At 38.0% G+C, this 70710-nt stretch overlaps 6 protein-coding genes, 1 long non-coding RNA gene and 1 other non-coding gene across 16 annotated transcripts in view; 5 read left to right on the top strand and 3 right to left on the bottom strand.

Annotated features, from left to right (window-relative positions):
- Positions 1 to 166, top strand: part of LOC116266739 (probable aspartyl protease At4g16563) — a 1705-nt gene extending 1539 nt beyond the window's left edge. Inside the window, exon 1 of the mRNA XM_031648052.2 lies at positions 1 to 166. This exon is cut by the window's left edge and continues 1539 nt beyond it. Within this exon, the coding sequence (XP_031503912.1) occupies positions 1 to 16 (16 nt within the window). The 3' untranslated portion in view covers positions 17 to 166.
- A 12091-nt stretch (positions 167 to 12257) lies between these two features.
- On the top strand, positions 12258 to 18396 carry LOC116267033 (probable cytokinin riboside 5'-monophosphate phosphoribohydrolase LOGL10). The gene is made up of 7 exons (XM_031648582.1): positions 12258 to 12368; positions 13050 to 13147; positions 14369 to 14399; positions 14554 to 14653; positions 14808 to 14878; positions 16151 to 16297; positions 18313 to 18396. The coding sequence occupies exons 1-7, from the start codon at positions 12258 to 12260 to the stop codon at positions 18394 to 18396; spliced, it is 642 nt and encodes a 213-aa protein (XP_031504442.1).
- A 1623-nt stretch (positions 18397 to 20019) lies between these two features.
- Positions 20020 to 26648, bottom strand: LOC116267153 (uncharacterized). 5 transcript variants are annotated; one of them, XM_031648741.2, is made up of 6 exons: positions 26506 to 26648; positions 26026 to 26368; positions 24988 to 25198; positions 24206 to 24328; positions 21999 to 22217; positions 20020 to 20946 (listed from the first exon to the last, which is right to left on the bottom strand). In XM_031648741.2, exons 3-6 carry the CDS (start codon positions 25147 to 25149, stop codon positions 20539 to 20541), a joined length of 912 nt encoding a protein of 303 aa, XP_031504601.1. In that variant the 5' UTR covers positions 25150 to 25198; positions 26026 to 26368; positions 26506 to 26648; the 3' UTR covers positions 20020 to 20538. The 5 variants fall into 5 exon arrangements, with proteins under 5 accessions (XP_031504601.1, XP_031504599.1, XP_031504600.1 ...); XM_031648739.2 differs by lacking the exon at positions 26026 to 26368 and having other exon boundaries at positions 24988 to 25201; XM_031648740.2 differs by lacking the exon at positions 26026 to 26368.
- Positions 26649 to 27602: 954 nt separating this feature from the next.
- On the bottom strand, positions 27603 to 27674 carry TRNAC-GCA (transfer RNA cysteine (anticodon GCA)). The gene has a single exon. It is a non-coding gene; the product is annotated as a tRNA-Cys (tRNA).
- A 2116-nt stretch (positions 27675 to 29790) lies between these two features.
- Positions 29791 to 36208, top strand: LOC116267305 (uncharacterized). Of its 3 annotated transcripts, none has more exons than XM_031648979.2 (8): positions 29791 to 29960; positions 30667 to 30825; positions 32282 to 32899; positions 34140 to 34390; positions 34492 to 34867; positions 34968 to 35099; positions 35183 to 35358; positions 35700 to 36208. In XM_031648979.2, exons 3-8 carry the CDS (start codon positions 32366 to 32368, stop codon positions 35821 to 35823), a joined length of 1593 nt encoding a protein of 530 aa, XP_031504839.1. In that variant the 5' UTR covers positions 29791 to 29960; positions 30667 to 30825; positions 32282 to 32365; the 3' UTR covers positions 35824 to 36208. The 3 variants fall into 3 exon arrangements, with proteins under 3 accessions (XP_031504839.1, XP_049931116.1, XP_031504838.1); XM_050075159.1 differs by lacking the exon at positions 30667 to 30825 and adding an exon at positions 30267 to 30467; XM_031648978.2 differs by lacking the exon at positions 30667 to 30825.
- Positions 36209 to 39204: 2996 nt separating this feature from the next.
- LOC116267300 (transcription factor E2FB-like) lies at positions 39205 to 45394 on the top strand. Of its 3 annotated transcripts, XM_050075158.1 has the most exons (15): positions 39613 to 39734; positions 39861 to 39929; positions 41569 to 41758; positions 41861 to 41920; positions 42013 to 42098; positions 42201 to 42289; positions 42403 to 42457; positions 43014 to 43066; positions 43148 to 43198; positions 43287 to 43350; positions 43452 to 43517; positions 43639 to 43715; positions 43807 to 44035; positions 44325 to 44388; positions 44477 to 45394. In XM_050075158.1, exons 3-15 carry the CDS (start codon positions 41659 to 41661, stop codon positions 44626 to 44628), a joined length of 1146 nt encoding a protein of 381 aa, XP_049931115.1. In that variant the 5' UTR covers positions 39613 to 39734; positions 39861 to 39929; positions 41569 to 41658; the 3' UTR covers positions 44629 to 45394. The 3 variants fall into 3 exon arrangements, with proteins under 3 accessions (XP_031504833.1, XP_049931114.1, XP_049931115.1); XM_031648973.2 differs by lacking the exon at positions 39861 to 39929 and having other exon boundaries at positions 39205 to 39734; positions 43287 to 43335; XM_050075157.1 differs by lacking the exon at positions 39861 to 39929 and having other exon boundaries at positions 39205 to 39734.
- A 16036-nt stretch (positions 45395 to 61430) lies between these two features.
- LOC126410692 (uncharacterized) lies at positions 61431 to 65264 on the bottom strand. The gene is made up of 2 exons (XR_007575187.1): positions 64772 to 65264; positions 61431 to 61667 (listed from the first exon to the last, which is right to left on the bottom strand). It is a non-coding gene; the product is annotated as an uncharacterized LOC126410692 (long non-coding RNA).
- Positions 65265 to 69466: 4202 nt separating this feature from the next.
- On the top strand, positions 69467 to 70325 carry LOC116267104 (uncharacterized). The gene has a single exon (XM_031648677.2). The coding sequence runs from the start codon at positions 69606 to 69608 to the stop codon at positions 70128 to 70130; it is 525 nt and encodes a 174-aa protein (XP_031504537.1). The 5' UTR covers positions 69467 to 69605; the 3' UTR covers positions 70131 to 70325.
- The last annotated feature ends 385 nt before the right edge of the window (positions 70326 to 70710 follow it).

Here is a 70710-nt window from a genome sequence, read left to right as displayed (position 1 = left end):
GACGTGCAATGCATAGAAACGGCGATTGCCTTTGGTAATTTACATTCTTGGGCGTCATTTGTTAAAGATGCAGAATGTGGTGGTGGAATTAGCGAATTTGGCTTCTTTCTTTCATGTACTTTTTTGGGCTAAGAATTGAAAGAAAAAACATATCTTTGATGAGTAACATCCCTATGTTTTGAAGGTCGGGAATTAGTATTATTTGAACATGCCGGTTGAGGTTACTCTCCCCAACGGCTAAAACGCCTTACGATCCCCATATTTGGGTGGGTCCGAATGGGACCGGAGCCACTGTCCCGGTCACTGTCTTTAAACTTTAATAAACAACTACAGCAAAGCGTGCCGGATTCACACTTGTACGGCCGACTCGTCCAATTCAATAGAAAATCGGTGAATTTTTCGAAGCTTTTGTATCGGTTATTGCATCAATTAATTGGGAAGAAGTCAATTTGATTCTCAACAGTTTATCATGCTTTTACGTATGGTTTTAAATGTTTAATCATCTGAGAATATATATATAGTCGATATTACCGTGTGCTAAGTAGTTGTCGAATATTTTAAACCTAAAATTTTATTGCTATATAAAAAGACCATAAATCAATGATAAGGTCTGCACTATAAACCATAGTGACTTTTTTGTAATACGTTTTTAAAATATAACCATATGATAATGTCTAGCACATGGTAGAACTCAAACGCTTAGGTCAGGGATAATAATTAAACGCTTTAATTTTGATGTTTAAAATGTTTTTTTGCAATCTAACTTTACTATAATTGATTTTAAGAATAAGTTGATACTTTAATATAATTTTTATAATAAGAAAAAACGAATATCTCTCATAACATGAATATTTGATAATAAAAAAAAACCACATTTTTTTATAATAGCCACTTGAATCAAAAACATGTTTTATATTAAAATATTAAGATGTTAATATTTATTTAAAATATTTTTTTAGCAAAAAAATAACGGGTCTGTATTTGTTCTTGACTTAAGTGTTTGGTATATATATATATATATTGGACAGCTTGGATAGCATAACACATTTCTTGTTTGTACGGGTCCTGAAAATACAAATTAGATGTGCATTAAGATCGAAATGTATATCAATTTGGATGAGTATCCAAGGAAACCAACTTGGGTCCCGCCTTCCTTCTCATCATGGGCACCAGAAAACGACGGTGGTGCAAACGCACCTTCTCTGTCATGTCTCCAATCCACTCAAACACTTTGCTAAAGAAGGTCACGCTCGAATCTCGATGGACCACGAAAGTCCTGGATTTGGATCGTCTCCTCAATCGAAATTTGACCCGATCCCATTTCAGCCCATGGCTGAGCAGGGGGGCAGCTCAACTGCAGACAGATGCCCTGGATTTGGATCGTCTCCTCAATCGAATCTTGACCCGATCCCATTTCAGCGCAGCTCAACTGCAGATAGATGTAGCAGCTGCAGAAGCATGTTTTCCCAAGGATGACCAAACTCCAAAGTTCCTGCCTAAGCAAACAAGTTGTGGACAATATGTCCAGCATTTATTATCTGGCTTAAGGACAATATGTCCACGCATCTCTCTCTCCCTCCTAGCCCCACTCATGCAATGAATTTGTGTTGGAACTGCATAGCAATAGAAACAAGCATTAAGATCCAAATGTACCAATGTATAAATTTTTAAGGAGCACCAATGTATAAATTTAAAAAAAAAAAAACCTTCAAATTTCAATATGGATTTGGAACTTTCTGTGGGTCTGTGAGTGCCCGCACTAACCCAACCACAGGTGCTCTAAAACCAAAAGGCTGCTGACTTTACTTATTTGCAGCCTTTCTTGCAATGCTCCGCATTGAATATAAATATACACTACCTATTGGCGGCAAAAGTAGTTGATTCTTCATCATACAATACAAGCGAAGCTGGTTATATATGTTGTACTGGTACAGGAAATTTTTGGTGTGCCAATATCATTAATGGCAAAAAAATACCCTCAATTAATAGAAAAAACAAAAACTCTTTCTAAGGACAAATAAGATAATCAAAAAAGTGAAAAGATTAAAAAAAACATTTCTTTTTAAATAAATACCAACCAATCTGCATCCCATTAAGCAATAGTGTCAAGAAGCTTATTCTTTCTAGAAGTTTTGCATTTCTTATGCCCTTAAAATATCTTGACATTCTATGAGCAGTTTCGACATGGATGGACCGAGAATTGCCCTATGAATTGACTCACCAAGTTGGCCAATATTTTGTCTAGCGACAACAGATAGCTATCATTTTTTTATAAATCATTAGATTCAATTTTTTGATATGGCAACGAATACATAGATATAATTCCATCTATCGTTGATTTCTTGGTAGCATGCATTGTCATCATTTACAAACTGATGAGAGATTATGATCACAAATTCAGCTTAATGATGCATATAACAGGTCAATATGCATATGTTTGGTATGCCATTCCACAATGTATGTATGTATGTATGTATGTATGTATGTATGTAGGCATGGTATATGATAATCTGAGCATATAAAATTATAGAATACCATGACATTGGGAAGACAAGAACTAAGCTAAAAAAATGTGGGAAGAAATCAAAGAAGGCCAAGGAGATGAAATTGATGACTTGGATATCTTGATCATGTTCCAGTTTTGCCAATTAATTATATCTTGCAGTAAATTTCGAGCAATGATTGCCGTGCTTCGGTCACGCTTCGGTCTGAACAGTTATCACAGCGTTTACTTGGATCAAGTCTCAGGGTCTCAAGGGTTGTTAATTTGATCAATAGAACAATAATGAGTTTATCACAAAATTGGTTCAAATTTATAAAACACTGGACATGAATCTGCTTCAATTTTCAAGCCAAATTCATGAAACTGCATCTTACAGTTCTATTAACCAAACGACCCCTTATGCTATCAGCCATGTATCCAAAACATATGTGGATGAGTCTAAAACCCGTAATCGTTATGAACATAAGTTTTGGTTTTTAAAATAGTCCGATCCATATCCATATTCTAAATCAAGGCTTTTTTCTGTCCTATTGGCTGCATCTGGGTCTGATTTATGTGTTCTTCAGTCGATAAAAGATAACTAGGTTCGGACCCTTACCCACTCGTTGGCTCATTTTTGTAAGTGGGGATGTGATTTGGTCGGCTATATATATATTATCAACTTGACCCATTCCCTGGCTTAAAAACATTTTATTTTCTTGTTAAATATTTTATAATATTTGTTAATTAATTTAAAATAAAATCACCATTTCAAATGTGCTTGAAAATATCACACAAGTGAAGACCTATTATGTAAATATAAGAAAAAAAATTACCTTCACGATAATCAGTTAAAACTTGGAAACGGCCTCTTCTTGCTTCTTCCATATGTATATATATACATATATATTCATTTAATGCCTTTGATACTCTCGTACAACTCACCACTCTCCGGTTGCTGATACACCAAGACTGCTGCCACAGAAGCAAGAAAGAGGCGGTTGCTGATACACCAAGGCTGCCGCAGAAGCAAGAAAGAAGAGGAGGAGGAGCAGAAGAAGACGAAGGAATGGAGATGGAGGGAGCTATGGCTGAAGAGTGCTGCAGTCCGCAGATTGCACCACCAAGCAGAGGCTACGTGACCAACAAGACCCTCATTGACGGTGGGTATCTGTCGTTCGTGTGTGGACTGGTGGTGCTGGCTAAAGCGGGAAGTTTCCCGATAAGAATAACTGCAGTCCCGCATGCTACATCATCTTCTCCGTTGGTGCCTCCGTCCTCATCATCACAGGCATTCTTACCATTTTACTCCACTCCATCTATTGTCTAAATAGAGTGGCGCCCCTTTCAGACCCCAACCAGCAGCCATAGCGACAGCAACAGCAGCAGTGGTAGGAGCCTGTGCTGCATCAAGAATCCATAAGCGGCCATCATCATCAGCATTCACTTGCAGGCCGATATGTTAGTGCCATCTTTTTCACTTGTTCGATTTCTTGTTTTTCTTTTTTCTTGGCATTCTTTCCTTTCCTTGCAGCATGTAGATGAAGTTTCTTTCTTAAGCTACTAATGTAGCACAACTAAAGCGAGCCAAGAAGCCCAATCTTGTGCACTACCGTGTTTGTATGTTTTTCTTTTTTGTCATCCAGTGATGAAGATGGAGATGAGTGTTTAGCTTTAAGCATGCACAATCGACACTTTTTTGTCATCCAGTGATGAAGATGGAGATGAGTGTTTAGTTTTAAGCATGCACAATCGACACCAGAGATACGAAAATTTTAGTAGTACTCTTGCCCAATTTTCTGTTGTCGCCAGTTTTAATGTGGATGCCGTACTATCTCCTTCACTCTCTCCCTCTCTTTCTCTCTCTATACATATATATGACAATATGCAAATGCACCTTGTCGAACAGTTAATTGGCTTTTGACAGTCTGTAGGTTGAAGAAATTCCAGATCCAAATGCTACGCTGCTTTTTTTACACTTTTGTTCTTTTCCATATTTTGAGGGGCAAATAATAAGCGATGAATTGAATCTCTTTGCTTTCTTAAAAGTGGGGAAACATGAAATGTTTCTTTCATCATGGAGAAGGAAGTGAGACTGAAAGTAAAGTCGATGCCTTAGACGATGATTGAAAGATGCTTCTCTCATATTCGAATATGAGGTACAAATTCTTTCATTAGTTTTTTGAATGGTGAAGACGAGCCCTTCCCTCAAACTATTTCATTCGCAACTTGCATTAGCTTCTTCTTTTAATGCATCAAAAGCTTTCCTCTCCTGATCAGTTTGAGAGCAAGAGGTTCACATAATTGTTAATGTAGTTGTGGACCAGGTTTGTTGGATCTGGTAAAGGTTGGGATAGCCTTTTGCTGGACCGCTTGGTTCAAACCTTGGGACATTTGGTGGTTTGGAATTTTGATTCAACAACTAAAATTCCGCAATCCTAATTCGTCCTCAAACTGGGATTTTAATTCCTGAAACAAAATACTTTGTTTGTTTAATAATTCTAATTTCCTAAAAAGCGAGTATTTTTTATTCTAAGATTTCATTGCCATTACCAAACTACCCCTAAGTATGAACATCTTTGATTGCATGTAACTTTTTTTTTCCCCATTTAAATTAATGACATCAAGGAGCCACTAACAATGTGGGCATTTGTCCAACATATGTTAGTTATTTTCATATTGGTAGTTTCCAACAATCCATTTGATGGGATGTGATTTCTTGTGTATCTAGGTTATCTAAATATGATTCGCTTGCATTCTTAAATTTCATGAAAGTCTCACCACACGATATGGTTAGAGCCGGATTTGGGTTGAACATAGATGTACCACTATCCGGTGCATATAAGCATCAAGTTACGGGACCCTGGTAGTTCCAGCTGTACATCAAGTTACAGAAGGTGTGCATCTTGCTCACAACTTTGATAATTTGACACGACTGAAGAAATGGCTTAACTGTACTTAAGGTTCTCATGATATTTTCCGTTTTACAATGCTAAAAGAGATAATGGCCTATACATTATTTTTGATAAAAACATGTAAATGTGACCCACTGGCTGACTTTTTTTTTTGAAAGGCTTTCTTATAAAGACAAAAGGAGAATGAGATCCGAAGCTTGTTATTGTTATACAGCACATAGGTTACTGAGATCAGCAAAAATTTGGTTTTCTATTTCATAACAGTGTACTGACATGCAAATATGCAAACTTATATACGTACTAACATGTAAATGTGTAAAGTTTTATATATGTTTTTGAGAAGTTATATTAGGTGACCATGCTCTCCCTGCTCCACCACTGACCGTTTCTTCTCAGCGAGCAAACCCATTAAATGCAGTTGTCATTTTCTATATGTTGAAAACTGATGTATAACAGATAGGCATCAGCTTTTATATATATATATATATATATATATATATATATAGAGAGAGAGAGAGAGAGAGAGAGATAGATAGATAGAGAGTACGGCATCCACATTAAAACTGGCGACAACAGAAAATTGGGCAACGAGTACTACTAAAATTTTCATGTCACCATTTCTGATGTCGATTGTGCATGCTTAAAGACTAAACACTCAACTCCATCTTCGTCACTGGATGACAAAAAAAGAAAAACATACAAACACGGTAGTGCACAAGATTGGGCTTCTTGGCTCGCTTTAGTTGTGCTACATTAGTGGCTTACGGAAGAAGCTTCGTCTACATCATGCTACAAGGAAAGAATGCCAAGAAAAAAGATAAACAAGAAATCGAACAAGTGAAAAAGATGGCACTAACATATCGGCCTGCAAGTGAATGCTGATGATGATGGCGGCCTATGGATTCTTGATGCAGCACAGGCGCCTACCACTGCTGCTCTTGCTGTCGCAGTGGCTGCTGGTTGGGGTCTAGAAGGGGCGCCACTCTACTTAGGCAATAGATACAGTGGAGTAAAATGGTAAGGATGCCGGTGACGATGACGACCGAGGCACCAACCTAGAAGATGATGTAGCACGAGGGACTGCAGTTACTCTTATCAGGAAACGCTTTAGCCAGCACCACCAGTCCACACACGAAGGACAGATACCCACCGTCAATGAGGGTCTTGTTGGTCACGTAGCCTCTGCTTGGTGGTGCAATCTGCGGACTGCCGCACTCTTCAGCCCTAGCTCCCTCGATCTCCATTCCTTCGTCTTCTTCTGCTCCTCCTCCTCTTTCTTGCTTCTGCGGCAGCTTTGGTGTATCAGCAACCGCCTCTTTCTTGCTTCTGCGGCAGAAGTCTTGGTGTATCAGCAACCGGAGAGTGGAGAGTTGTCCTAGAGTCTCAAGGCATTAAATGAATATATATGTATATATATACATATGGAAGAAGCAATAAGCGGCCGTTTCCAAGTTTTAACTGATTATCGTGCAGGTACTTTTTTTTTCTTATATTTACATAATAGGTCTTCACTTGAGTGATATTTTCAAGCACATTGGAAATGGTGATTTTATTTTAAATTAATTAACAAATATTATAAAATATTTATCTGTTGGTTGATTTCTTGGTAGCATGCATTGTCATCATTTACAAACTGATGAGAGACTAGTGAGTGCCCACACTAACCCAACCACAGGTGCTCTAAAACCAAAAGGCTGCTGACTTTACTTATTTGCAGCCTTTCTTGCAATGCTTGGCATTGAATATAAATATACACTACCTAGTAGTTGGTTGTCTGATTCTTCATCACTGGTTATATATGTTGTACTGGTACAGGAAATTTTTGGTGTGCCAATATCATTAATGGCAAAAAAATACCCTCAATTAATAGAAAAAAGAAAAACTCTTTCTAAGGACAAACAAGATAGTCAAAAAGCCTGCCATTAAGCAATAGTGTCAAGAAGCTTATTCTTTCTAGAAATTTCGCATTTCTTATGCCCTTAAAATATCTTAACATTCTATGAGCAGATTATCATGCAAAAAAAAAAAACTTTTTCAACATCTAATTGCAAAAAAAAAAAATCCCAGTTTCTGTTTGAGCCTGCAGATGAAGAACGCAAAATAGAGCTCACCGTTGCATTGGTGTAAAAATTTTGACTTAAGCCACCACTTCCTTTGCGTCACTATATCTCTCAATGGTTTTGTCACTATTATATTTTATACGGTCTCCCCATCTACATCCAACTATTTTTTCCCTTTGGGTTGGATTGCAAGGTTCTTAAGGCTGCCAACTTTCTTCCATTTTTGCTCTCTAATAGGGATCATTTGATCCTTCCCCCGTAAGGATGTTAATGGATCAGATTTGAATCTTATACATCCTTAATTAACCATGTTCATGGTTTTGGATATTCACATATTTGGATTTGAATTCAAATTTATATGTGAATAAAGAAGTCACATCCAAAATCTGATCTCAGAATCTGAATCCAATTTTTTTCGTTCATATCTGAATCCAAATTTGGCTTATTTTCAAAATGTAATAGTATCAGAAGTAGGATGTTTGTTTAAAAATAAATCAGATCTGAATCTGTATCTGAATCCAATTGAATATTTACGTATATCCGAATCTGCAAGTCGTGTGGATGTATGATTTCTTATTTCTCGATCTGATCTAATTTCTTAATGAATATTAATTTTTTTTTTCATATCTGATTTGTTCGAAAAGTTCGATTGGATATCCATATTGACATCCCTACTTCCAAACTGTACACGGCAGCTGCCGAAGTAGTGAATGAGAGAGAGAGAGAAGCGAGCAGATGTAGAGCCACAGGCTTCTGTGGGCAGTTTGGATCACCTCCAAACTGGGTTTTTGAAAACCCATTTTTTTCAAAATGTTGTTTTCTTTCATGTAGGGGCTAAAACGTGTTTTGGGTGACTTTGGTTATTATTATACATATTTTAACAACTTTTGTTATCAAATTAATTTGCATATGTGAACCATTATCAAAGTAATTCAAATATGTGATTCTTTTCCTTTCAACCATTGAATACTTCAGATGTTTTTTATATGTGTCTCACATCATCAATTTCTATTGAAATTCAAGTGTTTTTCAAATGTTCATCAACTTTGATGAATAAAGTGCATATCTAGACTCAGTACATAGTGGATTCAAAAGCGATAAACATCTTTCCATGGCACTTTTCGGCTCATTTTCATCTCATTTCTTTCTAAATAACAATGATAATAAGTACTTATAGGTAATGTTAATGACAAACTCATATAGTTTTCAAAAGCATGTCGTAAAACTCTTTTTTTTGTCACCAAACAAAAACCAACTTTCAAAAAGTGAAAACCAGGGTTTGGAGGGTCGTCCAAACATATAAATCTGTTAGAAAAACCCAATAAAAAATAGGTTTTCACAAAATCAGGTTTTCAGAAAACCCATTTTTTCAAGGCGTCATCCAAAAACAACCTTAATTGTTTAGTAAAGACAGATTCTTTGTGTGAGTTGAAGACCTGGTATCGAAGTTTGCATTTTCCATTTGGGATATTCCGAGATCATCGTTCTAGTATTTCATGCAGGCATGTTCATATGGACGATAAATGATTGAACAATATCTAACAATCGCCTATTCTCGCATTTTAAAACTTTGTTTTATGAAAGACTTTCTGGCACATGTATTTTGCAGCTCAATCCCATGTATCAATACGAACTGTAGAATCTCATTAAAATACTTTCCTCAATTATCTAATTGAAGTTTCTTAATTTTTGTTCCATATGATACTCTACATGGTTATTGAATTCTTAGAAAATGTTTGGCACTTCACATTTCATTCATGATAAAATAGATCAACGTCACACATGTTTTGTCCTCAATAAAGGTCACAAGCATATTGCTTGAAACCTAGACAGGAGTTGGTCAGGGTAGGGCCCGGACATCAAATGGAACTAATCTGAGAGAAACTATTGACTTGTTATATATATATATATATATATATATATATATATATATATATATATATATATATATTGAAACCTAGATAGGAGTTGGTCAGGGTAGGCCCCGGACATCAAATGGAACTAATCTGAGTGAAACTATTGACTTGTTATATATATATATATATATATATATAAACTATTGACCACACTTGGTGATGACTTTGAGGATCTTAGATAACCTCTTCATTACCAAGTTATAATGGGGAGTGTTAGATAATTCAAACAGAAGAAACTAGATGGAAGTTTGAAATCTAAGCTCCAAAGAAAATAAAGAATAGAGTGAGAAGATTGTTTGCCACATTCAAACTCAATTATAAACATCTGTTGATAAAGCTGCCCCTTGTCAAAGGGTAATTTTATTCAAGACAATCAGGGAAACCACATCAAACTGCATTCTATTGACTGTAAGAAATTATAACATTTGTGTGAAAGTGCATGGCAGCTTGTTGTTAAGCCAGTGCATGAACAGTAGGCATTCAAACCTTTGATTCTACCAAATTTATATAAGGGAGAAGCAGAAGTTTTTTCAATAGCTTTCGGAATTGAATTTGGTCCCAACTGAACTGATCAACCCGTTGAAAAATCAGCTGAAAGTGCGGATATTGCTCTCTCTTTTGGACAAAAAAACGATGTTTGGCTTACTGATTGGAGAGCATTCGAACATATTAACAGAGATTCATCTCAACTTTCTAATTTAAATAATGCTCATAGAAAACCTATATTCGCTGCTAATGGTTCTCCTATAGTAGTTGAAAGAATAGGAAGTGTTGTTTATTTACAATGACTGTGAGATAGATATGCTTTATATGGAAAATATATTTGTCGGCTTGATGTTTGTAAGCAAAAATTGGAAAAAGCGTATAACCATGCAACCCTTTTTCTATTCCAAGAACATTATCTTCTAAGATATGGCAAAGTTAAGGAGAATGGTAGAGGCTTAATTTGAAAGGAATTGGTTATATTTCCTTGATATAAGAAAACTCAACTTCTTTTGCTCACATGGTTTTAGTTAGTTCAACTAACTGTTTCTTGTGTTGCGTATGACTTCTCTAAGGTTTTATATATATATATATATATATATATATATATATATATATATATATATATATATATACCCTGTTTCTATTCCAAGAACATTATCTTCTAAGATATGGCGAAGTTAAGGAGAATGGTAGAGGCTTAATTTGAAAGGAATTGGTTATATTTCCTTGATATAAGAAAACTCAACTTCTTTTGCTCACATGGTTTTAGTTAGTTCAACTAACTGTTCTTGTGTTGCGTATGACTTCTCTAAGGTTATATTTATATATATATACACACACACACACAAAGGCACAGACCATTTCTAGGTTTAGATGTATGTTTTACAATATGAATAGAAGCCTTCCACCCTAGCTCACTTGCAGCGAGAAAAACTTGGATAGAAGCCCGACTTGCACTTAAAGTAATAAGAAGAAAAGTTTGCCAATATCTTATTTTTAAACAAATTAGCAAAAAGCTTGACTTGTTTGATGCCCCTAACCTGATCTAGGATAATTACCATCTCCTAAAAAAAGGTTTTGATTAAAATCTTTGGCATAACAGGCTAAACTAGAAAAATTATTGAATAATGCATTCCATTAACCTATAGAAAGTAAAAGATTTGCTTTTCACTTTGCAGGATTGGGAGAGAGAGAGAGACCAAAGGGAAATTGATCATACAAGAAAAAATGACAGAGGAGAAAACAGCAATGAAGGTGGGAGAGAGATGGAGAACTTATAAAAGAACCAACTATGTATTTTCAATATGAGCCGCCTATATCAAAAGGTCCAAAAAGACGCGGTGTCCATTTATTAGTACGTAGCGTTTTTTTTACCTATTTTAGGTAAGGTTAATCACTGGGTTGGGCTGCGGGCGGGTACCCAGTACCCGACTCAAACCCGGGCTAGGAAGAAGGGGCACCGGGCTGACCCGATTTTTTATCGGGCCGGCCCGATTGGGTCCGATAAGCTTGGGTGAGCCCGGTAATATTTCTTTACATTTATTTTATTAATTTATATATATAATATTTATTACGATTAATTATATTTATATATTATTTTATATTTAAAAATTAATTTAATTGGGTCGGGCTCGAGTTTGAATGATGGGGTTGAGGTCGAGCATGAGTTTTGGGTATTGAGCCAGCCCAGCCTCGGGCCCAGCTCCTTATCCGGTCGGTGGGGCCTGATGGCGAGGCTTAATTTTAGGGCCTGTTTGGTTGGAAGGAAAGGGAGGGAAAGGGAGGGATTCAGCAATCCCTCCTGTGTTTGGTTGGCTAATTAGAAAGGAGGGAAAGGAAGGAAAAAAGAGAAAGTCTGTTTGGATGGGAGGGGAGGGAAAGGAAAGGATAGGAAAGGAAAGGATTGTATAGTGTAAATTCAATCCCTCCCAAATCGAACGGATTGAAAGGGAAAAGAAAGGGAGCAAGTACAAAAGTGTTGACTGCTCACAATACCCCTCCACGTTTTTTTTCTCCCTGCCTCTCAACCTTTTGACTATTGAGGGTATTATTATAAATTGTATTGTTTCCATTCCATTCCATTCACTTTTATCCAAACAAGCTTTTATAATCACCTCTTTCCATTCCATTCCCTTCCCTTCCCTTTCTCTTCCATTCCCTTCCATTTCCATTCCTTTCCCTCCCTTTCCCTCCATCCCTTTCCCTCCCTTTCCCTCCAACCAAACAGGGCGTTAGGATATTCCATTCAGTAACTTACCTTGTATCTTTACTATCTACTTCAAAGCCGAACACTATGAAATCTGCTCAAAACCAAAGCATATCGATAGTTACATATATTCATATTATTTTCTTCTCAGACAGGCCATCTCAAGAGAGAGGGAGATCTAGAGATCTGCTCATGGAAGGGGCCAACCAGTCAAGGTTCAAAAGAATTTGTGTCTTCTGTGGAACCAGCTCCGGGAAGAAAGCCAGTTATCAGGAGGCAGCTGCTGAGCTGGGCAAAGAAATGGTACACCAACCTCTCTCTCTCTCTCTCTCTCTCTCTCTCTCTGATGCATTACAGATGTAGTTTTGCCCAAGACTTTGTCTTCGTTTTCTAGTTGATCCTTCTGGTTCACAATCTTGTTGCTCATGTTTGATTTGGATTCCGTAACGTATACCTAACTTGTAACTGGTAACGGCTCTTCAAGCACAAGTTTGGTCTTTTGGTGAATTGATTATGGAGAATTGCAGGAGGAGATGGGCAGCTATAACCTGCCAAGACACCGGCCGGACACCTTTCTTGCATTGTCGTGTAGTTAAAATCAGCGAGAACATTGCATGCCCAACGAATGTAGATCTTAATAGAAAAAAGAAAATCACTAAAACCACGGGTCTTAAATTTTGTGATGCCCCATGCAAGATCATGGCCTAAGATTAATCGAAATCAGCCGCTGGATGGTTATTTTTCTATTTTGTATAGCTAAAAATTTTTGCAAAAGATCCATTTGCAATGGTAAGTTGCTTGACCATAGTTTTCAGTAACAAAATATATTTTCTGTGACTGTTTTTAGTGACATCCATCTAACTATAAAGATAGATGCTCATTTCAATTTTCCTAGATATATATATATATATATATATATATATATATATATATATATAATAGAAGCTTGGTTATATGTGAGTGCAGTAATGTATGCATTTCCAGGTGGAGAGAGGCATTGATTTGGTGTATGGGGGCGGCAGCTTGGGATTGATGGGGCTTCTCTCGCGGGTTGTGCATGATGGAGGGCGCCACGTTTTAGGGTAAGTCGAAATCTGAACTTTTCCTTTAATTTCTTACGTTATCTTTCAGTTATAAACCAGAGTGAAGCGATCCAATCACCTGCTTCTTGCACCCGTGTGGTCACCCAACTCTTATCTAGGGGGAGAATTACCACGCTCAAGTCTTTGCAGCAAGAGATGCTTCAGGTTTCAATGTCATGCACATCAAAAAATGAGTCCACATAAGGCCAAGGGGTGGAGTCAGGTTTTTTAGGGGCAGGCCAAACGGTTCGCAGGTCAGGTCAAGAGGAGCGACAGGTGAAAACAAGAGGAGCGACAGGTGAAAACAAGAGGAGCGACGGATCGTGCCAAACTAAAAAAAATTGATTTTTTTAATATAAAAAAAATATCTACGCTCACCCGAGTCATGGCTGGGTCCGCCCCTGCACAACGCATACGTATGAATATATACAACACGCTGAGATTCAATACAAACGATCCTAAAATTTTTGAGAATTTTAATGCTTAAAATTCAAAACTTAGAGGGGATTAGCATTAGTATAGTAAGAGGTGGGGAAGAAAGGAAAAGCATTTTGAAAAGAAACTGTTTACTTATCTTCACGTGCCAGTCTAGAAAAGGTGACCATGGAGAGCTGGTGATTTGCCTTTAGGGGTGGGGACGTGGTTGGTGATTACAACTACGGGAGAAACTGAGAAGCCGGCGGTGCAGTTAATTTTGTGGCCGGCCAAGTAACTAATACAACCTGCAGGGCGATATCTTTCGCCGTTGTTTGTTGACCAAAAAGCTGCAGGTGGTGGCCGATCTTCTCTTGTATCATTCCATAGTCCATTGATGATAGAGTGGTGGATAACTTGATAAGTGATGACGAGAGCGCAGGGCCCTAGCGGGGCTTCATGTCTCCGACAACGGCAACACTCACGGGCGCGTTAGGTGCCGCAAGAATGCACTTAGTTTCTATTGGGTAGGGGCCATCTCAAGGTGAAGGGTTGCAGATCACAGGCCTGTGAACCTGCAGTCCGGTGACTGACATTGAAGCGAGGGATGAGATTTGGATGAAACTGTTAGTTTTGATGCTTTGAATCGATGGTTTCATTTATATATTATTGGTACAAGAAGATAATTAATGATCGCTGATGATGATGATCAGTGTTGTTTAATTGGTGTCCTTCTGTCTGTCATGGGAGTTGCTATCTACTTACCGTCTATTATTCTTCTTTTTATCTTTTGGCTTCATGTGGCAGAGTTATCCTCAAGGCCTTGATGCCAGAAGAGGTAAGCATGATGTATCCTGCACTCAACTTTCCTATAATATTATATAAACTTCATCACCCTCATAAGTGTGAACAATCGCAAAAAATAAACAAATATCCATTTAAATTTAAATGTAATTGTTGTATCTTGTGATTTTCTATGTTTCACCTAAAAGGTATGTGGGGAGACGGTGGGAGAATTGAGGGTTGTGACGAACTTGCACGAAAGGAAAGCAGAGATGGCGCGTCAAGCCGATGCCTTCATTGCACTGCCTGGTAGATAATCAATATCCCATGCATCAATCCTTCAGTGTGTCCGCCCATTTAAATTCATGATATATATATATATATATATATATCAACGTGTGTCCTTCCTTAGTTGTTTTGACCTTATAATCTGAAAACGTTAATCTTAACCTTCACTCATTAGGTGGCTACGGCACCTTAGAGGAGCTTCTTGAAGTAATCTGCTGGGCGCAACTCGGTATCCATACTAAGCCAGTAACTCTCTCTATCTCTCTTGCTCTGTCAGATTATTTTTCTAGCTAGCATTATGTATGTTTTCTACAAAATTATAACGGTGCAGATGGTACGGAGAATTATTAAGATTAAAGGAAATTATAAAAAAGTGACCATGTCAAGAATAGATTTAAGGGCTTTAACATTGCCAATCTTAGCTTTCTGCAGGACTCATAAAATTTAGTTGAGCCGTCGAATTCCATGATGTTTTTTTATTCTTACATTTTTCACTCAGTATGCAGTTAAATTCACAAAAAAACAGCTTAATGTATATTAAATCGGACTGTCCCCATCTCATCTTAAATTCGACCCTTTTCTCAATGCAAAGCAGTGAAATAAAGATTTTAAGTGTAAATTTTAGGTCATATTTGATTTTCCAGTGAATCTTTTGCAATGTTAGCAAAAGCATCCTATGTCAAATCCACATCAGATCTTGGTTTTCAAATCCGAAGTAATCAAATGGAATCTGCCAAACGACAATTTGTCATCTCATGATCCTCTCTTTCTCTCTCTCCCCCCCTTTTATTCTTTGATTGTCTGTCTGCCCTATTGCTTTTCTTGTCTTCTTGGGTGTTTCATTAACTTTAGGAATGCTTCACTTTCAACTTCTAAAAAGCAATCATTACATTAGATTAGTATTGATTCATGATGTAATGTTGATTTATATATATAAAGAGAGAGTTTAATTGAATTGTAACTCATATATATATATATATATATATATATATATAAAAAGAGAGAGTTTAATTGAATTGTAACTCTAACTCCTGAAAGTTATCTGATTCATCTTGATAAACGATTGAGAAAACATTAGTTTTTTTTGTTTCTCTCAACTACCTATCATAATAAACAGGATGGCCCTCATGAGTTAACTAGTTATCACCATTCTCATAATCCAACCGTATGTGTACATGACATCTAGATGGATAGATGGCCAAAGAAATATATAATGACTTTAGCCATCTAAAGTCCTCAGCTATCTAACTAAGCAGTCATTTGAACTAGCTAGATAAATAGTTAAGAGAAAAAAATATGTGAACTAATACTAATTAAATGATGAAAATACCCATTATCTTTTTTTCTTCATTTTTTTTTAACTGTCGATCATGCCAAATCAGACGCCTAGTTAGCTGAGTGATTTTTAAACTCACTATTTTATATATATAACCATCACATCAAAGGAGAATCAACTTCAGTCAAGGAATGATCCAACAATTACGGGCTGATGTCACTCTCTCTTTTGCACGTGAACAGGTGGGGCTTCTGAACGTGGACGGCTACTACAGTTGCTTGCTCTCATTCATCGACAAAGCATTACTGGGCGAGGGCTTCATCTCCGGAGCAGCACGTCGCATAATCGTCTCTGCACCAACCGCCAATGAACTAGTGAAGAAGCTTGAGGTACAGCTTTGCTCCTTGTTCCCGTTTTGGTTTTAAATTGCATTTATCACGAGTAATGAACTGTTAATGAAAGCACTCTCGAGCTTTGATTGAATTTAAATTATAACTTTAAGTAGCCTTTGTTTCTTATTAATCTAGTTTAAGTGGTGACTAAAAGAATGAAATCAAGCCCTGATCAGCATGCTGATGAATATGAAGAGTTTTTCCATACTAGCACCTTTTGAATTTCAAATTTATGCTTGTTCTTCAGGTTTTTTCAAGTTCCTCTTCACTATTCTTTAATATTTGGGTACAATCCATGCTTCACTTTTACCGAACCAGATGTCATTTTCGTTATCGTTAGTGTGCCCCACTCACTGGCATTTAAGGGGCAACTGAACTTGTGTTTGACCAATCATATAACTGGTGGTCGAGCTAGAAATTTTTTGTTAGGGATTAAAGTTGTAAATATTATCATTTTTTTAAGAGACAAAATATATATAAATAAATAAATAATTATCAACCATCTATATAAAAATTAACAAAATTGTTGCTTGTGTATGCAACTACGAATGTCAGCCTATAACTTACATTGGAGTACTTCACCACCATCAAATCTCTATAACTTACATTGGAGTACTTCACCACCATCAAATCTCTAGTTAGAGAAGCTGGCTATGTGTAGCAGTCTATTTATAAAAAGTATTATGCAGCAGGGGATGTAATGACTAGAATTGCCCTTAAGGAGTATCCTCTTGTAAAAACAAAATAAAAAAAAAAAAGTACTGAAAAAGTTGAAAGTCCAAAAAATATTTTCTTTTAATCCCCAAAATACCTTTGCTCTCTTTTTCTAATGCATATTTATTGCAACTCATTCTCTTAAGTTAATTTGTGTCGCTGTTGAAAAGAATGCATTTCTATGTTGAAATGACGACCTTGATATACATGACATAAGCTCTTTATGACTGCTATTGTTATTGTTGATATATTATTAACACTAGCAGTCATTAAAAGCTTAAAACATATCAATATCATCAATAACAATAACAATCATGAAGAGCTTATGACATGTCTATCAAGGACGTCATTTCAGCGTAGAAATGCATTCGTTTCAACAGTGGCACAAACTGACTCAGGTGAGAGTGAAGGTGGACCGCTCAACAAATATGCACCAAGGAAGATTGAGGTACTTTGGGGATTTTTGTAGATTTCACTTTTATGGTTTGGACGAAAAAATGTTCATTCTTTCTTGATGCATTGCATCACCTAATTACATCTATCCACCTGATGCATTACATCAGACTGCTATGGTTGGACGGGACTCAAGATATATATATATATATATATATAATCTTGACTCTAGATTTAATGTGCATCAAGCGACATCAAATCTGGTCCGTCCGGTTTCAGATTTATTAACTTTCTTTCCCTCCCTGCTTCCCTCTCCTGGATGTCTCCTTCTTCTCTTTCTTTCTCTCCCCCCCTCTCTACTCTTGTTGCAAATGAGAGCCACCTACAGGACCACCGGATGGCATCGGGGCGACGCCGGCTGCTAGCAATGGTGGGGGAGGAGCCGCTGAGCTCCTTTTGAAAAGATGAGAGAGAGAAGAGATAGAAGGGTAGAAAAAGAGAGGAGAGATCTAGGCCATCTAAATTATAGATTGAATAGCTCAGGTCTGATGTCCTTAAATGTTCACATAAAATGAATTTTATATATATATTATTGAGAGATAGAACATATTGGCTGAAAATGTTTGTGTTGCATTTTGAATCCTCATAAATCTCAATCTTAGATCAGAAATTTCTTTTTCTGAGTTTAAGATTCTCATTTCGTTCTTTGGGGTAGTGTTACTGTTGTAAAACAACCTCAAATAAAATACAGCATTCCATAAATGTACCTCAATATTACAGATATATTCATGGAATACTGTGTTCTAAGGAACGCAGTGTTCATATATCAAACCCCTCCTAAGGTGGCTGATCGTGTATACTGCTGTTTGTCACCATTAAACTGCGACCTGCTACTTGATATGTAGGAGTACGTTCCTCAACACGATGACTTTGTGTCGAAATTGAAATGGGAGAACGAGCCATTCGACCGGCCCGGCGTCGCACAGTAACGGGAGTTCTGTACTTGCTTCTTGGGGGCCATGGCAACGCTGTTCGTTTCAAGTCGACCGCTTTCTGGTGTTACCAAAATGACGGGCCCATCTTCTTCGGTTTATGAAACTGAACCTTGAGGAAGCAAAAACAATTGAACAGAGGAGCAATATTTTCCTCTATGGACACATTTTTCTGAGCATTTCCAACTTAAATTATGCTTTTTACTTTTTTTTCTTTTTTTTTTTACTGTCAATCGGCCTACTTAGGTCTGATAATGGCGAATTCTTTCAATTTCCCTTTTCTATTTGTAAGGAAAACTTCAAAAACCGACCTAACAAATAAGCCGTAACGAGAAATACTCCTACATTTAATCAACGATGCTTTTCTCGTTTACATTTAATCAAAAATATGGATAGGTATATTCCGGTCAAACCACCAATTGTTAAACTTTTTCTCAAATAATATGAGAATATATATCTGATTTTACTAATGAAATTATGCTTTCTTGCGTAACTTCTTAGTTGATGAGGATAATACGAACTCTATAAAGAAAAACTTCTTTAGCGGCATTAGACAAAATGGATCTTATAAAGTGCCACTAAAGGTCTATAGTACTCATGGCAATATGATGCCACAAAAGATGTCAGGGAACATCAATGTCACTAGGATTATAGTCGCAGTATAATGGTTTGCTGGTCTCTCTTAATGCAGTGGCATTTTTGCTAATACCAGTATTGTAAATGCACTGCCATTTTTCCTTATGCCTGTACATTTCTCCCTCAACTTACTTCACTTAAGATCGAAAGCGGCTTTTGTGGCATTAACAGTATGCTGCTGATGGTCCTTTAATTCTTGTAACATCACATTACGTTGTTTATGATCACTTCAGAGCATGTGAAAATAAAAATCTGATGTGCCTATTTAGGTCCCTTTTCAAATTTTTAAAATAATAGTAATTAGGAGCAATCATGTATGTTGAAGACATATTGAGGATTGCTAAGGCATCCAAACAATCTATTATCTCCTCTAGATGTCTATCACATGATTTTAAAAGGTTGGAAAACATGAAGGAAAACATGAAGGTAAACAAATCTGATGTGCCTATTTGGGTTCTCTACTACCCACCAATTTTCCAAAGCTGTTAGAAACATAGATCTCCTAGGGGCCTTCATTCACAACGACGTTTAATCGTTGGAATGGAACACACTCTACTTGATATATTTTGTAAGGAAAAAGTATTTACCATACTTTGAATTTGCAAATTAAAGAATTTTTGCATACAAATCTTGTGCAAAAGTCTATTCATGGTCACCACCATCCTGGCTAGAGGATTAATTCAAAGACCTTCAAGTTGAAGGACAAGAGTTGAACACGCAGGACGCATAACTATTGGCATAAACTTCGCAAAAAATGACATACAACAGCGAAAGGAACAAGAACAATATTAACGAAAAAAGATGTCTATTATAGCTACGATTTGCATGTGTCGAAGGCGCTTTATCCTTGGTACGGTACATGGAAAGATACCCAAGGTCCACAGGAGCTCCGTCTACGTGGCTAGGTTCAACTTTAAAGACCCTGAAGTTAGGTTCCCTGGGATTGTTGGCATAATCTAACGAACCACAACAACAACAACAATATTAATTATAATAGTAATAACAATAATAATAATAACAGAAACAACAATAGTAATAATAATATCGAACACTGGTACCAAGGAATCCTTTTTTTTTTTTTCTTTGTGGTGGGCCCTGGCCCTCAAACTTACAATAACACCAAGAGAAAGAGAAAAATCGGCAACACAACCTTGTCTGAGGAATTGATCTTCAACTCGACACCGCTCATGTTCCCACGTATAGGTAGCTTTATCAGCTTCTCCAAGATATGAAACAGTTTACAAATGAAAGCTATGTATCCAAGATATCACAAAGAGATTGCTGGCGTTAAGCGGAGCAACAAAGTGAACTTGTATCCTTTGACAACAGAAGGGTGACTCGTTTTCTCTGTTTATCATCCAAGTAAACTCGATGGTGGCTGTTTACTTAAAATTATGAACGATCATAATACTTGCCTGAGGTGTTAATCGATTTAGAACAAAATCGAGATCATCAGCAATGGCAGGATAAACCGGTGGGATGCTTACATAAAGAATCCCAATGTTACTGCTCTTTGGTTCTCTTTCTTGCCATATATCGCTCTTTAGCAGCAGCTAAGGCATCATTGCTCCTTTTATGATGTGGATGCACAACTGTTTCACTGGCAGATGCATGTTCAGCATTGACAATTTTGGATGTTGTAGAAACATCAGGAAGCAATCTGACACCCGCAGATCCATCACGCTGGGGGGAAAGAGGCTTTTCAGTTTCATCTTTAACATCCTTCTGGACAGAAGCAACCGCAGGCTGAGCACCAGCCTCAACATCCCCTGAAAAGAGAATCTTGTTACCTCCAGCAGCCATTTCTTGAGGTTTTCCTAGAGGCATGCGGTCAGATTGAGTTGCTTGTGCACCAAAAGCCACGTTCTTGCTTAGGTTGAAGTAGAAATCAGTAATGTCTTTCTTGGTTACCTTCAGACAACAGGAAATTTATGGAATTATAAAAACTGTTATATCAACTAGTAGTATTACGAGAAGTTACTTGTTGAGATAAATATGGTGTCCAAGTGAGAAGAACGTTCATCAGGCAGAGCTATCCAAGCTTGAATCTTGACCATTTAAGCTTTGTTTTTTATTCAGTCACCAGGCTAAAGCTGGAGCCAAGCTTGAGACCTCAGCTATTCTCAGCAAAATAAAAATGAATCAACAAACACAAACCAACTATATATATAATTATATATAACATATCTATGGGATCATTGGATTTCTCCATCCAACAAGATTTTATGCCTGGATCTGAAATGTAAATCAACAGAATAAAAGGATGTGTGGCTGAGAGGTTCTCAACAAAAAATGAATCTTCCCTTCTTTTTCAGAGTGTGTTGACTTCAGAGAGAAGTTTCAAAGTTGCCTTTAGTTTTGCTAAGGGCATTGCAGCCACACATTTCTTCCTATTTAATGGCTTTGGCTGGTTCACAAAGTCGACGCTATTAAATAATTGATACAATCTAGGGACCATATATATACCTCACCCACTGCCAGCTACTATTTTCAGAATTTATTTGATTCAACATAAAAGGAGGCCCAGCATTTTCTATCTAATCAGACAGGTACGGACAAGCTGCATCCACACCATCACTCCTTTTTAGTTACACAATGAAAAACGAAGTTAGAGTAGGCACATCATCCCCACAATTAATCTTTCTGCAAATTTATTGTATATATATATATAGACACACAAACACACACACACATATACATGTACAAAGACAGAGAAGTGTCCAAATGCCCAAATCTTCAATCTTCACATCGTCCGACATCCATATACAATGTCTGATGCTGTTAGGTTTCAGGGACCATGCAATACTGCGAACATGACACATAACTACAATACCAAACGTGATAGTAGAAGGCTATAATCCTATAACAATCATGCAATCAAACATAAAATTTAGAGGTACCATTCAAATAAATCTAGATATCAACAGAAGATGAAAAGAAGAGGGAGTGATATGAACACATACATCATCTTTTTGCTCACGAAGTTCCCGTAAACGCTCCTCCTCCAACCATTTTGCCTGTTCAGCAAGTTTCTTCTTATAGGCACTTGTGACAAACTTCTCTTTGTCTTCATACAAGTGATCTTCCTTGCTTCTCTCCTTCAGAAGTTTCCTTTCATAGACTATGTCCTGTTCTTTCTCTCGTATTTTGGCTGTTTTCATCAGCGAATGCACATACTTTACCTGAAACATGAAAACCAATTCTCAAAAACACTTCTTCAAGAGAGCAAATGGAGACAAACAAAAGGATGCATTTCAGATAACCAGTAAGCCATAAAAGAATTAGAAAATTATTTAAACAAAAACTAAAAGTAATTAAACCAAAAAAAAAGGTCCTCATAAGAATGACACTGAAAAGAGAACAGGGTGAGAAAAGCAAGTTATAGTGTCCTCCAAAAAAAAAACAGATCCAGTACAAGCAGTAAGCTCTTCAGAAGTTCATATTCATGCATCATGGACTAACAGGTGCAGATGACCTCTTCATCACCCTTTCCATTTCAGCAGTGACTTTCAGCATTTGTGGAAAAGTTTTTTGAGTATCCATTAAATAGGGTTAGATGTTTGGAGAAATATTCACAATTACATACCACCACATCAAAGTCAAATATTCTGTTCACTTTTACTGTTGAACAATTTATTCCCATTTAGTAGTACATAAAATTTATTACTTGTTACCTGTTGGAGACAAATTCTTTATCCCATGACAATTATGAACAGAACATAAGCATTACTGCTTAAATTAAAACATTATTGTGGGACTGATTTACATGTCTCAAATATTTGAATAGATAAACGTTTAAGTTTGAAGATTCACTACAAAGTTTTGCCATATTTAGAAGAGGAAACTAGATTCTGTCAAACAAGAGAGGAGAAAAGACAGAAACAACGGTTCAACAAATCATCATCTGCATTGCATGACCTGTTCCTCATTATAGGAATTTCTTACTGTCCAGCAAGCAGAGTAACACCTAAACATCTTTAACAACCATCATCCATACACTTTGAAGTTTGGATATGGATCACATATGAATCAGATCCAACCCATCCTCCCAACACCTTACTAGCCAGCTTCAAGTTGTGTCATAGTGTTGAACCATAAAAATTTGTCTTTCAAGAACCAAAATTGGTTTTTTACCCCTAGGAATGCATAACCATAAAACATTAGAGAAATTTCATCTTATTGGATATAAAGCGATACTTAGATGATGACTTTTTGCATCAGAATGCTGAACCATCTCCTACATTCACTTTTAGAGCTCATACCCAATGATTGTAATCCTTATCAAGCATGCAAAATCAAGGTCTTACATCATATAAAATAACTGATTGCAGTCTATTCAATATAAAAGAAATTTCAGAATGCATATATGATAGCTATAGCACGTATTATCAAGAAATCACCAAAAAAAAAAACCTGGCAAAAGGATTTCCCAATGTTGCAAAGTGTGTAACATAACCCCAACAGGTTGGGTCTGAAGTCAGATGCATAAGGTAAGGAAAAAATTCACAAATTTAATCTTTCACTATTAAAAATTGTCCAAAAGACTTGCAAGATAGGAAAATTTTCAAAATAATAAACAATAGGATAGAAGAGAAATTTTTCTCTCTATGAAACAACATGAATTACATAAACATAAGATGTAACGAGCACATGCTACCTGCAGCATGCATGCTTTCATTAGACATAACAAAAAAAAAAACACTTAAATTACTCCCAATAACTAAATGGCTATCAAAACAAATAACTCTTGGTTATGTATGACCTATTCGTTGAAGTTCTCAAACAACTTAAAGTTAATAAAGTTTGAAAAAATTTTTTATTTTTGGCAACAAATGAAGGCACTTAAAAGAAAAACCAAAACAGCTCTAATTTAAGATTGTCATAATCTGCAGAGAGAGTAAAAAAGCTTCTTTTTGCAATGTTTTCAATATGTAACTTAGCTTAATGTATGACATGGGGTGGTGTACCATAAGCTACACCCAACACGATGTGGTTATACACTTAGACCCTTGAAACTAGTTTCAGGGATGTACCATTTTTTTTTCCACAATTACTTTACCTAATTTAATGTATCATATGATACACTATGCCAAATACAACATAATGTGCAACTGGATGAAAAATAATGATAAGATGCATGCTACTTGTATACAAAACCTAACACCATCACCTCTCTTTTCTGTCGATCTTGCATAATTGGGCGGGCTATCTTTTCCTTCATTTCATCATAGACCCCATCATAGTCAAAAACTGTTGGATCCTCCTCTAAAGCTTTCTTATGCTGCGCTTCAACCTAATTTTCCAAAAAAGAACAATGGCAGACAAAAAGAAATGTAACCAGCAAGCCAGACAAAGATGGAAACCAAACAAGACAGTGATAAGAAGTTTTCCACAACACTAAGAGAGAAAGAAAACAAAACTAAAGGAAAGCCAAGCATAATAGTGGAACCTAAAGCTTTCATTGTTTTCACATAGCATGTAAAAAATCAATAATCAGTATAGAAATAAGAAACTATTGAGTGGGACATAATTAATATGTACATTTCTTCTTGCAGAGAAGTACCACTCCTAGTAGTTGACATGAAGAAAGAGCGTCTCTGTCAAACACAGCAACTAACAAACTATGTCACATGTTTTTCTTTGTTTAAATGTGTTTGTATCAAATCTAACTCATAATTTTCACAGAAATATTATTTTCATGATATTACTAATGTGATTTGACTGTTGAATGCTTCAATCAATGGAAAAACAGAACAATCAAGAATTAAGTTGAAAAATGAAGGATAAAAGAATGACACCAGACTTTAATTTTAGTGAGAAATATGAACTTTTCTTCTGCTAGAAGACTTAGATTAAGAAAAGACAAAGATGGAAGCAGGAAGTTTTCTTCCAGAACAAAGACAAGTATTAGGAAAAAGGAATGAAAAAGATGAAAGGGAACAAGGCACCCACATCACGAAGAGACTTTTGCTTGGAGGCTTGGCGAGCAATCTCTTTCTCAACATCATCGTCATCGTCATCATCTCGAAATAGTGATGGAAGGGGGCGGATGGAGGCAGTTTGTGTCTTCTTCGGCTGCGCCGGAGCCCTAAGTTGCAATCCATACTTTTTCATCTTTCCTACCTACAAGACTCCTTATTCTTTCTCTCCTGCTTTTAACAACCTTCTGACACAAAGAATAAAAAATAAAATCACGTACAATGAGAAGGGGAGACAAACAAATGAGAAGGGGAGACAAACAAGGTATGTAGAAAAATGAACCTTTTCAAAGACAATTCTAGGTTTTCTTTTCATTTTGAAGCCAATACGTTGATGACATGTAAAGCAGTATATGCACAGACTGCTTCGAACATTTTCAAGAAGCCATAGAAAGGAGTTGTCAAACAAGAAAAGGTAAAATTTTACCTTGTGACCTTCTAGCTTCCTACTTAGCAAAGAACTTCAGCCACCCATGTGTTGTTACAAACTTCAGCCACTCACATGCAATGTCCTTTTTAACATAATTCTAACCCAGCTTGTAAAATTAATTTAATTATTTTTTCAAAGCTCAATCATACAAGATATAATGAAACATGTCATAGAAGATTATTTAAGTAACTACAATCAACTACAAACATCTAACTTAGATCTGATCACCAAATAAATAAACAAATCAAGGTTAAGCAAGAGATCAATTATGTTCAATCTGCTATATAATCTAATTTTATGATCCGTCCACCAAATAATTAAATAACTCATAGGCAAACGTTAAAGTAGTTGTGCTAACAATCTATTGCATGTTACAAACAATATAACAATCTATGCTTCAACAAACTAAACAAACAAGAATATGCACTTTTGATGAACCATACTAAAATCTGCTAACCGAAGAAGAAGGCTCTCCGGGCACGTCCTTGGGTGCGGTTTCGTGAACCAGCCCATCTAGTAACAATTAAATAACATGATTAGTCATTAACTAGTAACAATTGAATAACATAATTAGTCATTAACCTCAATTAGAGGTCTTAATCCAATCCCTTATACGTTCAGCAGCCTCACCAACAACGAACCCTTCAACTAGCTGCTATATCTTCCTAAATTCACTTTCTTTTAATCCAGCTCATACAAGACCATAAAAGCTCTTTTCTTTTCATTTTAAAATTAACTCTAATTACGGCCCAAAAAGGAACCGAACTGCTTCAGCCCCATCTGAAAAATTAGAGCACTGAAATTTCTCCACAATCTGAGCTCAATACTCCATCCCTAGCCATTCACACCCGAACTCAGAGAAACAGCCCTCAAAAACTCAAATCGTATGTCCCATTCCGCCCTCCATAGCCAAGAAATATCATTTCTATCAAGAATAAATGCCAAGACTTATTAAAACTGAATTCCCTATCATAAATGAAAAAAGCAGAGATTCCAACTAACTTCTAATATAGGGAGGAATATTAACAATTGAAGAAGAAAAAGAAATTCGCATGAACTCACCTCCGCTACTGTCCCTCTCCTTCGGCTCTATCTTTCAAACCCTCGCTTGCTCTCTTCCTCACTCGTCCCTTCCCTCTTTCGCCCTTCACCTCTCCCGCTCTTTCTCTCCCGTTCTCCCCGTCTCCCTCCCTCGCTTTCTCTACTACACCGAAAAGAAAAGGGGAGGAACACCCGCAAGATGAAACCCTCCCGTCAAAAATATTTTACAAAATAGACCCACATATTATTAATATTTTCAAATACGGACCTCATTTTAGAAACTATGTCTTTTTCGAGCGCTAACTAAAGCGCTTAACCCACCAGTGAAAACGCAATCAGGGGCCGTTTGATGCCCACAGAAAGAGAAACCCATGAAATTTTTTTTCCTCCGAAAAAAGTTTCGTGGATAGGGTGGAAGAGATTTAATTTCTTTTTTCAATTCCGTTCCAATTTCAGGTGATGTTTGATTGGACCTAGAAAATATTTCTGGAAGTTTTCTTCGATGTTTAATAGTGTGGAAAATTTTCTTGCATAAAATTTAAATCTTTGCCCATTAACAACTGTTTGCCTCTCAAATTCTACATCTGCTTTTTTATGATTTCTTTATCAACCTTATAGATGCAGTTGTCCAGCCATATTTTCTCCCAAAAAAGAAAAAGGCTACAAGCCAAAACGTGGAAAGCACCTAAGCCCAACAAATATTATATATACGAAAAATAAATGTATGAACTAATATTATATATGCGAAAAAATTTGATTGGCAAGATAGATAAGAATAGAGAGGTCTTATGTGTGGTTTTTGAATGCATCTATGCTAATTAGGATTTTACTATTTGGTGAGTAGTCTTAGGAACTCCCTGACATATTCTTAAGACCATAGATCGAGCAGCGAACGTAGAAGAACTTGGTCCAAGAGAATACAAAGATCTTCGCAAATTCCACTGCCATTTTTCTGGTTATAGGGCTGAAGTTCCATGGCTACTTAAAGTTCTTCTTACATAAAGTGAGTTTTCCACTATCGATTAGCTTCCGAGAAAGCGGATTAGAATATAAATCTTAAAGTCTCCCGCGAGATGAGAAATCACTTTGCAGAATAAACGTAAAATGAAGGAAACCAAAGGGCCCAACCGGGTTCGAACCGGTGACCTCTTGATCTGCAGTCAAATGCTCTACCACTGAGCTATGGACCCGGCAGGATGCTCGTATCCTTTTTAAATAAAAAACGTAGGTACGTTTACCTTCACAAATGCATCAAATTGCCACTCGAAGATGAGATCGGGATCGGATTCAATACAACCCCGTCAATTTCCCCACGTTGGTATCACGGTGCCCATCTACCAAATATTAGTGGGGGTTGGTAAGTAGTTGGCTTCATTTTCAAAAATTTTGAGCGTGATTTTTTTTTTTTTTGTACTACAAGAGATGACATCCATATGTAAAGTTTAAATATAGTGAAGGTGTCACCCAAATGTACCAAAACTATGGTTGTTCAACGAGTTGAGCTAACTCGAGTTCACTGAAACTCATTCGATAAACTTAACTCGATTAAACGAGCCGAGTTCTAGTTAAGAAATGAACTCAACAACTTAAATGAGTCAAGCTCGAGTTAAGTGGGCACGCTCGGTTAAACTCAATTAAATTCGATAATATATATATATATAACACGTCTTATAAAATTATAAAAAAACAAGTAATTGATATGTGGGAGTTTCTAGGCTATATTCTGCCTCTTCATTTGAAAAATAAATTTTTGTAACGAAATGATTCGCTCGACTCAAACCAATCTTCAACTTGAGGTAAATTGAGTTCAATTTTTAAGAACTCAAGCTGAGTTGAGCTCAAGCTAATAAAATCGAACTCGAGTCAATTCTACTTGGTTTGGCTCGGCTCGAATTCGCTCATGAACAGCCCTGATCCAAAAGTGGGTTGGTAACTTAAGGGATAAAAGGAAGAATGAGAAAGATGATAAAATGAAATGCTCACCAAACTAATTTAAGCGTGAATTGGTAAGCAAAATATAGCAGTTTTTAAACAAAGAAACAAATGAAAAATATACATGAATGATTAGAAAAAAAAAAAGCTTAGAAAAAAATTTAAGAAAAAAAAACGACAATGTTGCACTCTTAAATCGACAACAGAATCCGACTGGACTCCAGCCATGCTTAAACATCACGGCACGTCGGTGCGCCGGAACATCAGCTCACTCTTTCGTCGGCCACTGGCAGCAACGTCCTGGTCGTCACTCTCATCTCAAAGCGGGTCGGGTCCTAGATCCTATATCCGAGTATCACGAATGTCCACGAAAAACGGATGGGGAGAGACGGATCCGCTTCCGTACCCGACCCGCATAAAGGTTCGGCCCCACGCGGTTAGTGGGAGTTGGCGGGAAGGTTTTTTTTGGCGGGAAAATACCGGGCCGAGGCGAGGCTAACTACCCCGATCAAACTGCTAAGGGAAAATCACCTGAAATTATTCAAAATTACATAAATAAATACCGATGACCACTAGGATGACCAATTTCGCCCGAGTAACTATCTTTAATTACGAAGGGTACATCATCACAAAGAAAAAAGCCTCCATTGGTCAGGTTGAATGCGGACACAAGGAAAGTACGAAATCGCCCCTCAACGCAGGATTCACGAGATGCATGGGTGCCAAAGTTTGAGAATTTACCAAGTTGGTCAATGGCTCTTTCTTTTTACTCTTCGACCCACCTTCTTTTTATTAATTGGAGATCGACCCTCATTAGCACAACCGAGTTGAAACTTGTTTACGAGAAAGACAAGCATAAGAACAATAAGGAAGGCTGTATTTGTCTATACGCTATAGCCAAAATATGGAGAAGTGTTAAAACCCCAACTCATTCTTCCATTATAAAATTATAAAGCAAAATAGAGAAGGAAAAAAAAAAGAAAGGAAAAAGTTCTTCCTCTCAAATCATTTTCAAAAACATCGCCACTACAAACGTGTGCACAAACTCAAAGCACAAGCCAAGTCAGATTTTTTTTTTTCATAGAAAATTAAATATATAAGTAACAAACTTTTAACTGATAATGTGGTAGTGATTGGAATTTTATAAGCCTACTTCTGGTTCACTTAAATTTCAATAATAAATTAACATTCCAAAAAATGGACTCTAAAACCCTGTGTTACTGAAATGTTCACATCTGTCTAAAGGCGGGGTTTGGGCGATGCCGCAATTCGGACACGGATACGGTATGGATACGTTTTTTTAGACCCGATTCGAATCCAAAAAAACCCGATTTTAAAACTCGAACGGATCCCTTTCTCCCCTCGACACCCTCTTCCTCGTTCGAGTCGTTCTCTTCCCGCGGCCGCACTCTCTCTGCTTCTTTCTTTATCGTCGGCGCCTAACTCTCCCCGCTCTCCTTCCCTCTCTTTTGGCGCCCGTTTAATCACCGTTTCCACATTCCATGTTTCCGGCAAATTCCAATCTCTCAGGCTCCCCCGCTTCTGTGAGTACACTCTTCTCCTTTCTTTTTATGTTTTTTCCTCCTTTCTTTGTTCTCTCTATCATCCGTTACTTCGTTCTAGGGCTAGGGTTTTCTTTCGTTTGTTTCTCTTGGTTTTGTTTTTTTCACGTTTTGCTTTTTGTCGAGCTGTCTTCGTTAGTTCCCTTAGATTGAAAACGGAAACCCGATATTTGTTGGTGCCGCGGTTGTGGAGCTTTCAAGTGTTATCGTCATTCTTCCATTTCGGATGGATGATTGGGCTGTAAGCTTTATTTCTTTTTCTTTTATTTTTTTTTATGGGATGCCTAGATCGTTTGCTACCGGGAGCTGTTCTGGTTTAGGACGAGCGTTGGTTATCGCATGGTGGTGTTGAGTATGGCCGGGATAAGGGCAGTGAAGTGTTCGGTCTGCCAGTGAGAGATTATGTGTTCGAGTCATGGGGCTGTGTTCGTTCTGCCATGAGAGATTATGTGTTCGAATCATGGGCTGACCAATTTTTTGCGCAGGATGGTTAGTAAAAGCATTGGCACTCTTCTCCTTTCTTTTGTTTGTGACTTAGTGATCTATTAATTTATTTATTTTTAATTTATAATTTTTAAGAATATTATATTTACCGTGTATCCTAAAATTGTGTCCATACCCGTATCCGCACCGCACTCGATTTTCAAGGTTGCTATTTTATCCTTATTACATTTTTTAACTTTTTCAGTTTTAAACGGTCGAGGGTTTTAGAAAAACCCTAAACCCCTGTTCGTCGAGCCTTACCCTCTCACTGTGGACTGTGGAGGTGGAAGTCCTCACAGCCGGCCCGTGTTGCTGCCGCCCTCCGTCGATTCCTACCGCCGGTTACCCAGCCACACTGCCTCAGGTGCCTGTCAAAATCTCTCTCTCGTCGCCATATTCATTCGGAAAGGGTCACAAGACGTTGTTTCCTTCTCCCTCATTTCTCCGTCTTTACCGGCGGGGAAATTATTTGCCTGCCGTCGATTCCCACCGCTGGCCAGTTTGCCTCGACTACCGCCATCCCTACCTCTCTTTTTCTCTCTTGGTCCCAGATTGTCGTCGATTTCATGTTGCAGCGGTTGCTATTTGTGTTGTGTCTTCAACGTGTTTGTGGATATTGCAGAATGCAGGCACTTCCTTTGGCTTAGATGGATTGTTTTCTTGTCTTGTTGAATATTGTATACGCACTGGTTGTTTGTATTTATAGTTGCTGGATTTGTGAATCACGTGTAGTTGTTACGTGCTAGCTGACTAATATCTTATTTAATTCTGCAATCTTGGGGACTCAAGCTGACCCAGTTCTTGGCATGCCCGGCATGTCAGACTAATTGTTTACTTAAAGGGCATCACTTGAACAAGTATTGAGCATAATCTAAGTCAAGGCAACTGAAAAAAAAAAAAGCAGTTAACAAGCTGCGCCGCTTAGTCAAATGATGCCTTATTATATTCATTTTGCTGTTTTATCTAGTACCTTCTCTTGATGTCTTTTTTCCCCCTGTTCAAATACTTTATCTATGATACGACTTTAGATTGAAAAGTTGGTAGGAGATCTGATCCTAATAACCCTATATGCTATCTGCTCCCGGACTACAGTTATTATCTATCATATAATTGGTAGGAGTTATATTTTTCATTTAACTATTCCTGGACTACAGTTCAACTTGACATAAACAAAATGTTATTAAATAAATGTTTAGACCAAAAGTCATAGATGCGAACAACTGTCACAATATGAAACTCAATATATACCCTGCCTACGTGATACTGGCTCGTACCATAGCTAGTTAGTTGGTATTCTTTTAAGGAAATGTATACTTAATTTCATATTTGTAACAATGTGATTTGATTAGTTATTCGAATTTACAACTTATAGTTCTCATGTTCCCAAATTTTTGACTGTATATATTTTGGTAGATTTGTAGAGAATGTGACCCAGAATTCTTTCAGTTTTAGAAATGGAACTGCAATATTATATGTTTGGAGATCATGCATGACATGACTGATTTACCGACATGACATTAAGGTAGTCTTCCACCTCCTTGGGTATCAAACATTCAAACTCAATGAGTAATGAATTCTACTACATCTGAAGATGTACATGCACTTCATTGAACCTTGTATGCAAGAAATGGATCTTTTGGCTGTTCTGGTTAATATTATTTCTTTTGCCAGACGTATATTTTTTGGTTAATGTTTTATTCACTAATAAGATTTATATCTGTGACAGTAAACAATTTCATATGTGATATTAGTTTTTTGGATGTTATAAACTGAACAATTTTTTTCTCGATACTTACTCATCATTGTGCCTTGCTTTATAGGTTTAGCGTATTGATTTGCCTCGTTGCACTTAACAACATTCACCCTTGTCTTCCTCGGAGAGAGAGGGAAGGTGAGAGAAAGCAATGGAGGCAAAGGGGACGGTACTGGTCTTGGATTATGGTTCTCAGTACACACACCTTATCACGCGCCGCATCCGCCAGCTCCATGTACTGTCTTTATGCATCTCTGGTACCTCCTCCCTCCAGGCCATTATAGACCACCGTCCCCGCGTCATCATCCTCTCTGGTGGCCCCCACTCGGTCCACTGTTCCGGTGCTCCCTCCTTCCCTGATGGCTTTCTGCGTTACGTGGAGGAATCCGGTGCCTTTGTCCTTGGCATATGCTATGGCCTCCAGCTCCTGGTGCAGTCAATGGGTGGGGAGGTCGGCATGGCTGACTGCAGGGAGTATGGCCGGATGGAGATCGCAGTCGATGGCTGCAGTCGGCTTTTTCCTCGAGAGGAGGGGGAATGGAAACAGTTTGTCTGGATGAGTCATGGTGATGAGGTGGTTAGGCTGCCTGAGGGGTTCCGTGTTGTTGGAAGGAGCAAGGAGAACGGTGTTGCAGCGATTGAGAACCCCTCCAGAAGGATTTACGGGCTACAGTATCACCCCGAGGTATAAACAAAAAATGCTTTTGTATGATATTTAAAGATTTCAACATGTTTTTATCATTCTGCTTGGTGCCTTTCTATTCTCCAATCGTTTTCTCCACGAAGACTGTAATTGGAGCTCCTGGGTACCAGGTTTTGCTTATGAAATTATAGCATGCTGTTTTCCTCTAAGATGCACTTGTGCCCCCTCTAGAATGTGAAACTGTGGATATATATTGCTTGATACAAATTTATGCACTTTGATTTCAGAGCTACAGCTGAATTTTGGTCCAAGGTCCAAAAGGTGGCTTTTTCTGGGCCTCTGGCTGTTGGTTCTACTTCTACCTTTCCCTATCCTTTGAAAGGGTGTCAATGTTATTTTGCCAAAACAGGAAGATCTGGTAGTAATACGAGTCTTTTTTTCACTGGTTTTGATGCTAACATTGCTTTTGACTTCAAGTGGATGAGCTTATAGGCTGCCTGAGTGCACAGTATCCCTGCTAATTTATTCTTTTTTACTTGTTGTGGACTGCGCATGACTTGATGGGTTTAACTAGAAATTAGAATCTGCAGGGTTTTCTTGAGAAATCTTGGAATTTTCTTTAGATAACCATTCTTAATGAATCAGAAAATATTAAGAACCTGTCATGTAATAATGCCTACAGTTCAAAAGAAGACCTTCACATAACCTAGGCACTCAACTGAACCAAGAAAAGTTAAGTGTGTTCCTCTGTGTGCGTGTTGGGGGGGGGGGGGGGGGGGGAGTGTGCGTGCACATTTGTCTTCTTCCTCTTTCCCCTTCTTCCATTCAGACACTAAACTAAGCCTTGAACAGATATTTCCTTAAAATGATTTTACTGGCTTAGGTGTGTATGCAGGTTCATGTACATGTTATATATATATTTTTTAAATAATTTCCACTGTAAAGGCATTTAAAAGATAATCTGATGCATTAACCATGCCTGGAAATTTTTCTTCCCAACAAGATTTTTTTTTTTTTTTAAACTCTAGTTTCCTTAGTAAGGACGGGTAAAACGTGAGCTGATTTTGCTTGTTAATGGCTGTTTAAAGTGGTTAAGATTTGAAATGGTTATTTTTCTTGCAGTAATATGTTTTCTATGAATGATCTCTGTCTTGGCGGCAGTTTGTCAAGATTTATGAATGCACGACTGGTTATTGTCCTGGATCGTTGTGGTTTGAAATGTTTGCTTGCACTCTTGTGTATAATTCAAGTGTCTGCTTGATGTTATAGCCACTCTCTACAGGTGACTCATTCTCCACAAGGAATGGAAACTCTGCAGCATTTTCTTTTCAATATCTGTGGTATTACTGCTGATTGGAACCTCCATGACGTTTTACAAGAACAAGAAAAAGAAATCAAAGAGATGGTGGGACCTCATGATCATGTAATTTGTGCACTATCTGGTGGAGTAGATTCAACAGTCGCTGCTACCATTGTACATAAAGCTATTGGAGATAGGCTTCATTGTGTTTTCGTTGACAATGGCTTACTGAGGTTAGTTTTCAAATCTGTTTGGGTTGACTAGTGAATGTTAGATGTCGGTTTATTTATGAAGCTGGACTGTGGATTATTCATTCTAATATGGCTCTTTATAGGTATAAAGAGAAAGAGCGTGTCATGTCAACATTTGAGAGTGACTTGCACCTACCAGTTACATGTGTAGATGCAACAGAGCGGTTTCTTAGTAAGCTAAAAGGTGTTGAAGATCCTGAATCCAAAAGAAAAATAATTGGTGCTGAGTTCATCTCGATTTTTGATGATTTTGCACAAGACATGGAGCAGAAATTGGGGAGAAAACCATCTTTCTTGGTTCAAGGAACATTGTATCCTGATGTCATTGAGTCATGTCCGCCACCAGGCAGTGGGAGGAATCATTCACACACCATCAAGAGTCACCATAATGTTGGTGGCCTTCCAAAGAACATGAAATTAAAGCTTATTGAGCCACTTAAACTACTCTTCAAGGATGAGGTTTGGCAAACATTTATTCTTAGTCACCTCATTTCATGTTGATTATAGATCTCTTCGTTCATTAGATGCTTTGAGTTTCATGATGGCTTCTTGTATATAGGTGCGACAGTTGGGGAGCATCCTAAATGTTCCACGAGCTTTCCTCCAACGTCATCCTTTCCCAGGTCCAGGACTTGCAGTACGTATATTGGGTGATGTCACTGAAGGAAATGACTTGGAGATCTTGCGCCAGGTTTGTGCTAAGGGGCATTCACCAGCATGTTGATGCATTTCCTTGCATCAGATTCATGTTCTTATGTACTTTCACTGATTCAGGTTGATGAGATATATATTCAGTCAATCAAGGAGGCTGGGCTTTACGACTCCATCTGGCAAGCATTTGCTGTTCTCTTGCGTGATAGAACAGTGGGTGTTCAAGGTGACCAAAGAACTCATTCCCGTGCTGTATCTCTTAGAGCTGTTACAAGTCAGGATGGAATGACTGCAGACTGGTGAGACTTCTTTCCACTTCCCAAGTTATTTGGTGCAATTCAGTTTTTTTGATGTAATGAGCTTTGCCAGTATCAATATTCTGGCATGACCTCACTTGAACGGAATCTGTTCTATAGGTTGTACAACTGGATCCTTAAGTCCTAAGGAGACAGAGGCAGTATCAATATTCTGTCTATTGGTGTAAGAAATATAACTGCAAATAGGACACAGTTGAAAATTGAATTGCTGCTATGTAAGGTCCTGCATTTGCTAATTGTGCCTGCATTCCGAGACATAGACTTGAGTTGTCAAACTTGTAGACAGAACACCTCAGTTGATATGGCAATTCTTATTTTCTCAGGTACTACTTTGATCATGAGTTCCTAGCCAATGTCTCGGCTAAAATCTGCAATGGAGTCCGGGAAGTGAATCGTGTTCTTGTTGACATAACATCAAAGCCACCATCAACAATTGAATGGGAATAAACGGTAGTCAGGAAGCTGCTTCTTATACAAGTAGTCATAAGTTAAATGATTGGTGGTTGTGCATGGGCATGACATAACGGCTGATCAAGTCGCTCAAACTCTGATGGTTGGTTATCTGAAGAGAAGGACCCCAACGGAGTGGGAATTTGGAAGGTCTGAAATTAATATATTGGCCTTTCAGGACTTATTTTGTAGAGGCCTGTGATAACGTGTATTCTATTTGACATTCATCGTACATGAGGAAAATTATTTGGTGCCTTAAAAGTCAAGCTTTTTTTTTAATGCAATTTGTGTATTTCTTGAGCCTTACAGAAGAATCAGTTGAACTCAAATGTGATTAAAAAGCTGTGAAACAATATCGTTTTTGTGGCGATATTCAATCTAACATGTTCCTGAGCTGAGCTCCTCAAGACTGGTAATTGGGTGGACTTTTTGTGGATTTTTACAGTTTCATCTCGGTCTAGTTGGCGTTTTTGGTCTCACTTAAGCCGTCCTGCCTCGTGGGTGTATTATTTATGTATTTATTTGTTTATTTGAATCGTGTTTATTCTTGGATTTGTGTGGTTATATCTCGGGAGCCAACGCATTGCATTCTTGTTAACTCTGAGCATCCTTCTCCCAGAACTTTATGTTTGTCAATTGATAGGTGTTGGACACTAAAGAATCTCTCCGTTCTTGATGTCGTGCTAGGCTTTTAGGCGAGTTTTTAACTCATTTGTAGATCGAAGCCGAACGTGGGTATCTAACTTTTGATGTGTAGGTGACCGTTCGCAGTGTCTAGATCCAAATCCCAATATACGTAGCTAGGTGCAATTTGGGTAACACATTTGCGACATTCACACCGTTAATATTATAGAGTGGACTCACCTTACATAGGAGGAACACTTGATTTGCTTCAAAGATTGAGGCAGCTTTTGGGACATTTACATAATGTTTACCAACTCTCCATAGACTTGGTCTTTTTCTTTCATTTTAAGCTTGAAAATTACAAAATAGAAAAGATAGTCTAAATTGAACAAGCTTACTTGAGTTTAATCAAGTCAGAGTTCATGTAACTCAAAGCCGACTCTTTTATAGCTCAAGTTTTCTGTTAACCTCAAGAACAAATAAGTCAAGCTTAACTGAGTGAACTCGAGTCGAGCTTGACTCACTATACAGCCCTAATTGTAGTGCTAGTATGTTACATCATCTTACTTTCACTATCTCCACTACTTGCTTACTATCACTTTTTATATTCTACAATGTGGGCTTTTTGAAAGAGGCATCCGGCTGACTTTTTACTAGAATGTGACTTTGTCTCACTATTTGTTGAGCATTGTATATCATTTCAATTTTCTGCAACCTCAAACCCGCATGCAAATTTGAGTACAAATATTTTCTAAAATAGTCTCATGTTGCTTGCTCTTGGTCCCAAATTATGCAATTGAAATCTCAACTACATGACATGAACAACCTGTTTGAATGGATGGGATAGGATTTTAATGGACAGAAGGGAAAATAAAAGCAACGAAGGGAAAGTGATAGGGAGGAAAACAAAAAATGAAAATGAAATATTATAAAAGATTGTTTGGATAGAAAGAAAAGAAAAGAAAATGTAAAAGAATCATATTTGTTCAGTTGTGTAGAAAAGGAAAGGAAAAAGATTTATATAACTTGTAATAATGCCTTAGCTTCGTTTATTTTCACTGTAGTAGCACAATAAAAGTCTTAGCAAGAATAAATCCGGTGAGATTTCAAATATTTCCGAAGAAACTCGACAAGAATAAATCCAGCGATCTATGCTTCAACTAACCTTTTTGCAAGAAATTTTTTAAAAAAAATTTAAGAAGTTTAAGTTCAAAAATAAGAGTTTGATAAATACAAACTTGTGCCCCTTCATACAGCTCAATGATAGAAGAGTTTATATGTTTGAAGCACCAGGCTTTGAAGAACCCCGCCTTATAACATGGGATTCAAAGGAGCTTGCACAGAAACTTCGCTTTTTATTTTACATTTCACTTTGGAGAAAATATAGTCTCATGGAGCTCTAAGAAGCAAGTAGTTGTTCCTTGATCTAGCATCGAAGCTGAATATAAATCTATTGCCAACACTAAGGTTGAAATCCCATCAGTTCAATTCTTCTAACGAGTAGAGGTGGATGGGCTGGTGTGGGCAATTGCCACCGGCCCTTTGATGTTTCTTTACTTTTATATGAAAATTCTTCAAACATTCGTTCTGTTATATACATACTGCCCCTTTATAAATAGAAATCTATGAATAAGTGCTCCTGTAAAAAAAAATTTCGTTTTACCGGGGAGAAGCTTGCCAAAGGAGACAAACGTTACAATATATTTATATAGAAGATGAAGTTGTTGATATATTAATAAAACTATTTTCTAGATCCACTTATGAAGGAAAGAAGACAATTTAGAAACAAATGATACAGAGAAGAAAGATCAAAATTGTTTCCTTGAATCAAACCAACCAACCTTGACCCAAGTCTGGGTACGCGGGTTTGGATCCAGCTCACCATTCTAAACCAATTTTTATGATCCTTTTTGCTTTTCTAGAAGCTGCGGTTGACTCGGTTTCAAGCTCACCGCTCTGATAGTCTGATCCAATTTAGGATCCTCAAATGCGAGCATTTAATGTAGTAATGTCTGCTCAAAGACACATGATCTAAACCATGAGAACAATTCCAACTACGGATCAATCAACAAGGATGGCCTTGAGGTTTGACATTGAGAAGGTGGAAATTTAAGTTGTAGTTAAGGCGGTTCACCTTATAAAGAAACTTTGGTTCAATCTTGAAGTGGTCGTTGTCATGTTTTAGTGTATTATTACGAGCAAACTTACCCTTAAAAAACACAAAAGACCCTCATATTTAACCGTAAAAGAGCTTAAATTTGGAGGATTTGAGTGCTCGAGGCATTCAATTGAAACTAAGACTGAGTATCGGGCCAGGCAGCTCGAGCCAGATCAGCATAATATTTAACACTCACAAATAATCGGTCAAATCATTATCCGATCATAATACCCCGCCTTATCCAAATCTAAATCCAAATCCAAATCGTATGATAATTGGATCTAAATTTCTTTACCAAACCGATCCAAAATTGGATGGGAAGAGTGGATATCCCATCCGTTATCTCAGAACCCACGGCAGCGAGCGAAGGACCAAAAGGGCATGGAAGGATTGAGGTGGCAATTTGTAATTTGCTCCAAATCCATGGCCTTTTGATAAACCTAAAGGTTGAAGACAGAGCCCTCAGAAAAAACCCGGGAAGTTCCCGCACTGCGACGTAGAAAAAAAAAAAAAGTACTTTTAAGAAAATAAAAAAAGAAAAATATAAATTCGTCGGCCTTTTCTCGCCTTCCCTCCATATCTATCCGAAACTTTAATTCCCTCCTTCCCTCCCCTGCCTCTCCACCCCACTCCCGCTTCCTCCCTCTCTCTCTCTCCAAACCCTAAAAATTCCCTCCATTTTTGCTTCCTTCCCCGATCGCCACCCTCCCGATCTCCGTCTTCTGAATCTCCCCTCGATCTCTCGTTGTCAGTATTCTCTCTTCATTTTCCCGCCTTTCTAATAATGCCTCCGATCTCGAACAGTGCGTCGGACGGCGCACTGAGCCCCCGATTCCAACGGGCATGTGGGATCCTGCCAAGTTGAAGACAGACGGCGAGCGATCCGACTGGCGCAGGCCGAGGGAGAGTCTTAGAAGCGAAGCTTCTGATGGCGGAACACCGCGGCCTTGGCGGTCTGCAGCGGCATCCGCCCGGACCTACTGCTCAGCCTCTGAAGAGACACCTCCCGTTCGCGTCCTCGAAGCCTTCTTTTGCCTGTCCCAACGATTATCATCGCTTCCCTGATGGGAGCGGAACGGGGGCCGTGGCAGACGAGGAAGCGGATGCGATCGTCGTGAGGACGCCGGTAAGTTATGGATCCGTGCTTGAGAGGAAATGAATATTCTTGTACGCGTTTTATTCTTGTGCGGGAGTTTCTTGTTTGGCGGAAGGTTTTTGTTTGGTGGGTTTTGATATGTGTCGGTTCTCCTAGGGTTTGCATTGGCACGGAAGTCGTCCTTGTCTGCGTTTCAGTAGCCGGAGATGGTGAATTAGCGAAGGCGTATGTTGCGCTTCCGTCTTTTGCGTTCTTTTGTAGTAATTGTGGATTAGTAGATCACTTTTCATCTATAGTTCTGATAATCGCAAATGTATATGCAATCAAGTGCCATAGATTCTGCTGTTTATGAAGCAAGTAACGAACTCTTTGCTGAACGTGCATCTCTGGTGAATTTTTTTTGGCGAAACGTTGTAACTATAGGTGAGGAATGAGAAGTTCGTCGTTCGCTCTTGTATTATGCAGATTATTGCCGTAATAATTCTTTATCCGTGCGGTTTCTGTGAGAATTATTGATTATCACATGATTAATGCGCAAGGTATGTGCTTTGGGCTAGGTAGCCACTTTGGGCATGGCGACGTTTATATATCTTTTTGAGTTGGATTTCTGGTGATATAAAACATTCCTGGATTGGGTGATTATAGCGTCGTAAGGATGATCAGATAGTGTTTGCACATATCGCTTTCTTGTCAAGAAATCAAGCAAGCTTCTATGTTTTAGTTGCAAAGGTTAAACGTATCTGTTGGATGATGGAGTAATTGCACATAGATCAGCACCATTACTCTATCATGCAAATGCAGAAGTCATACTGATGAAGGCTTCCCTATTTTGAACTCAATGCTTGAGTTTATAGTAACCACTTCCTGCCTGCAGTTGGCTTGTTTTTCCACTTTGCGCATAGCAGGTGACAACTCTAAATTTGAGGGGTTTCTCAAGTGTGGAATTTGTGGCCTCTTGGGCTTCTTAGCATCGAAAGCAGGTTACTGACAGACCAAGTAGTTAAGGCAGCAAAGTCTCTCTAAATAAAAAGAGGAGCACTTTGATCAAATGATTGAGCCTTGACTTTAGATGTGATGCTTACAAAGAGAAGGGTTTTCTGATTATCTTCCAATCTTCAAGGGTGACATCTATACGGATGGTTATGAAAACTGTATCTAACCATCACTATGGAGTATAGTGACAATGACCACTTTTTAGATGGATGAGTAAGTTCTCTTGATCATATCTGTCGGGAGATCCTCTCTGAAAGACACTATGATTAAATCAATGGTCTTGATTGTTTTCACAATGAGCCGACTTTTCATGTTGAAAAACTATGCTCGTCTAGATTGAGTATTACATGATTGTCATCTTCCCTGTCTGACAACAATCCTTAAAATTCTGGCTAGTCGCTTGACTACTCAATTGAGTTGGTTGCTGATGGATGGTTGAGTTGGTTATTGGCTGTCATATGTTTTACACCGGCAATTAGTTGGTCAAACTAGTTAAGTAATCAGCGTAGTTGTTGGTCAACTGACTAAACCTTGAACTATAAATAAATATTTGCATTCTTTGTATATATATATATTTTATATATTATATATATATGTATATATTTCCATATAAACACATTTATTTATTTATTTATTTATAGTCAACTGTCTTTGGGCTAGTCGGACCTATTAGTCTGAATTAGTCAACCCTTTTTAGTGTCTTGAAAACTTGTGTCTGATTTCAGACTATTGAACATTTTCGAGCATCAGACATGCTTCCATAAACTTTATTTTACAATTGTCTGTCTGTGTTATCGTTTTTGTTATGAACGTTTCTCTTTGCTTCTACAATTATTGGCTTTGAGTGTAATACATTTATTAATTCTGCCAGTTAAAACGGAAGGCTGAAGTAGAAGAACATGAAGCTGAATCTAGTGATTATACAACTGGTCAAGGTTACACTGAGGTGGTGAACAGTCCCATGACTACTCCTATATCAGGAAAGGGTGGAAAGGTCTATGGCAAAGGAAAAGTTTCAAAAAATATGCAATCTGGCCCTCAAACACCCACATCAAATGCTGGTGATCAGAATGATAAATTTAATGTCATGTTCCTTTGTGTGCATTCATAAGTGTTTCAAGGAAATTTTTACATGGAAATGCTTATTGCCACGTTGCTTGCAGGGTCACCAGCTGCCAGTACACTGACTCCAGTAGGGACATGTCGCTATGATAGCTCCCTAGGTAGTCTAAGGGCCCAAAACTGGAAGAACTTTCTATCAAGCCTTTTTCCCGATTCTTCTGATTGAGATGCCTCACACATTTTCTCCATGTAGGCCTTTTGACGAAAAAGTTCATCAATTTGATGAAGCAAGCTGAAGACGGTGTTCTAGATCTGAACATTGCAGCAGACACTTTGGAGGTAGTACTCAAACTTATGCTATGTCATCTGCATACATTGGGAAGTTGATTACATCTCCTTGATGTATGAGATACTTGATTAACAATATTTTCTGATATGCAGGTGCAGAAAAGGCGCATATATGACATTACAAATGTCCTGGAGGGAATAGGACTTATAGAAAAGAAGTTAAAGAACAGAATACGTTGGAAGTAGTAACAAGCCTCCTTTTGATAGTTTAAGCTTTTGAACTTGCATCTCTGAGTGTACTTTGTTATGTTGAAATTGCTTACGAAAGCATCAACTTGATAAGAATACCTTGTAGGGGATTGGATGCTTCTAGGCCTGGAGATGTTGATGATGACATCACACGTTTACAGGTCTGCAGAGTTTTCAAGTGCTAATCTTTTTAATAATCTTCTTCAATTAATTCTGTTTGTAACTTCATACTATTGGTGGACTCATCCTGCATCTGTTGTTTTCATCTAAATCACTGGAAGAACCCTATCTGCTATTAAGAAAAGCTGTGCCAAAGAAATACTCCACTTCTTTCTCATGTAATATCATCAGCGAAAAGGACATAAATGTTGTGTCTACTGTTCTCTTATTGTGTCCTCCACAGAGAACAATGTCTGAGAATAAATAAAGAGTATTTTTCTTTTGGTTCAACTACACCATGTTTAATTCATATAACCAGCTATTTGGCTTTGAACTGGTGCCTTGCTTGTTTTTGCAAGTTGTGCTCCTTTACTATAGCTTTTGCTAATAGGACTTATACATTGCCGTACTGGTATCCATTGTTGGTGTGAAATAGGTTCCCACCAGTCTCTTGAAACATTAAAGTTGTTTTGAGTCTTTCAGCTGTTTTTCTGAATGATTCTTCAGTTCGTTGGTTCTATATTATGTTATGATTAGTCTTTTATTGTTTGTATACAGACAGATGTTGAAAACCTTGCCCTTGAGGAGCATAGACTAGATGAGCGTATAAGGTCTGACCATTTGCCATGTTGCTTGAATCTTATAGAAGATGAAGTAATGTGAAAAAAATTCAAATATTATGTTTGTGACAGTGAAATGCAAGAAAGGTTGAGGGAGCTAAGTGAGGATGAGAACAACAAAAAGTACTCTCTCTCTCTCTCTCTCTATCACTCACGTGCACGCGCACACACATATTAAGATGCTTTCTCTCAATAATTATTATTTTCACAGGTTGTTGTATGTGAAAGAGGAAGACATAATGGGAGTCCCATGCTTTCTGGTACACTGGTCTAATGTTATGCCCCTGTAGCTTGATCTATCCTCAACTTTTGAACCGAAATTGCATTTTGCTCTGTTTGCAATGTTATTTATGCCGTCCCATGTTCCGTTTTACAGAGGGATACTCTAATTGCAATTAAAGCACCTCATGGTACTACGTTGGAAGTTCCAGATCCTGATGAGGTGAGCGATTTATGCTGATAAGGTTTACAAGATGAGTTTCCAGATTTATTTTTGCAAAGCTATTATTTGTAGGTTTTCTTGGGTGATTATCTTTATTTAATTTTGTGAAGCATGCACCCAGGCTGTTGATTATCCTCAAAGAAGATACAGGATGGTTCTTAGAAGTACCATGGGACCAATAGATGTTTACCTTCTCAGGTAATCAGTTATCTCCTGTTTATTTCTAAGAGATGAGTAGCAACTAGGAAATATATTGCAGTTGTGTTTACATGCTTCTGTCTTTGTTCAGTCGATACGTGAAATTTGAGGTGACTGATGTTGCTGCACAACAAATTCTGCCACCTGCCGCTTCTCCAAAGTCTGCTGACATGGTTAATCAGGCAGAAATGGCAACACAAGTAAATATGGCAACAGACACAGAAACCATGCATCAAGACTTGCAAAGCACATCTCCTGATGTGAATGCTGCACATGATTCTGTAGGAGGGATCATGAAAATTGTCCCCTCAGACATTGATGTAAGTATTGAGTGCATCGTATGGGTTTTTTGAAAAGCATCAGGCTTTAAATTCTTACATCTGCAAGTGGAATCTCAACACAAATAAAATGATAATAGTACAAATAAATCTAGTACCTTCTTCAAACCTACTGCTGGAGTCAAGAATGTTTCTATGGTACATATTGTTTAGATTCTTGTCATTTCTTCAATTTTGAAGAGGCCTTTTTTTAGGCAGAAATTCATGTTGTACCTTATTAATATAGCAGCATACTTGTGGTCACATTGAGGGGATGATTTGCATGTTGCAGAGTGAGGATTATTGGCTGCAAATGGATCCTGGTATCAGCATCACTGATATGTGGAAGGCAGAATGTATCCTTTTTTTTAAGGTCATTGTTATCCTGTTATTTAATGTTGATATTGATCATTATTATTTTGTTAAGTGCTTAACTCTTTCCAGCTGAAATGATGTGGGATGGGATGGATAGAATGGAAGTGGATGGGTTTGGCATCGGTGATGTTATCTCACAACCACCACAGCCACATACCCCATCTTCTAGTGTTGTTGAGTTGCCACATAGTTCACAGGTATCCACGCCAACTAGGAGATGAGTTAAGAGCAAATCACTATGGACCACTTAATGCCTAAATATGCCACTCAGCTCGCCCATTTTGAGTATGACTGCACGTAACTCACTGACGGGCAACCTTGCTGAATGTTTGTTCCAGTAGGGTTTGGAGCTGATATAAATGGTGGTCAGCTGGCTGTACAGGTTCTAAAATTCCTTCTTATAGTTTGAAGTTGAATAACGAAAGATGCAGAAGTTGCATGAAGGCATCCTTGAAGCTTCTCAAATTTCTTTCATTAGTTTCAAAACTAACCACTAACGAGGTTAGTTGGCAACACCACAACTCCACAAGCGAGAACGTGGTTAAATTTACATGCGTGAATGTCAGATGTTTGTGAGACCTACAGCTCAAAAGGGTTCATGACATGCTCGTTGCATCTTTTTCCTTGGCCACGTTTTCTATCAATTCTGGAACAGTGGGAATGAATGCTGCAGTTGCAAGCAACCTGAGAGGAATTGCTGCTTTATCTGCAGCACACAGAGCAAAGGTGCCAACTTTGTCTCTAGTCGCCCTTGGGTGATTTCGACCTGTACTCAATTTGTTCTCTCCACCTTGCTGAAATATCTTTGTGATCTTTACCTCAATGAATTTGCTGTCCTGCCATGTGGTGTAATATATGTCCATCATCTGTGTAATTTTATAGCCTTTTATGTAATTGGAAAGGAACAATTTTCTTGTAACAGTGCTTGTACATTTATGGCAGCTATCATTACGTGTGACCTAGTTTAAGAGGGAGATTTATATTTCACACTTCCATGTTTTCTGCAGCTCTTTGTGCTCATGATTGTGTGGACATTTTACTTATTTTCTGTATAAACCCTTACCGATTATATGTTGAGAGTAGATTAATTAATCAAAACACTGTATATATTATCATCTATCTGGTTGAATCTCCACTTCAAAGGTGCCTCTTGCGGAATCCACGTACTAGATTTAATCTTGGCTGGCAGTCATTCATTGCCGCATTCCCTCCAGGTTTTGTGTTTTCAAACGGTTTTTATGAGCTTTGAACACCAGAGCGTTTCTCCATTGCTGAACAAGCTGACAAGAGATCCGATTGCAGATTCATTGTCATTGCAGTCGTCCTTCGTTTCGTTTTCCTTTTGGGTAGTAATCCTTGTCGGCTAGTCATTTATTGTACTGTTGGGCCACTAACGACGAAGTGCATGGTCTAGTGGCATTGTACGTTGACACTTTTTAGTTTTTTAAGCAAGGAAAACGGAATGCTTTGAATTTAACTGATGGCTTTCCTACACAACCCCAGCTTGTCTATCATCGGAGAAGCCGCCGGTTTCTTAGTTTCGAGTTCAACTAAATGCGTCCTATATCAACAAAATGTCTCCTAAGGTGGTTTCTTGTATTTTATTGCCAAAATCTTCACAACAAGGAAGAAAATATCGAAAGTGCAAGGTAGCATAGCAACAAAACAACCTCACAGAATCCTGCAGAGATATCCTGAAGTCAACGAATCAAGCCAAAGTGATTTCTGGACAAACAATTTAGTTGCTTCCTGGTATGAGTTTTTTGAAATGATCACACAGAAGAGAACATATATCTTGCCACAACAATTTGAATTTTGCTGCCACTTTAGCGTTTTAACATTCTTTTGATATAATTCTATGAGACTGGCAAGCCAAAGTTTTATTTGCTGAGACACTGAGATCTCAGACTACGACGGAATCACATAAAGGATATGGTTGTGGGCCAAATTTTCAAGAAAAAGATTATAATCTCCCTACCCGACACATATCGGTGGCAAGATAGAAGCCTAATCTCATCTGAGCAGTGTCGATGCAACTCCACTCATTTCCTCTAATTCAAGAAAAGGCCAACTGGCCTCTGCATGTGGACCTCCAAATTCAAGCCAAGGGGTCGGGTCATCTTCTGGTTAATACTTATGTTAACCTTATCAAAACTTGAAAACTTCCTCACGACCGCTCCACCTCCCTCTTAAACTCCTTTATCCTCCATTCTTTCCTTCAACTGCCTTGTTTTTTGACATGTGGATCCTCTACTTCATGGAACAAAATATTTAATCCTCACACCATTTAATATAACTTATCATAAATTTCCTCTAAATCAACTAGTTGGATTGCACCCACAAAACATGTAGGAAAATGCATTGCTAAATTCCTATAGACGGATAGCTTCAGTAGCCAAATAAACGTGTGACACACAGATAAGAACTTCTTATACTTACCAAAATGTCAAACATTGACAGTTTCTTGTAACCAACAGAAAATAAGCCAGACAACAAAAACAGCACGCAACAAGAAAATCATCTGCGATGTCTTAATGATACAACGTTAACAATATTTTAGATCACAAGAAAAGCGACATTTTACAACATCAAGCGATAGACAAAGCAAACCTTGACAGCGGCATATATAATCAATGTATATATGCTATCATAATGTTTTATTGCAGGTTCAATTGTTGATATACTTCATCCCTGAATGAAATGTTGTTAGAACCTTCTTCTTTAATTGGTTAACAAGGAGAGTGACTGTATATTTAAAATTCGAATCGCAGATACTTAGAGTGATGTCTTCGCTGCTGCCACGGTCTTTTAAGCAGCTATGACGGGCCTGTTGGCTGAAGGGAAGGCTTGCAATGTCCAAGTTGGTTGTCGGTACACCTGCTGTCGAGGTACTCACACTGAAAGCGCCCAACTCTTTGAGCTATGGTCGCTATTTATATCATGCGTACTTGTTAATGTGAATGTTCATCCCTGTGTTTATAATGATGGTCTTTTGGGCATATATGGCGGTAAAATTTTCCGCTGGTTTCTAAAGAAGTTACCGCAAGAGCTGATAGAAGAAGAAGCAGCAAATTGGAGGAGTGACGACCTAGAGCATGAAAGCATTGAAGATCATTGTACAGAAGTACAAAAGCCAGCCAAAGCGCCACACTGTGGTGGGCATCTACTTCGTGGTAGTATATTGCTTGAGCAAATTGTAAACTTAAATAATTTGTATTATCTAACTTGGTGATAGTATTTTGTAAATGTTTATAAGATATTATGTATTAATTTGTAGATGTCGCCCATCTGGGGTGGGTAAAATTAAATGAGCTATATTAACACCGTTAGTAACAACATACAGATTGCATTAGCATCAATCACCAACATGCAGTGGCAGAGCCACATGGCCAGCTTCACAGAATCCCAAAGTGCGTTTAATTGTTTATATATATATATAAGTGCCCCTAAAAGCATTAAAGTTATTGAACTAGTGCCCCCTCCATTTGCTTTACTAATGCCAACATTATTACCAATGGATGAGTGTAACACAGTTTTTTGGTTAGGGAAGGCTTTGGAGACGGTGGGTTTAACATTGCAGCTGGAAGCACAGGAAAACTCATTGGATACAAAAAAAAAAAGGATGCGTTAGGAAAGGTCCTCATACAACGCTTCCACCGATGTACTATTAATTGGGAGGAAGCTGCATAACAGGAGGATGACTAATCGGGAGGAACCTGCATAAAAGTGGGATGACTAGCGGGGTTCAGCGGAGCCGGAAATTTTGGTTGGTTGCCGCCGGGGCACTAGTTCTTTAAGGAGTATTTATATATACAAACAACCAAATATATTAAATTATTAATGTTTCAAGACCACAACAAAATGGCGTCATTGAATGCAAGTATCAGGATCTCCTTAATGTAGCTCGTCTAATAATGTTTCATGCAAAAAAATTACCTATTAAATTTTGGGGGGATTGCATTACTACCATCAAACGTTTTGCATAATAACACTCCCTATGAAATTTTGTACAAAAGAGTTCCAAACTACAAACACCTACAAAGTGTTTGATTGTCTTTGCTACACATATAATATTCACAAAACAGACAAATTTGATGTCCAAGCGAGGAGGTGTGTATTGTTGGGGACCCATATGCCAATCTCCTTATAAAGTATATGATCTTGAAAATCAAATCTTATTTACTAGTAGAGATGTGCATTTTTGTGAAAATTATTTTTCCTGCAAAAATGAGAGCATCAATCATGGAGACGTAAGGAGAGTTTTCCTTCTACCATTTAATGATCAAATAGAAAGTGACCATGATTTGTCTCTGAGTTTTTTTGACTCACAAGCCACCAATCACTTAGACCACACCGTTTCTCTATTTGAGCCGGGTGGGTGTGATCCTACTTTAACGTCAAGCTCACCCAATCCCACTCAACCTCCATCAATCCCATGCCAACCTAAAACTACCACTACCCATGACACCCAGTCTGTCATATCCACTACACTTCGTCGATCTAGTATACACAAGCAAATACCTGTACAGCTCAAGGATTACAAGTGTTTTTGAGTCACACCTAGCTTCAATCATCTATTGGCATGTGATGCCTCCAACACAAGCAAAGGTACTAGTTATCCTACTGTGTCATATCTTGAAACAAATTTTAGTGATAGTTATAAATGCTTCATGACCACCTTGCTAGAACACAATGAGCCTTCCTTCTTTGTCCAAGCCATGCAGGATCCTAAGTGACGAGGCTATTAGAGTTCAAATCGATGCACTAGAAGCCAACCATACCTGGAGGGTGACCAAGCCCCCCCCCCCCCCCCCCCCCCGCCCCAAAGAATGTTGTGAGTTTACAAGGTCAAATACCAATCAGATGGGTCAATTGAGCGGTACAAAGCCCATGCAAAGGGTGTAAACTAAAGGTATTGATTACAATACGACATTTGCTTTTATTGCCAAAATCTCTACTATCCGTGCTTATTTACACCGGCTGCAATCTAAAACTGGCATCCATTTCAATTAGATGTCAACAATGTCTTCTTATATATGGAAACTAAGAATGGAAACATTGATGAAGAAGTATACATGCAACTCCCACTAAGATTCACTTGACAAGGGGAGAAGGAGCTAGTATGTCAATTGAATAAGTCCATCTAAACAATAAACAATCATCCCGTAATTGGTCCTTCAAGTTAATAACATTCCTTTCAGACATGACCTTCTCACAATCCAATGCTGACTATTCATCATTTTCAAGCTTTACGAGCAAGGGCCACACATTTGTCGTGGTATATATAGATGACATCAATATATTATTGTAGGGGATGACTTAACGACAATCAATAGTCTCAAATCTCATGATGAAGAGATTCAAGTTGAAAGATTTGGGGAAGCTAACGTGCATCTTGGGAATCGAAATAGCTCATTCCAACAAGGATATATTTATGTCTTAAAAGAAATACATTTGCAATATTCTTTTGAAGCATGGTACATAGGAGCCAAACCATCCGAAACACCTATAGAACAACACTTGAAATTGCGCAATGAAACTAGAGATGAGCTTAAGGATCTAACTTCATATAGAAAGATTGTCACAGACATATATATGACAATAACAATGCCAGATATAGTTCATGCTGTCCATATTCTAAGTCAGCTTATGAGTAAGCCCCCACTTCCACATTGAGAAGTAATGAATAGACCATTGAGATATTTGAAAGGAACGATAGATTATGGAGTCATATTGTCATCTTAAGGGTCGATCCAATTAAAGGGATATTGTGACTCGGACTGGACCTCATGTCCCATGATCAGAAAATCTACAAGTGGATATTCTACTATGATTGGCCAAAGTCCGATTACTTGGAAAACTAAAAAGCAAACTATTGTGTTCAGATCATATATGGAAGCATAATATAAGTCTATGGGTGTGAATTCATTTGGTTAAAAGCAGAGGTGAAGCTACGTTATAGCTGGTGTGGGCAATTGCCCACACCAGCCCACAAATTTTGACTTATTTACGTATATAAACATCATTGATTTTTAGTTTTTTACATATGAGTGTCCGCTTGAAATTTAAGCTTAGAGTGCCTCTCAACTAAAAATTTCTGGTTCTACCATTGGTTAAAAGCTCTCTCATTCGATATGAAATTCCATCACAATGAACCGATAGAGTTGTTTTGTGACAACCAAGCCACCGTACATATAGTAACTAATTCTGTTTTTTATGAAAGGATAAAACACATAGAATTAGATCGTCATCTGGTTAGAGAGAATTCAAAGCAAGGAGATACACACTCGTTTTGTTCCTTTGGCTCAACAGTTCGCCTGACATCTATAACAAAGCTTTGGGACAAGAAGTTTTTCAACAACTTAGAAGCAAGTTGGCCTTTTCAAAAACCAAGAGTTCCAACTTGAAGGGGAATGAGGGGAGTGTTAAAGATTGCATAGATAATCTTGAAATTTCTTTGCTTAGCTTTGTTACTTAGTAGGTTTTGATTAGATAGAATTTCTTCTAATCTAGATCGACATTTTGTGGAGAGGTTCTCTTGATTTCCTTATTGCACATTTTGTGGAGAGGTTCTCTTGATTTCCTTATTGCACATTTTGTGGAGAGGTTCTCTTGATTTCCTTGTTGTTCAATGCAATTCGTGTTTCTGCTATCTCACTTTTCTGTTCTTTTATGTTCTCCAGCTTTTCTTCTTCTCAGCTTAAGAGAGAGAGAGAGAGAGAGAGAGAGAGAGAAGAGTTCTAATGGGGAACTTTGGCCGATTTATCGTCTAATTAATTACCATTCTCAAAAATTCAGATTTTTAGTTGCACCAATGTTCTAAAGAGCTGGCTCGGTGTTTTCAAAAGTAAAACACTTCTTACACAAGACCACCGCTTACCTTTCTAATATTGATGCAACTAAAAATATGAATTTTTAAGAATGGTAATTAATTAGACAATAAATTGGCCAAAGTTTCTCACAAGAATTTTAGCTTTTGCTTTTTCGTCGCTCTTGACTAAGTGATGGGTAACACAACCAGTTGGGTTGGATGGTATATTATAGATGGTATATTATAGCCAAGTCTTCCATTAAATCTTAGAAGCTGCTATCTTGGTGGTATTGAATAATGTTGAGCTTGAAATTATGAATGCCATTATAGAAGCTAAGTGGACCTGTTCTTGGCCCTCCATCTTTCCTTCATCTCCTTTTTGCATCTCTCTCTTGTTGAAGCATGTGCCCACTGACATGGCGTCCACTATTTCAAACCTAACAGGAGAGTCCTCAGTCGACCTTTCTCAGCATTCCGGCTGGTGAAGCAGACGGCCTGAGTGTACCATCAGCCGATGGCTGCATCTCTGAGCAACTCCGCGCAACTCCGCCTTGGATTTACTTTTGGACAACTTTGGTCGATTAACCCGGCGAACTTGTGCATCGGCTTCCAATGGAATTTCCCAGCCATCTTCGGGGCACTGCAACACCTCTTCTGCTTCTGCTTTTTATAACAGCCAACTGTTTCTTCTTTGTTTTTTCCCATTTCTTCTTCTTACCATTTCTTAAAAGGTTGGTGCTTGGTGGGGATGAAAGAGGCCGTAACTGTTTCGTATATATATATATAGGATAAGTGGTTCATTCTACCGCCCTAAGAGAGCCCACAGGCCCTCCCTCGCCCTCCCTCGTCACCCTCCCCCTGGGTTTCGAGCTTGTTTCGGGTCATAAACTGAAGCGCATTTGGAGCGGACAGGTGATGCCCAAGGACTCGACCCGGGTTCTTAATGGACAGAGCACTTCCCCCGCGCCAATGCGCTACATCCCCTTGGGGTTTTCGTAGTTATAGAACTTCTTCTCTCGATACTGAAAAGGTTACTGATATTGATAAGATGATAATAAATTAATTGAATTACTGAGAATTTCTTGCAAAATTTGTCCTTCCTTTCCTAATCCCCCCACCCCCTTTTCCGGTTAGAGGAGGAGGTTATGTCATTGCCATGGTAGTGGGCTGCTAGAGATAGCAATTGTGATTGCTGAAGGTACATTCTGCGGAAAAGAAACTGGCTTAGGGGCTTAAGTTCACGATAAATTTTTACTGTTCATGAACTTGGTCATGTTCCAAAACGAAAATATATAATTTGCTTCCTTGATCAAATAATATACAAGGCATTGGGACTTTTAGATTTCCAATAAAGACGTTAACTTTAATTTCAAATATAAACCTACACATAAAATAATATCACAAAATATCAAGATAAAAATATTTAATGATGTTATTCATGTTGTAATATTTCAAATGTGCATCATTAATTTGGAAATATGTTTGTTTTGAAAATGTGGAAACTACATCAGGTGTGTGCGATTATCACACACCTTAAATAGTTTCCTTTTTTTTTCCCCCTCCTGTTGACATTGCAAAAGCAAATAGGTTCATGTCAAATCCAATCCATGCTTATGAAACCAATCAACCAATCTCTCTCTCTCTCTCTCTCTCCCCCAGCTGTGAGAGGACTTAAAAATTGTCTGGCTATGTAGGCCTAAGAAACATTACACGGTAGAGATTAATCTAAAAAATTGGAACCTTAATTGCATTTCAAAATCCTGAAATTTCTCTAAAAGCAAGAAATCAAAGGAAACTCATCTAATTTTTCCATTGAGGCGCATTTTAGTGTCTTAAAAGTACAACTAGAGTTTCATTTTTTGAACTTAATTTTCACCATTAGATCTCCTTAAAATCAGTGGTGTGAAAAATGTATGTTCTAGTGGCTACCCACACACACACACACACACACTGGGATGTGAATGTTGTGATCCAAATTGAATGTATTACCAAAATTCAACTTCTGGCTAAACGTTAACGAAGTGTAGGAAATAATGAGTGGTTCTAACTAGTATCATTCAGTTAAAATTAAGATATTGAACTAAATCCAAATGCAAAAGATGGACGCCATATGAACAGTAGCAATTCTCTTCAACGTATCTCGTCAAACTGCCTTCAGTAGTATTCCCCTTTTTGGGACTACGTGATGGAGCGCCATATCTGTGTCTTATCTATCAAGAAGCACCAAAAGGGATATTATATTCTCTTAAAGAATTCTATGGTGCAAGCAACGTCACTACCCGAGTTTTTTTGTTGCAGCAATAAATAAAGAGGTATGATCGTGGAGACAAACCTATTCATGTGTATTTAAGCATGTTAAAGGGACTGTGGGACGAGCTTGTATGTGCAGTATCGACCGACGATCTTTGACACTGGCAAACAGCGCCTTGAAAAGATAAGATCTTCAACTTCAAGGTGAGCGCTAGCTTAGGGGGTGATTAAGAAGGCCGGAGAGGCCAAATTTTGACGACTATAAATTACAACAATATGTGTCATACTATATAACTAGGGATATCAACGAATAAGATTTAAGTCAGATATATTCTTAAGCATATTTGCTTTTTCGGATATTCATATAGTTGGATTTGAAATACTTATACAAATATAAATGAAGAAAAGCCATATCTGAATCAGAGCCTAATTTGAATCCAATTTTTACATTCATATCCGAATCCGAATCCGAATCCAAACTTTGGATTGAATCCAGCTGGTTTTGAAAATGTAGGACCATTGGATATAAGATACTTATTTAAAACTAAATCCAGTCCGAAGCAAAATCCAACCAGATATTTATATATATCTCAACCTGAATCCGATCAGATGTCATTTATTAAATCCGATCCGACTCAATTTTTTAATCAGGTATTAAAATTTTTTTCATAACCGATTCAGATCAAATATGTTGACATCCCTATATCGAGCAGAAACATGTCACGAAGAAAGTCATGAAAGACAACAAAAGAATCATAAGTCAAAGATGAAACGAAGGAAAATGTGGTTCTTCAAACTGCGTTAAGTGTGCCACCCCGATGTACGCAATGAGCGTACATAGAAGGTGCACCCTACTACCAACATATACATTTACTTTCATGTTCAAACATTGCATATGCATGTACGTGAGATAACAAATATGCATGAAATAACAAATAAGTACGAGATAATACAAAATTTATGAGATAATGAACAGACAGATCTATGAGATAAAGGACCAAACATAAGTACGAGACAATGTTTATGAAATAACAAAAATATTTATGAGATAACAGACGGATGCATGAGATAACACTAAACATAAGTGTGAGATAATGCTTATTAGATAATTAGATAATAGACAAATGTATGAGATAACATTAAACATAAGTATGAGATAATCAAATATTTATAAGATAATGAGATAACACTATAAACGGAACAAAAAACAAACGTTTTTGTTTTTTTACTGCTTAAAGAGGTATATAGGTTATAATGCATATACGAACTGACAAATTTTACCTTTATCAAATTCCTTAACCTTTTTTTTTGCAATTTTTATTTTTATCCCAAGATTTTTTTTTGTATTAATCATAGTTTTTTTGCCATGCTTAAAATTATACATGAAGTTACATATATGGAGGTGGCTTATATGACCAGGAGTCCTTCAAACCAAGTCTCTCAAAAACGGTATAAAGACAACCGTGATCAGGGAAGCCTAAACTGTCCAAGGTGCAGTCACTAATGGTGGGATATTAATGAAAAGGCAAGATTTGCTTGCCTTTTTGATCGGGCGTTCCAGCTAGTGCCGATTTCCTAGATATGATTTGTTGCCGATAATAGATGATTTCTCGTAATCCGTATTTTTCCAGTGATTGATCTTTATATAACCTTGCCCCTTGTAAATGAGATCAATCAAGGAGGAGTAAGGGAGTTGCTCGGTGCTTTCGTCATGTATGTTGGCTATATGCCAAACCACGTTATTTGCTTCTCTCTTGTTACTTCTCTATTCTCTCCTTCATTGATGCACGGTAACACCGTCTGCTGATGTTGCTTCTAGGCAGTTTGATTTGAGCAGCCCCAACTAGTGATCCTCTCTGCTATTCTTTCCTTTTTTCGATAGGAATAGTGTCTTCTGTTTCCCTGTATTTTCGTATTCTTTTGGTTCCTTGATTCGTTTATTGTTGCACAACTGATTTCTGATAGGTTGCATTGGAAAGGTCTTGCCATTGGTTCCAACTTCCTGCCATCCAAATGAGTTGGGATCAGGTACAAGTCCTATGATCTCAATCAACAATATTATGCATATCTTGCCCTACAACCTCCATGTCTCAACTTGTTCTAGTCCAAATTAACACTCCCGATGTGATTTATAATCGTATTCTTTATTCTTTTGTAATTAAAATTGGTAATTCTTCTCAGCAGGTTTTCATGGAAACATAGCAGATGTCATCTATATTTTCCTACTTCTTTTACTCAAACTGTCAAATCCGAAAAGTTCATCAACATGTGGTGGGTTTGGTGAATCTAAACCCAAGATCCTTGGTGTTCTGGCTTTAGTATTGCTCCAAAATGATATTGTTATTTGATGCTCCAACACATTATAGTTGTGAATCATCCATATAATCCCTACTCCGGTCGCCGTAGATAAAAGGGAAAAGGCTTTATTTTGAAAACTGAAGAAAAGAAATGAAGCCTTAGAGTTGGCTGCAGAGAGTTTCTTTTGTTGCAAAAACACGATCGTTTATGTTTCCTATTAGAAACTTCATCAATGATCAACTGCGGGGCTAGTGAAGGTGATATTAGTGATGAGGGTTCTGTTAATTTAACTGAAAGAAAAAGAAAGTATTACGCCCATTCAAATGAAAGATCATGGTATTGGTTTTAACATTTGTATCACTCTAAAATTAAAATTGCCAAACTCAGAAAATGAAATTATTACACTAAAATAATGAGTTGCTTATGGTTATAGAGGATTATGCCAAAACATCATTATTTTGATTTTAGCGACTCTATACACCAAAAGCAACTCATTCTTTTGGAGTAAAAAAATATCATTGGCATTCTAAATTTTGGAGTAATACAAATGCTAGATGACCAAATCCGCCACCATTTTAATAGACTTTTTGGATTCAGGAGTTAGAGTGGAAGAAGAGTGAAAATATAGACAGTATATGCTATGTTTTAACGAAAACCTGCTGGGAGGGTTCCTCATTTTCATTGCAAAAGAATAATGAATATGATTAAAGATCACGTAGATTGTATTATTTTGGACCAGGACAATTTAAGACATTGGATTCTAAGGTTAGATATATATAATGTCGTCCATTGAGATCGTAAGGCTTCTACTGTATCCCAACTCATTTGATTTAACTGAAAGTTATAACCAAAGTTGGAACCAATACCATGATCTCTCATTTGAATGGGCGTAGTACTTTGTTTTCTTTCAGTTAAATCAACAGAACCCACATCACTAACATCCCCTTTAACTGGCTCCGCAGTTGGTCATTGATGAAGTTTCTAATAAGGAACATATAGGGTTTTGCTTTTGCAACAAAAGAAACTCTCGGCAACCAAACTCTAAGGCTTTATTTCTTTTCTTCAGTTCCCAAAATAAAGCCTTTTCCCTTTGTCTAAGGCTACCCAAGTATGGATTATCATTTGCATGTTTGCACAAGACCACCTATTGCCTTTTGAGCATTGATGCAACTAAAAGTACGAATTTTTGAGAACGATAATTAATTAGACGACAAATTGGACAGAGTTTAGCAATAGAACTTCAGCTTATGCTCCTCTCTCTCTCTTCTCTCTCTTGTGTTGGAGCATGTGCCCATGAACGGGCCCGCGTCCACGATTTCAGACCTAAAAGAAGACTCCTCAATCCTTCACAGCATTCCGGCCAAATTTCGGGTACATCCGGCGACTGGCGATTGTCGGATTCTAGAGCCACAAACGATGGCGGCAGCGAAACCTGAACACAAGACATTCCTCGAGCGGCATAACACCATCTTGGCAGTGGATTCCTGCATGCCTCATGTCTCCTGCTCCTCGTCACAGAGATCGAGCTTCACGATAGCCAATCGCCGAAACGGGTTCGCCAATGAGCTGGCCAACGGTAACTCCATCTCCATTCCCAGGTTTTCCTACACGAGCCTCAAGGACCTCCTGCAGACCGGAGACCACTGGACGTCCGGTGGATCTTCCATATCAGACGGACGTGACCTCCCAATCTGCAACCGGCTGGTGAACTCAACAGCCTGGGCGTACAACCAGCCGATGGCTGTGTCTCCGAGCAACTCCGACCGGGATCACTTTGGGCAACTTTGGTGGATGAACCCGGTGAACTCGTGCATCTGCTTCTTGTGGGAATGTGTTTTCCCGGCAATCTCCAGGGCATTGGAACGTGCCCTCCGCTTCTTCGGGCAATGTATAGGCTGCTACAGGTAATTTTATGACCGCCAGCAGTTTTTCCTTTTCTTTTCTTACATCTCTGCTTCCTACCATACCATGTCCAAAAGGGTTGGTGCCTGTGGGGATGAAATAGGCAACATCATAACTACTGGTTTCGTAGTCATGGAAGCTCTTCTCTGGCTACAGAAATGGTTACTGATTTTGATAGGACGAGACTTGTCCTTCCTTTCCCTCTTTTTCAAGGAGGAGGTTGTGCCTTTGCTGGTAGAAGGCTGCTAGAGGTACTAATTGTAATTGAAGTTGCAACAAAAAATAGGGTCGTGGCCCCAAGTTCATGATAAGTTTCTGCTGTTCATGAACTTGGTCATGTTCCAAAACCAAAATGCACCAAAAGCCCGTTGTTGAAATTGTGATCCTACGGGACCAATTTCCTGTTCTTAGTGGATTTTGTGAACTTGGTTGTGTTGCAAGTGGCTCCATATGTACATTAAAAGATTCCTTTGTCTCTTCTTGGATGCAAAAGATGTGGGATCCCGTAGATGATGGCGACGTTTATGAAAAGTCGGATATTGTCCTGCACAATTCTATGCAGGCAACAAATATATACTTTTCAAAAGAGAGAGAGAGGGTTGGAGGCATTTTAAAATTTTTTTAATGAAGTTTAGTTTTATTCTTTTATTTTTTTACAATCCATTTTTGTCTTTTTTTAAAAAAAAAACAAACTTCATCTTTCATTTCAAAGAGGATTTTTCAAGATATCTGAAAATATTATCCTACAGAAATTTAACAATGGACAAAATAGACGTGTGATATGACGAGAGGATAACATATCGGCCATCGCGCAATGTTGTCATACGTTTGGACCAAAACGTATGCCGGAGCAATTATAAACTGTAAGTCTCGTTTTCCCTGTTGCGACGGTGAGAAAGAATTTGGTTTCTTTACCAAATTAGTATATAAGACGTTGGTACTTTCAGGTTTTTGAGGGGAGACCTTAATTTTAATTTCGAAAAATCGAAACCAAGGCATAAGACATTAAAATATTTGAAGATGTTATTCATTGGTAATATTTCACTAATTTGGAAATACGTTTATTTTGAAAACGTGGAGACTAGATCATGCATGTGTGATTACCACAAATCTTAAATAGGGTCATGTTAAATCCATACTTATGAAATCAACCAATATATATATATATATATAAACTTTTTCAGTGCCATCCATCTATTTAAACCGGGTCATAGTTAAGAAAAAAGCAAAAAGAAAAAGACGATTAGACATTTTCGTCATCTACTATTATTTTCTACAAGAAAACTGAAGCATCCAACACAAAAATCAATTTATAGTGATCCAGCTTTGAGAGATTACATTTACTTCTCTCTTGTTCTCTATTGATTGATTGAGAAGAGGGACTCCACTACTGGTCTTTACATAGAATTGCTACATAGATCCCGAGGAGATTTGGGTTATCATAATCATTGGTACCCTTTATTATTTTTTTCCTTACAAAAAGAACACCACCAATTTGATTCATTGCTTTTGGGTAAGGCTGGACATTGGACAAGGCCACGCTGGCCCAGGGCTCAACAAAGTTAGATTCGAGCTGACCCAAAGCCATTGTCGGTGGTCCAAGCTCAGCCCACTTAGTTATCAGTCAGACCCGACCATCAACTTTATACCCGATTCGATGTCCACCCACCATCTATTCCAGTTTCCTTGTTGACATGTACAATCAAGCTAATCTAATTCAGGCGTAATTGGCAAACCCAGAAATCGGACTTGGATATGCAGACCATTGGGTTATTGGGTCGGTGACTTGACTTGGTGACTCGGCCGGGTTTGGTCATAAATTTTTATTGTGTATTTTTTATGAAAAATTTAAACATATCTAAAAAGTGACAGGTAATTATCAACTAAAATAAACATACTTTATTAGAGTTGAAGACAAACTTCCATTGCACAACTACAAACTAACAATTAAGCATCAAGTTAACAACTAGTGTATGATCTAACATCACTGCAGCAAGTATGGTATCAAATGATTGCAAAATATGCAAAACATAAAATTATATAATCAAATTGCTTACATAAGAACGAATATGACAAAAAGTTAAACAAACTTAAATAGGCACAGTACGTACACGGTCCTGATTCTGATTAGAGATGCAAATTTTTATCCCATGAAAAAATTATAGATGAGAGGAAGGCTGAGATTCATGCTTGGCATAGGGTGACGACTCTTTATCTAGTTTTGGCTGTCTTTTATTATTCCGCGGTCTCACCATGGAAGCATCTGAGAGAGAGAGAACACCAGACGATCTTGGTGGCGGAAGGTCATTAGCACCAGTGAAATGCCCTTTGTTGATCAGTAAAAGCCTAGCTACAATTCTTCATTATATAGCAATGGCCATTAGGCAGCAGCACTCTTTTCATACCTTGTCCGACAAAACTGGTTTATATGTAAAAACTGGGTTAAAATGTCATTCGTATTGGAATGGCCAAGAAATTCGCATCATGCCCGACTCGAACGATTCTGAGCTGAGTCAATGACCCAACGAGTCAACCTATTATGGCCCAAATTGCGCAAGTCTCAATGATAAATTGCGTGAGTCCTGACTTGTGGCCCAATAGTGGAATGACCCTGATCCAACTCAGCCAATTTTTGAGCCGAAGCTCCGGGTTTGCCAACTACGCATTGAGGTTCAACTTGCTCCTGAGTTGATTAAATTTCAGTTGGTTGTTAGACTTGACAAGCATGAATTTCACATGCTTGGTTTCTATGTCACCTGAATGCGGGGTGCGGGTGCGGGTGCCGGTGCAGCACATCTTAAAAAAATTAAGTGCGGCGGTGCGGTGAAGATATTTTATTAATATTATTATTATTATTATTATTATTATTATTAATTTTTCGTAGAAATTAAATAACACAATTAAAATTATACATTTTTATGATAATGGAAAAAAATCAAAAAAGAAATGTTTGAAAAAAAAGCAAACAGATCGTTTTATGAAAGCCACAATTCTTTAGTCCTGTATCGTTTTTTTTGAAAGAGAAAATAGAACATATAATATATCTATAGATGTATTAAATTAGATGCAACAACCGACGGAGATTTGGATTTGATTTTGTGGATTTCTAATCTGATTTCATCCCGAAATCATATCCAGATCCAAACCATACACGCAATAAACTTGGTTTGGATTTGGATTCGACTCGGAACTTGATCCAACTCCCCTGGGTGCGGTTTGGGTGCGCACCTGGAGCGCACCCGCACCCGCAACTCACCCGGTGCGGGTGCGAGCTCCTGAGAAACGCACCCAGGTGACATAGCTTGGTTTGTGATTTTCTCTTAATAAGATGCAGTCTATTTTTACATGCTTTGCAGGAAAATGAAAGACAATATTATTTGTATCATGCATGTAATTTTCCAAGTTTTTTGAAAAAGCACTTTCAGCCAAAAATAATTCTATCGTGGCTCCTGCCAGCACTTCATATTATGCTTTAGTAGAAGATGTTGCAATTTGAGTTGCTTATTTGAAAACTAAGGTACAACATTTGTGCCTAAACACACCAAATACCTGCTTGTCGATCTTCTATTGTCTAGGCAACTTGCCAATCCAGTGTTAGAAAATAATGAGAGTTGCAAATCGATGGGATTGGAAAAACGTAGGCTAAGATTCAACGTCCCTTTGGCGTTCCTTAATATACTGTTTCCACACAGCTACAATGAATATCGCTTGATTGGTGCATGAGTTGACATGCCTCACTGCAAGAAATTTAACGTTCAATACTGTTGACAACACGTAATTGAAGATATTCTGTAATGCAGCCTTAACGTTACCACGTGTGCTATCAAACAGTACGTGGTCGATTCCATTGATAACGAAGAGCGACAACATTCCTGATGACACAATCCGTAACATGTAGAACAATGTTACAAATTACCTGCATCCACGTTACAGAAAGCCAGGTCTTGTCTCCCAGCAGGTGTTTGGAAATATGCAGCTTGATCTTTAGAAATGCACTCACTGCATTATGAAATGAATTATTTTTTCAAAAAAATAACACAATAATTGTTACAATTATTCCTAATTACATTAAAATACACAAAACATAATCAATAGTAAATGAAATATCAGGTACTGAGGTAATCGGCACTAATCAACCATAAAAATGCTAAAATAATACAATAACCAGAAAGAGAGAAGTAATAATTGACATATCATGATATCAAGTATTGAGTAAATGAAGATAACACATACCCCTCCATCTACGATAAACTATGAAATAGCGACTAAAAACTCTAATTAGCCATAGAAGAGCAAAGAAAAAATCTGCAGTGGCATTAAACAATTACCAGAAATTATGGGCCGGTCTAGACTTTCCTTTTGCTCATATTGGATGAGGAAATAGAATATTTTCCTTCGACTGTCATCGACATTCAAGCCATTATCATGACATTAAAGTTCTCTATCCTCATCTTATGCAAGCAATAAATACCATATAACAATATATACTATATAACTACTTGAATGATAATATCATGCTAACCACCTCAAATTAAGATGGATGCTACCATCGGGTGTTCATGGTTCCAATACCTAGCTTTTGCTGGTCAGTTCCGCATTAGCTATGTTATCACTTCATAACCAATGAGATACACATGTGATGCAGTCATATATATTGTTGTATCCTAATAATAATATCAAGAAGTACCATACACATGAAGAAAAGTTTTCCTTGTTTACAAAAGAGCTTCACAAGTCTAGGACCTGTTCATAAAAAACACAAGGTTATTCTGAGACCAAAACAATTGACCTAAAACTTTGATACAACAAGAAAGGAAAAAGAGAACTGAAAACTATTTTATATGCTAGCTTTTGATGGAGAATCAAGCATATTACATCATGTTAAACTTTCAAACAGGTCTCTCATAGAAGTTGACAAGTGAATAATAAAAAAAGGAAGAAAAAAAAGTCAATGCGACCACAAGTTGCACAATGTCATGGCTTTGATGCAAAAAATGAACACCATAGACTTGAACATGAGCAGCAATATATAGCAAAAATAGTAAATTAAGTCACATTGACCCAGTAGCTTGCCCCCTATGTATACCAAAACAAGAAATGCACAAAGCACATATACCACACGCATAATCATTGCCTTAACCATTCATATGTTTTACATTCTTGCTTTTGATATCCTGTTGTGGCCATAACGCAAGATGAAAAAGGAGAGCCTTGAGCCTTTTGCATCAATCAGCTAACCTTTCCACCTTGTAGACACAAAGAGAACAGCTCTTCAAAATAAGTTCCATACAGAAGGCACCATAGAAGCAAAGAACAAGTAAATTGTAGCAATCCTACAAAACAAACAGATAGATTTTCTTGTGCTTATTTGAATACTAACTTTTGACTGAGAATCAGGCTTTGGAGTTCGATCGTTTCTTATGTTGCAATCAGATCGAAATAGCATAGAAGAAAAGATATACAAGGGCATATAATGGCAAGTTATGCAAGAGCAAATAATGGCAAGTTACCACCACCATATTTTTGGGTATTATTATCTGGAAATGGGCCAGGCCAAGCACCCTGAAATAGCGTTTACTTTTAGTTCAAAGTGGCGAATGAGCCTATGGATGTTCAACCATCAGTACAATTGTCCATTCTTGCAAGGTAGTACTTAGCAACTTGACAATAAAAAACAAAAATGACGGTTCACATGCAAGGTCCAAAAAATGGGATGTGTACATTCAAAAACCTGTGTATGTAAATTAAATTGGACCAACAAAAGTTGCATATCAATCACTAGTTCAGATCACTCAAAGATCTGTTGATAAAAGAAAAAAAAGTTCTGTGACCACTAAAATGAGGAAATTGTTGTTGATGTTCCAAGAACTCAGCCAGCACCATTTAGAGTAAAATTATGAAGATTATTTGATAAAGTATAAACCAAAGAAGAGAAAAAAAAAAAAAACTAAAGAAAAGAAAGGGTGAAAAATGAACCTGTTATGCCTCTAGAGAAGCTTGATAGGGTAAATTTAGAATTTCATAGTAGAACTAGAAAACTGAGATGGCTGGAGACTGCAACTCAGTTCGTGCCCACTATATATCTAGAGGCTCAAGGGCATTTCCATTGTCTAATATAAATATAGGGGCTCAAAGGCTCAAGAAGAAGTTACTCCCTTGCATGTTACTTGTATTAGTGAAAGGGCACAGGATTAGAGGGCCACTGCCCACAGAAAGGGAGGAAGAGTACTCATTTCCTAGTCAATAATAGGGTTGACAAACTATTCCTAGATTATAATATAGATAGATAATATAGCGAATGTTTTAAGTTTTTCAAAGATTAACACAGTTGCAGTGGCATGGATCAACCAACTATTTATGATCATTTCAACATTGTCTTGTGACCCTTAAATACTAGAGTCAAACAAGGAAGAAAGAGCCACATATGACACTACAGTACCACATAAAACTAACCACCACATCAAACCACATAGTTCTGGCTTGGGATCCAATATACAGGGCCACATATCCACAGACATATACATTAGGAAACATCGTGCAGATAAGCTACACAAAGTAATATATTAACAAAATTTCTTTGACATTTTCTTTTATAATTTTTATGTTAATAAGCATACATAATAAAGAAATTCCCCCAAAATATATTTACCTGTATGCATACATTAGTTACTTGACATGCGTTGTTTTGAGCCTTTTTTTCCCTCTCCGTTTTTCTTTGCACAATCAATTGTAAAATAAAATAATAATAATAATTGCCCTTGTTATGTATTTCTTTGATACTTTCCCCTAAAGAAAAATCTTCTTCCTCATATGTTTTCGACTTCAGAGATGTCCCTTCTACAAGCAGCTTGTTAAAAAAGAATAGCACCTGTCTAGACTGTAACAAGTAAAAGCATAACAAGTAAGAAGTGGCAGCAACATAAAAAAAAAAAAACTATAAAAAAAAGAGCAAGATAAAGCAACACATACGTTGAGGAAACATTAGCTTTTCACTTAATAATTTCATCAAACAAGTGATGTGTGAGTGTAAAACTAAAATCTCGTGACTAAAGCCCTCAGGTTTAAAGGTACAACACACAACGGGGAGATAGAGAGAGAGGAACCTATCCAGCTTCGCCTCTCCTGTTGGCGTCTTACCAAAGCCTTTCCATGCTGCTTTGAAAGAGACAGAGAGGATAAAGGGTCAAAGAAGCAATGTACACTGGGGAGAAGGAAGGTCGGGTAACAATGGGGCGTATGCCCCCATCAAGCCCACTCATCGAAATGTTAATTTAGTATTGAAACTTAAGTGAACTTGGGTCATGTGGAGTAATGGTGTATCCCCAAGACATCTGGGGCAGCCCCATCTTCAATTGAAATTGTGTTTACCATCTATATTTAGTGCTTCATGGAAAAAAAAATTTGGCCCTACCGAACGTACAATGTCATTAGCTACTTTTCTAGGCAGTATGAAGCCATTGAGTTTTCCACTGAACCAGTGAGAAAAGGAAGAGAGATGAGAGCATGGAGACAAGAAAGAGAGAGAGAGAGGGAGAGAGAGAGAGAGAGAGAGAGGCACTGAGGGGGCAAGAGGCAGAACAAGACGCGGTTGAGGGAGAGAGAAAATAGATGGGCAGGGCGAGGAAATTTTCATTTTAACGCTTTAAAAACCCCTGTTACTGCACCCCTAAGTTCTTGTAAGAGGTGACATAGCATATTGTAATTATCTAACCATTTGTCTCTATGTTTAGCACTTTGGATATGTCCTGCTTGGGTACTGTGACACTTGCGTCATCCAGCATTACTATTGGCATACAGTCTATCACGTGGCTTTTAATTAGAAAGATACACTGGGGATTGTCTTTGAAATAGAACTCTTTCAACTTGAGATTTGATAATGGGATCCCTAGAAAATAATTAGTTTTCCCAAATCTTGGATAGGGAATCTTTTTCCCGAGGTTGTAACTACTTTTTGTACTTGAGGTTGATAATTTCCTGTGATGATTATGTCATCTACATAAATTAGCGTAAAGATAATGTTACCTGGATTCCTGTAGATGAACATGGATGAATTGACTTCATAAAGTTCATTTTTCCCAAATTGTGTTTCATGAGGAGCTTGTTTATGAAGGTAGACACGTGATTGGCTAAACACTTATTTTCAAATCTAGGTGGGACATAATGACCTCTTCCTTAAGATTTTCATGAACAAAAGTGGTATTTACATCTAGTTATTCCATTTTCCACCCTTCAAGATGGCTATTGAAATCACTTACCAACAATAGTTGGCTTTATTACTGGGTTAAATGTTTGAGAGTAATCAGCTACATGTTGATTGTAGCTAGGGATGTCAATATATCCTATTTGAATCGTATATCCAACCAAATCGATCCAAAAAAATCAGATATGAAAAAAAAATAATATCCAATTAAGAAATTGGATCTGATTCGGATTTAAAAAATGACACATGATCAGATTCAGATATACATAAATATTCGATAGGGTTTAGATCAGATAAACTTTTAGACAAATATCATGTATCTAATTCTATTACATTTTGAAAATTGGCAAAATCCGGTTTAAAAATTCAAAGTTGGATTCAAATATGAATATAAAAATCAAATTCAGATCATATTTGGATTGTAAAATAGGATTTTGGATTCGAATTCGGATATGACTTTTCTTTATTTGTATTTGAATTCAAAATTTGAATTTGAATATGCGAATATCGAAAAAAGTGGATATGATTAAGGGTATATCTGATCCAAATCTCATCGGTTGCCATCTCTAATTGTAGCCCTTCACTGACTACCATCCTTTGCAATAGGCAATGGTTACATCAATGTTTTGTTCAATTCTGAAAGCCCATTTGAGGACCAACACAGTTTGTAAGTGCTCATTCGGTTACTTCTCTTCATGAGTGATGATGGAATGTAACATGGTAGGATATGCCTTTGGAATACATGTTTCATCTATAGGGTGAGTGATCATAGGGTGGGATCTGCGAACAAGTAAATCAATATTAGGTTTATTCCAAGAGAAGCGTTAGATAGTTCTTCACTTTGAGAATTATCATTAAAAGTGCTAGAACTTGGTTCATGACTCGATGATTGTATGAATGGACTAGAAGGTGACAAGTTGTTTTGCGATCCATGACTAGACGACGACTGGCTATTTTCCTACCCAAGTTATTTTCTTACACAATTCAAGAAGAAAACTATGTTAGAATGTTTGGTTCTTTTGGCCAATCAACAACACTTGACTGTTGCACATTTTTGTCATTGTGATCCATTTTGTTACATCATTTTTTTCTGTAATAGGTTTTGAGAACATGAAAATAAGAAGCTTCGGTTATTAAATTGAACATGTCGTGAAATAAAATTCCTTTTTGTCTTTAGTTGGAGAACAAGAAATAAATCTGCCTCAAGAACCATTTTTTGAGTATATTGTCTCCTGCAAGCTGCTTGTCAAGAAAACAAACCAGAAAAAAGGAAATTAGATATTGTGGCTACATTTTGTTGTCGTGGTTTGAGGTGTATTTGAAGCTTAGATTGGATCATGAGGTCAACGTAGATCTATGTCTGCCGATGTACTTGTAATAGTCTTTGTAGGACTTTTTTATGTGATTTTGTATACTTGTGACATGATCAGATACATTTTTTGTACCAAGTTTTTAATCATAAAACTTCAGTCCTAGGTGTGTTTTCTTATTCTACCTGATATATATATATATATATATATTCTCAATGTGAGTATTGGCATCACCTGGTACCGTCGCCAGTAGCATAAGAGCAATTGTCTGTGAGACTGTTGGCAAGGGTTCTCGTCCTCGTGACAACACAATGCCATTGCCACGACTGGCCTCATCTATACGTTCGGCTGAAGGCCGTTACTAGCAATATCATTGGCGACGGCTGAAGGTCTTATTAGCAACGGTAAGAGCCATCGCTAATAGTACCTTGTTGTGAAAGTAACAGTGATTCAAATAAAACAGGCACCGCTATGAAGCAACACAAAGTAAGGAGTATATATACATGACAATACAAGCTGAAGTCTAAAACAAAATTGAACATCAACATGGCATTTCTAACGTAGTCGCGATCAAAGAGACAAGCCAGAGTAGAAGGAACAAATATGTGCAGGAGAATAAAGACAACAATTCAGAAAATAAACTCTGCAAGAATGCCAATTAAAGCTAGTGATGCTCTTTATGCTATGTTAAAGCTAGCCCATGGTCAAGGAATGACTAGTTGCATTGTTTGAGACGAAAAATAAGAGGAGGATGACTAGTGGGGTTGAGCTGTCCATTTTATCAAACAAGGGACGGAGGAGATCAGTGGGGACCGGCGGCCTTTATTCTGTTCTTGAGGAACGCTTTTCATGTGTTCCAACTGACTTGTCTCTAGCTATATGGAACGAGGTAGGTTTCACGTGCTTCCTATATAGCACTGGTGGAACAGGACAGGCTTCTTCTCTCACCAGCCATTACAGATCAAACATCTTCTTTAACTCTTTCAAACCGAAGGCCTGATTTTAACACCTCTTTACATTAATAATTTACTCGCCACCTGATCCCTAAGAAAAGGAAAACAAAGAGATAATCCTAGAATTTTTGTAGTTCGAGCATCTTTAATTTTTACACAGAAAGAGAGAGAACACCTTGAAGTGAAAATCAAAATCATTGCAGCCAGGGGAATAGGTCCCCTACCTTTGTTTAAACAACAGATGATATATACAGCAAGAAGACACTGAGAAAACAAAAATCTGAGAGAAAGACCGTCGGTTGAAATGGACAACTCGTAGAGGCGAGGAAGCAAAAGGAAGAAATGGAGGAAACAAAGATTAAGGCTGTGGCGGAGAAGGTTCGCAGTGCTGTATGGGAACCACAAGCGGCGATTGCTACTAAGTTGCACCACTACTTCCACCTCCGACCCTACCTCCCTCCGTTCCTACCTCTCTCTTTCTCTCCCTCTGTCTGCGGGGCCATGGTGGGGCTGGAACGACGGAGCGGAAGTCTACTTCCACCGTCTGTAGACCGTAGCAGAACGCTCGACCGCCACCTACCAAAATTTCTTCTACAAGTTGGGCTGCTGCGTCTACAATACAGCCATTTCATCATCACGTCTCTCTTCCTTCCACTAAATTTCAAACAGTTTGTCCTTAATTTGGTCTCTGTCAATAGCGAGAAAAAAGGCTCCATGAACGTGTCTGCAAATTGTGTCGATTTGAGGCGGCCGGCCGCCGGAGAGACACTCAAAATAAAGTTGATCACAGAAGAAACTAAGTTGACCAATATAAGTACGAAAGGTTCTGGAACATGTGCACCGGCGAACATGATTCATGTGAGTCAGTCGGGGCTTCGAGTTCATTCCTTATATCTTTAATCCGGCTGTGGCTGATCGATCGTTCTCGGCCACACCAACTAAAATTGAAATTCGATGAGCGATCCGGGAAACATAAAATTGGATCATGAACAATCGCATTCGTAATCATTCATGCAATTAAAACAGGCGTGTCCATGAATCGTGTCCACGTGATGAGTGGTGGCGATACATGATGTACAGCACCATCAGCAAACTCGTCATTTACCTCATAAAGGCGTTCCTAATTTATAAAATCCACCGTTATCCATCGCAGCGTCCGTTCTATGCTGACCTGCCATTCGTACGTTGACCCAGCTAAAAAAAAATATGAATTTTTGAAAGTGGTATTTAACAGAACGATAAATTGGATGGTAATTAAGCGGACGATAAATTGGCCAACGTTTGGCCCTACAAATTCAGCGCCTCTCTCTCTCTCTCTCTCTCATAATTGTTGGAGCATGTGGCCGCGGACCCCGCCCGCGATTTCACACCTAAGAGAAGACTCCTCAATCGAGCCTACCCTTTTCAAAGGATTCCGGCGGAGCTCCGGTTATATCCGGCGATTCTCGATTCTCGGACTCTAGAGCCACCAACGATGGCGGCGGCGAAAACCGAAGGCCAGGCGTTCCTCCAGCGGCGGAACACCATCTCGGCAGTGGACTCCGGGACGCCCCGCGTCTCCTTCCGGTCCTCGCAGAGCTCGAGCTTCACGATAGCCGATAGGCGGAACGGGTTCACCAACGAGCTGGTCGACTGGAACCTCATCTCCATTCCCAGGCAATCCTACACGAGCCTGAAGGACCTCCTGCAGCAGACCTCATCCGTCGGAACTCCCTCCCCAACCGCCGGGGACCGGTGCCCGTCCGCCGGATCTTCCATGTCCGACGGGCGCGACCTCCCGATCCGCAACCGACTGGTGAAGCAGGCGGCCTGGGCGTACCTCCAGCCGATGGCTGCCTCTCCGAGCAACTCCGGCCGGGATTGCTTCGGGCAACTTTGGTCGATGAACCCGCGGAACTCGTGCGTCGGCTTCCTGAGGGAGCGTGTTTTCCCGATCATCTCTGGGGCGTTGCAACGCCTCCTCCGGTTCTTCCGGCAATGGACAGGCCGCTACCGGTAATTTCATGACCGCTAGCGGTTTTTTTCTTTTCATATTTCTTCCTCTTGCCATTTTTAAAAGGGTTGGTGGCGGTGAAATCGGCAACTGTAACTAGTCGTTTCGTAATTATGGAAGTTCTTGTTTGGATTCCGAAAAGCATACTGATTCTCAGAGGGATGGGAATCAATGAATTGCATTAATTAGGATTTCATACCATATTCCTCCTTTGCTTCCTTATCCTGTTTTCCTTTTCGGGTTAAAGGAGGAAATTATGTCTCTGCGATGCTCGAGTGCTGTCAGTCAAATTGTAATTGTTACTGTAAATAGAGTTACATTTCGGGAAAAGGGAAGTTGTTTACGGGCCCAAGTTCACGATAAGTTCTTGCTGTTTATGAACTTGGTCGCGTTTTGAAATTGTGATCGTACGTGACCAAGTTTTTGTTGTTCGTGGCTTTGTACTGAAGTGAAGATTCTGTCGTCTCTTTTTGGATGCAAAAATGTTCGATCCCGAAGATCATGGAAATGTTCCTGAAAAGTAGTAATATTGGAACATGGATTTTTTGCAAGGTATATTTACCATATTGAAATATAAAAATGTGTA

Source organism: Nymphaea colorata, chromosome 13, assembly GCF_008831285.2.
Source record: "Nymphaea colorata isolate Beijing-Zhang1983 chromosome 13, ASM883128v2, whole genome shotgun sequence".
NCBI lineage: Eukaryota > Viridiplantae > Streptophyta > Magnoliopsida > Nymphaeales > Nymphaeaceae > Nymphaea > Nymphaea colorata.
This window is presented reverse-complemented; position numbering and strand designations above follow the sequence as displayed.

Excerpts from the sequence above, each read along its gene's own strand:
- LOC116267033 (XM_031648582.1), top strand. The coding sequence starts at position 12,258 with ATGGAAGGGGCCAACCAGTCAAGGTTCAAAAGAATTTGTGTCTTCTGT. Across the intron at positions 13,148-14,368 it reads GGAGGGCGCCACGTTTTAGG|AGTTATCCTCAAGGCCTTGA; the intron begins GTAAGTCGAAAT and ends TTCATGTGGCAG. Across the intron at positions 14,400-14,553 it reads AGGCCTTGATGCCAGAAGAG|GTATGTGGGGAGACGGTGGG; the intron begins GTAAGCATGATG and ends TTCACCTAAAAG.
- LOC116267153 (XM_031648741.2), bottom strand. The coding sequence starts at position 25,149 with ATGAAAAAGTATGGATTGCAACTTAGGGCTCCGGCGCAGCCGAAGAAG. Across the intron at positions 22,218-24,205 it reads AAGATCGACAGAAAAGAGAG|GTAAAGTATGTGCATTCGCT; the intron begins GTGATGGTGTTA and ends TTCATGTTTCAG. Across the intron at positions 20,947-21,998 it reads TTCGTGAGCAAAAAGATGAT|GTAACCAAGAAAGACATTAC; the intron begins GTATGTGTTCAT and ends TGTTGTCTGAAG.
- LOC116267305 (XM_031648978.2), top strand. The coding sequence starts at position 32,366 with ATGGAGGCAAAGGGGACGGTACTGGTCTTGGATTATGGTTCTCAGTAC. Across the intron at positions 35,100-35,182 it reads ACTTGGAGATCTTGCGCCAG|GTTGATGAGATATATATTCA; the intron begins GTTTGTGCTAAG and ends TCACTGATTCAG. Across the intron at positions 35,359-35,699 it reads GATGGAATGACTGCAGACTG|GTACTACTTTGATCATGAGT; the intron begins GTGAGACTTCTT and ends TTATTTTCTCAG.
- LOC116267300 (XM_050075157.1), top strand. The coding sequence starts at position 39,537 with ATGGCGGAACACCGCGGCCTTGGCGGTCTGCAGCGGCATCCGCCCGGA. Across the intron at positions 42,458-43,013 it reads ATGACATCACACGTTTACAG|ACAGATGTTGAAAACCTTGC; the intron begins GTCTGCAGAGTT and ends GTTTGTATACAG. Across the intron at positions 43,518-43,638 it reads AAGTTCCAGATCCTGATGAG|GCTGTTGATTATCCTCAAAG; the intron begins GTGAGCGATTTA and ends GCATGCACCCAG.
- LOC116267104 (XM_031648677.2), top strand. The coding sequence starts at position 69,606 with ATGGCGGCGGCGAAAACCGAAGGCCAGGCGTTCCTCCAGCGGCGGAAC.